The sequence below is a fragment of the Helianthus annuus genome, chromosome 10 (genome assembly GCF_002127325.2).
Source record: "Helianthus annuus cultivar XRQ/B chromosome 10, HanXRQr2.0-SUNRISE, whole genome shotgun sequence".
Taxonomy (NCBI): domain Eukaryota; kingdom Viridiplantae; phylum Streptophyta; class Magnoliopsida; order Asterales; family Asteraceae; genus Helianthus; species Helianthus annuus.
The window spans coordinates 25018062-25090150 of NC_035442.2; the positions used below are offsets into that span (position 1 = coordinate 25018062).

At 38.7% G+C, this 72089-nt stretch overlaps 1 protein-coding gene across 1 annotated transcript; it reads left to right on the top strand.

Moving 5' to 3' along the window:
* The first annotated feature begins 9213 nt into the window (after positions 1 to 9213).
* On the top strand, positions 9214 to 50906 carry LOC110880832 (neurofilament medium polypeptide-like). Its single transcript, XM_022129273.1, has 5 exons — positions 9214 to 9226; positions 9458 to 9573; positions 9976 to 10173; positions 49170 to 50037; positions 50215 to 50906. The coding sequence occupies exons 1-5, from the start codon at positions 9214 to 9216 to the stop codon at positions 50904 to 50906; spliced, it is 1887 nt and encodes a 628-aa protein (XP_021984965.1).
* The last annotated feature ends 21183 nt before the right edge of the window (positions 50907 to 72089 follow it).

Consider the following 72089-nt stretch of genomic DNA (forward strand, 5'->3'; position numbering starts at 1 on the left):
CAAATGGTCGGGTGGTTATCAGGGTGGTAAGAACACTCAAAGAAGGAACTTTCAAAACAAGAAGTTTGTTGAGAAAAAGGTGTTTATGAAAAGCTTGAGTTCTCAATCCGAGCAAGAGTCTGAAATTTTTTCAAAAACAAATAAAGAATTCTTTGAAAAGAAGGCCTCACAGCCTCAGACTGAAGGCACAAGTCGGGAAGTTGATACCCGTACATGCTTTAAGTGCAACAAAGTTGGACACATTGCACGAAAGTGCACCAACTTGAAGCCTAAGTCTGCGGTTGTCGAGAATCCGAAAAAGAAAGATGTTGCAAAAGGCAAAGCTCCAATGGTTGTTGAGAAGAAAGTTTTGAAAAATGAAAACACAAAGGTCAAAACTGAACCCGTAAAAAGGTTGGTAACTAAAACTGACAAATTTTACAAACGGGTTGCTTCGTCTCAACAAACTTGGAAGCCAAAATCAGTTGAAAAGAAAGCAAGTTTTCCAAAACCAAAGGTTTCTGAGTCCGAAAAACAATCATCTTCTACCACACCGGTAAAGATGAATGTTCCTTTGGATTACTATGAGAAACTTGAAAAACAAAAGTCTACTGCTTCTGAAAAGAAGTATGTTGAAAAGAAAGACCAATCATCTGCTCAACCTCCTAACAATGATTTCTTTTTATACAAAGAGGTTGAGATTGGGTCTGAAGAAAGCTTCAAAATGAGCGACAAAAATTTCCCACCTTTGTTCACCAAGAGAACTGTCATTAATGTCAAGCTACCTGAGTCGAGAGAGGCTTGGGTTGCTTCAAAATCTCACTAAATGTTTGTGATATGTGCAGGAGCTTCCGAGATCCATCTCACATTGGATAATGGATAGTGGAGCTTCTCGGCACATGACAGGGATAAAAGCCCTATTGTACGATGTGAGAGGTTTTAACGGAGGTTATATCGGTTTCGCCGGAAACCAGGGAGGTCGTATCATTGGTGAGGGAACTTTATCAAATGGGATAATCACGTTTGAAAGAGTAAACTACATCGCCGAGCTGGAAAAAAAATCTTCTGAGCATATCTCAAATTTGTGATTGTATGTATTCGATGCACTTCACGGATAAGGAATGTATGATCTTGAAGCTGGGGTTTGTCGTCCCCGAGGAGTGGGTTATCATGAGAGCACCAAGAGTCGACGATCTGTATGTGTTGGACATGAGTGTAGCCACTACTACCGCGGGTCAGACTCACTGCTTCATGTCATGAGCCACTGAAAAAGAATCGCAATTGTGGCATCGAAAGATGGGCCACATTCATCTGAGAAAAATGAACTACTTGGTGCACAACGACTTAGTAAATGGTGTTCATCTGAAAGGTTTTCATCTTGAAGGGGAGTGTATTAGTTGTGTCAAAGGTAAGAAACGAAAGAAATCCCACCCTGGAAAGAAGATGAACTCAGTCTCGAGGCCGTTGGAGAGACTTCACATGGATCTCTTTGGTCCTGTGAATGTCAAAAGCATAACGGGTGATCTCTACTATTTAGTAGTCACAGACGACTTTTCGAGATTTTCATGGGTAACGTTCCTGAAGACAAAAGATGAGACATTTGTGAGTTTGATGACACTTTTCAGAAAGATTGAGAACTTGTACCGAACCCGCATCAGAAGATTAAGAAGTGACAACGGTACTGAGTTTAAGAACAATAGAATGGAAGAATATTGTGATGAAAGAGGTATTCTGCAAGAATTCAGCGCGCCTTATACTCCGCAGCAAAATGGAGTCGCAGAAAGGAAAAATAGAACGCTGATAGAAACGACCAGGACGATGCTTGCTGATTCCAAATTACCAATCAATTTCTGGGTAGAAGCAGTGTCAACCGCTTGCTATACGCTCAATCGGGTTCTTACGTTGAAAAAGTTCAACAAGACGTGTTTCGAGCTGATTAACAACCGCAAACCTAACCTAAAGTATCTGGAACCGTTCGGGTCTCCCTGCACAATTCTAGAACCTTGTGGCAAATTTGGTCCAAAGAGCATTGAAGGAATTTTCATGGGATATGCAAGTCCAATGAAAAGAGTCTTTGTTCCAAAATTTAAGCGGATCACCGAAGCACATAATGTTGAGTGTCAAGGTTATACATTTCCACCTCAGAATCCCGGCGACTCATGGCGCTTCAATTGCGATACTCTGTGGGACTCATTCGAGATAGAGGAAGAACCAGAGTTCTTTGACGAGTTGGATATTCTAAGAGAATATGAAGCATCACAAGAAAGATTCCCAGCGGAACCTCCTAGACGTCAACGACAAACTTCAAATGATGATGAAGCTGGTCCATGCAATGCTGGAGAACATAACGAAGATCAATAAACTCTGACATCTTCGGAACGTGAACATGCTCCTGATAATCAGACGGCAGTCAATGATAATTCAGAATCTGATGAAAGGCCAACATTCGATCGTGGTGATTCAGAGTCTGAGGGGGAGCAAATCCAGTCTCAAGATCAGACAATTCCTGTCAGTGAACAAGTCGCAGACCAGAACATTACGAATTTGGAAAGTGAGGTAGATGTTCTAGGCGAGGTTGTGCCACGGACTCTTTCATATCATCCAGAAGAATTGATTATTGGAGAGTTGCAATCAGGCGTTCGCACCAGACGACAAATTGACCAGGGCCTTACTTGCTTTTATACAAAAGTTGCTCCTTTACAAACAGAGTTTTCACTTAGTTGTTTCATTTCGCAGATCGAGCCGCGCACGTACAAGGAAGCACTAACTGAAGATTCCTGGGTCAATGCTATGCAAGAGGAGTTGAACCAGTTTGAGAAGTTGGGTGTCTGGAAACTGGTTGATTTGCCTGATGGTCATAGGAAGATAAACACTAAGTGGGTGTTTAAATGCAAGAGGGATGATCGAGGGGTTATTATTCGCAACAAAGCTCGACTCGTAGTCCAGGGTTTCAGTCAGCAGAAGGGCATAGATTTCACTGAAGTATATGCTCTGGTTGCTCGACTTGAAGCGATTAGAATCTTCCTCGCATTTGCATCTTGGAAAGGATTTAAAGTGTACCAGCTAGATGTGAAGTCGGCATTTCTCTATGATAAAGTGAAGGAGGAGGTATATGTCGGACAACCACCAGGCTTTACCGACCCGATCCATAAGGATAAGGTTTATCTCTTGGGTAAGGTGTTATACGGCTTACACCAGGCCCCGAGAGCCTAGTACGAGACCCTGTCTCAACATCTGCTAGCCAACAACTTCATCCGAGACAAGATAGATACCACCCTCTTCACAAAAGAAGTCGACGGCCATCTTCTGATAGTCCAGATCTACGTGGATGACATAATTTTCGAGTCGACAAATGAAGATCTCTACAAAGATTTTGAAAAGGTATGAAGCAGAAATTTGAAATGTCATTAATGGGTGATATGAAGTTCTTCTTAGGGCTTCAGGTCGTTCAATTGCCCGAGGGAACGTTCATACATCAGACGAAGTATGTTCACGATGTCTTAGAGAAATTTGGGATGTCTAGGACTGCTCCAAGTTCCACCCCATTAGCGACGAACCATGGAATAAACCCTGACCTCACCAGAGAAAGGGTGGATGAAACGTTGTATCGTTCCATGATCGGTTCGCTGATGTATTTGAGGGCATCATGACCGGATATTATGTATCCAACATGCCTCGCAGCCCGATTTCGATCAAGCCCTAGAGCATCGCATATGACGATCGTCAAACGGATATTGCGCTACCTGAAAGGAACTCCTAGCTTGGGGTTGTGGTATCCAAAGGATGGCGATTTCACGCTTGAGGGTTACTCTGATTCCGATTTTGGATGCTGCAAAGTCAACGCTAAGTCAACAACTGCGGGATGCCAGTTTTCCGGACCACGATTGGTCACCCGGCAATGTAAGAAGCAGACCTCTGTTGCTTTGTCTACATGTGAAGCCGAGTATGTATCTGCTAGCAACTGTTGCTCCCAGATCTTGTGGATCCAGCAATAGATGCGCGACTACGGTTTGCAATTTCTTACCACCCGTATCTTTGTTGATAATGAGGTAGGTATAAACATAACAAAAAATCCTGTTTATCACGCTAAAACCAAACACATTGAAATTCGTCATCACTTCATTCGAGACTGTTTCGAAAAGAAGTTGATACGAATAGAAAAAATCCACACCGATGAACAAAAAGCTGACTTACATTCCAAAGCGTTTGACAAAACTCGTTTTCAATATCTGTTAAAACTGAATGGTATGAAGATTTTATCGGTTGCGGAGGGGATTATTGGCGTAGATGAAGGTACCACTATAGATGATGTTGAAAAGCTGATGTGGGTGAAGTGTGTTATATTTTAGGTATATATTTTAAGCCCTTTTACACTTTTTAGCCAAGTTTTAAATTTAAAAAAACACGATATTTACTAACACTAAACACACATATGGGCAAGTGCACCCATCGTGGACATAGTATAGTTTTGGTAAGATACCGAGGTCGTCCAAGGACACAAGAGCTTTTAGTACCGGTTTATCCTCAACGTCTAATCAAACCAAAATGTTAGAAAAAGATTTTTAAACTAAGAAAATAAAACTAACAAAAATGCTGAAAATAAAAACATATAGACAAGATGAATCACTTGGATCCGACTCGTGTGTTAGTGTAACCTTTGATTATTTTCGCACTTTTGCACTTATTTAAGAGATTATCTTAGTTATTGTAGTAGGCCCCTCTTTTGAAGGCGACATTACCCTCAACCCAGTAGTTTGAGTCAGCAAGGATACAATCCTAAAGGGTCGGATTATTGAAAGATAATTAATTAAGTTATTAATGCATAATGTGGTAGGCCCCTCTTTTGAAGGTGACGTTACCCTCAGCTAAGTAGTCTGAGTCAGCAGAGATACAGTCCTAAGTAGCTGGATTAAAGTTTTAATAGTAGTTAACTAATGAGGGGATCAAAGAGTTTGGACCCCCGCCATCCAATACCTTTGGTTATTGAAGGAGGTCCTACTAAATTTGACCCAGGTCCCTTGCAGGATCTCTAAACGCTGAACAATGGCAAGACTCTTACCAAACCGTTCCCTTAACCCCCGACCAGGTAGCCAACATACCTCCATATAGACCGTGGAGATATGAATGGTGAAAATCTTTTATTTTATATAGACAGTAAAATAATGCCAAAACACCAAACGATAAGGAAGAATCACCTTCAACATAAGAAACTAGTAATTAAAGTCATTAATACAAAACCAATTAAAAAGTGCAAAAGATTAAAAATAAAAAGTATTACACTAAACACTTGTCTTCACCAAGTGATGTAAGAGACTTAGGCAAACATGGCCTTTGATTGTCAAGAACTCTTACGATCAATCTTGGATCCTGAGACGACTCACACACTCTATGATGGACAATGGATGATGGTGGTGGATGATGGTGTTATGGTGGTGGTGGGTGGTGGGTGAAGTGTGAGAGAGGTGGTGTGCCAAGGGATGAGTTGAAATGTCTCCAAGCACTCCTATTTATAGGCTGAACAGAAGCTCGGGCACGGCCCCGTGTCCATCCTTGTCTCTCTCCTCATTAATTGTAATTCGCAATTACAATAAATGCACCTGCAGGAGTCTGACCACGCCCCCGTGTCCACCGGGCACGGCCCCGTGGTGGGCAATAGAAACTTCTAAAGGTTTGTCTTTTCTGCTGCTTCTTGGGCATGGCCCCATGCTCGCTGAGCACGGGGCGTGTTCAATCTTCTGTTTTCTTGGTTTTGCTTGGGAAGATGCTGTTGAGGGGTCGGGCATTCCACTGTAGCTCCTTTTCTAGTATTTATGTTAGATTTTGCTGTATTTTTACTTCTTTTGTTAATTTGAGCTCATTTAATCCTGAAAATACAAAAGGAAGACAAAAACACACTTTTTCCAACATTAGTACTAAAAAAGGGTTAGTTATATGCCACATTTGATATAATTTATATGTTGCATTTTGCACATATCAAATACCCCCACACTTGAATCTTTGCTTGTCCTCAAGCAAAACTCTTTATAAGGTGGCTTTATTCACTCCCAAATGGAATGGGTAGAAGAGAAGGGTTTTTTTTTTTTGGCTTGTCATAGAGTGTCGGGATTTCCAAGATTCTTTATTGAGGTTTTATTTTTATTTATTTACAATCCTATTCGGCATGATTTATTAAGAACAGTACTTAAGATAAATTACTTATATGGGCACAACGTACCTTTTTAAAATCTTATTTATATACAAGTTCACATACCTCACGGGAGATCACTCAACACTCGGCCGAAGGTGTATTTTTAGTGAATCACTCGAGAGTGGCATGGAACTTACTTCTACCATAAGCTTGCCAAGCAATCAATCCACCTCCTTTTTAACTATATACCTTTGTAAATATCAAGAGGACTTTATGGGTTTTTTGGCTTGGGCTAAAGGTGGGTAGTTGGGTTAGTGGTTAGTAAAAAGGGCGAAAGGCGTAACAAACGTCGGTTTGAAAGACTTTTTATTTTTCATATTTTTATTTTATTTCGATGGATTGTTCAAACAAAGAGATTTGATAAACTTTGTTTGTTTGTTTGGCTTCATCGAAATATAAATATTTTTTTTTTGAAAGTCATAAGAGAACCGAACGTTGTTACAAAAAAAAAAAAAGGTTTAGGTGGGTAAAAAGGGTTGTTTTGGGTTAGGAAATGAAAAGCTTTAGGCTCAAAGGGGTTAACTAGGGGGATTTTGGGTAGGTGGTAAAAAAAAAAGAAAAATAATGGTATAGAATGAAAAAGGGTTACTCTTAATGCCTCCATCATTTACTTACTCGGGTTTAAGTTGGTAAGGACCGGGAATGTATTCTTGTGGCAAGTTCTAGAGTCGTATGAATCAAGCGGCTATTCACACAAGAAACGAAAAATGAGCATTTAGTGTAAAGATATATATATTTGAATGCTCGTTAGAGGCTCAAAACTCACTTTTGTGGGAAAAGGGTTTTTTTTATGTGATCAAGTATATAATCAAATTTTAACTAAATTTGTCATGCCTTTTCATAATTTTCTTATATTGGTTCTTTTTATCATGACGCTATCGGTTGTAAATTCGTAAAAATATAACCTTGTTAAGTCTTGAATTCACAACTTAAACTTAGACAGGTAAAAAAATGAAAATTTTTGGAAAAAATTTGGGGTGATTAGCGGTTCCAATAGAGTTTTGTGTAAGGCTTGTTATTAGGACTTGTAAAATTCGAGGTTTTAGCATCCCCCCACACTTAAATTACACATTGTCCTCAATGTGTCCCAAAAATAAGTTTTTAGGTTGATTGAATGTGTAAAATGGTGTTTAAAGCAAAATTTTATGTTACTGGCAGTCTGGACACGGCCCCGTGTTCAGGTGCCAGTAACGAAAACTTACGGAAGTTGGGCACGGGGGCGTGTTGGCTGGGCACGACCCCGTGTTTGGTAAAAATCTGCAGAAAACTAAACAAACAGCAGGTCTGGGAGGTGGCCACGGGGGCGTGTCGGCTGGACACGACCCCGTGTGGACAGTCTGCAAGGCTGAAAAACAGGTTTCTTTCTTCGGTTTTCCCGTCCTGGCTTTAGTAGTACTAATGTTTAGTACTCTAAGCCTTGTTTGTACCTGTTCTAGCAATAAATACCACACCAAACAATACCAAACGTCCTAAATTACCAAGTCAAACATCAAACCATCAAGTTAAAAGTAAAAACAAAAGCAGAAAATAAAAAGAGTTAGGGAAAGTAAATTGTTCAACACTTCGGCACGCAGGCCGGAAATTGTCTGATAGAAAGGGAAATTAACATGTGGGCTCACTGTTTTGGTCAAAAATCAAGCAATGATAGTGCAACCAAACTCTTTGCTACGGGAAATGATGCTTGAATTATTGAATGATATAAAGGATCACTCTGAAATGCAACAAACAAATGACACAGAGATTTATATGAGGAAAAAGCCCTTGATCAATGAGTGATCTCCGGCATAAAAAACCTCGGGTGATGGAAACTACCGATCACCAACTCAAATTAAATAAGAAATGTGTTACAACTTCGGATGATAGCGAGCTAGTTACAAGGATCACTATAGTGCAATGTGTATAAAAGTGTGTAATCGCCACATGAATGGTTACGAGCTGGTGAGAGCAGTTACTAGTGTGTGTTTAGCCAAAATTAGCCAAGTGTTCTAAATTAGCTCGCTATCCCCTTTTAAAAATGGAAAATATCTAAGCTAACTAACTATCCGCCTTTCATGCAAGTCTCCCACGAACTCCATAACGTCCATATTGGTCAAGCATGTGCGGAATAAATAAGGAATATGCTCCAGAAATTTCGTCAAGACCAGGTCCAAGCTCTTATTCCTGCAAAACAATATCATATTCAAAATAGACAATCGTTAGAATAAGGATCCTTACTATGATCCATGATCCTGATCCTGCAACACTTCTGAGGATCACTAGCTGATGCTGAAGCAAGGATCACTATACCCAACAGTACACGAGGATCACTGATCATTGGTGAATCCACCCCTAACAATTGCCCCCAAAATATAAGGAGTAATATTGTAAATAATGAGTTATATTCTGTCGTCCTTATCTGCAACGAATCATCCATCAAACTAGCCATTATAAGCGGACTAGCCGTTGAGATCCTGACGTCACTGAGGTGACTATCCTGCAAAATCATCATTATAAATGGTAGTTAGAGATAAGGGCTAGAGGGCATTTAAATTCAAGCGTTTCTTCTTTAAATCCTCATTCGAAGACTCGAGCAGGTACTCTTCTCTCTTCCTTCTCTCTTCAACTTCTTGCTCTGTTTCTCTTTTCCCACTGTTGTCAAAATGATGCTCCGATCCTCACCGGCTAAGGATCATAAGAAGGACAGCCCTCTGAAAAGCCAGGGAATCATAAAGGATTCCGCCAAAGAACGTTGCTGCTTTTCCGACCAGCAGATCGACAAAATTCGCATTGATTCCCGGCGAATGCCGTTTTCAAACCGTTTGATCCCACCGTTTTAAGCGACTGTGCTTCTGAAACCTGGATAGCCTTTCCAGTCACCCCATTCACCATAGGATACACCTATCCTTTTCCAGCTTTTACCCAATCCTTTTTCTCTCTTACCGGCATTTCTTTTATCCAAGCGATGCCCATGGTCTGGAGGGTTTTGATCACCCTGGAGAGGATCATTGAGCAACATGGTATCGATCTGGGAATGTCGGAGCTTTCTGAAATGTATGACCTTGTCAGCCATGGATCTCACAGGTATCTTCTCAAACACAAGCCGGGTGAAGAACATCCCATCTTCAAAGCCACTAAAAACGACACCAACTGGAAACGGCGATTCTTCTTCGTCAGAAGGGATTCTATCCCTGATGGAAAGGATCTGCCTAGAAAGTGGACCACTCATGGTAGGATAGAGGATCCTTAGAAGGATCACCAGATAAGCATGTTTCTAACCAGGATCACTAACGTTTTTCCACTTCTTTTGTGCAGCTATTTCTGTCTCACATCTGTTCAAAACACCTGCAACAAGAGAAAGGCTTCTTGCTTTCCGAAGACTTGACCCTGCAGTAAGATCATTCAAAGCAAACACCCAGGATTCACAAGAGGTATCCTCAGGCTCAGTCACCATGTCAAGTAAGTATCCGTGTTTATGTGTGATTAAATGATAAAAATAAGATAAAATAAGGATACTTATCTGTTTTGAATGTATAGGTGCCGGAAAATCTTCAAAATCTGCCTCCAAATTCAGTGTCACCGATCTTGACACTGTACGATCCTCCAAGAAGAAGCCCACTGCAAGCCCCACTGTCTCGATCCCCAAGGCACCCACTAAAGGAAGGGGTGGCAAGAAAAGAAAAACCTCTGAGGCTGAGGATTTGCAAGGCTTGCCTCTGATCCGCCACCAGTTCCTTGAATACTTCAACGATGTAAGGATCACTGACTCGGCCTATATATCCTGCTTACTTGAGGATCACATGATCTCGAACTGTACTCTATCTTTTTTGCAGAAATTTGCTGAGATCGAAGACTATGTCGGGAGTGTTGAAGAGCTGGACAAGAAGTATGCAGACCTTCAACAAGTTGCGGTGCTCAAGGATCACAAGATTGCTGATCTCGAAAAAGCCCTCCAAGACGCCAAGACCCAGACAACTAAAGTCCTGATCAACACTGACTATGAGAAGCATGAGCTCATGGAAGGTGCCAAGGTCTCCGCTGCCATTGCTATGTACAAGACTAAGCTGAAGATGGCCCAAGAAGCCCAGGATCCTGACTTCGACAAAAGCAGCTGGGATGTTGAGGCCTGGAAGGCGAGGCTGGCTGAGTTGGAGGATGAAGAAGAGGCTGAGGAGGTCTTAGCAATCGAAGCTGGAGGCAGTGGCAAGGATCATGGTGGAGAAGCTAGTGGAGCGGCTGAAGATGATGGAGCGAAGGTGTGAGCTGCAAGGATGAGCGATGATGGATATTTCTAGACGTGGCCGGAGCCCATTTTTTAGGTTGGATAGTGGTTTTTTGGTTATGGTGTTTTGATTTCAAATAATGATGGCCTGTAATAGCTTTAGACAATAGCTATTAGGGTTGAGGATCATGGATCCTTTGAACAATAGGCAGGATAGTGGGTGGTGGATGGATCCTCTGTTTGGGGGATGAAGCCACTTGTTATCCTGCTGCCTTTACTTTCCTACACTGCTAAGACCGCATGAACAATGGACACCCTTTGCCAACCCATGTGGACGGGCCACATTTTGCTGGTAGAAATGTGGGTTGGCAAATTTGACAACCTTAAAAGGGTTAAATATTTTGCGAATAAATAAAACTTTTTTGACTTATCATGTTATGTTATTCTTGTATATCCTTTAAATATTCAATTGTTTCGATATACACTTGTCTGAATAAGAAAAGTTAAACAAATTAGGTTTAAAATTTTAGGATATGATCCAGGATCAAATATCCTATAGTTGAAAGCTTCCAAAAAGTAGTATATCTTAAGGATCATAAGTTCAGTTGCCAAAATATAAGGGTTATTCAAATGAATAAAGGATAAAATTAAAATAGTTAAGGATCATACCTGAGAATCCAAGTTAGGATCCTAACCTTTAACATTATAATCAGGATAACCATAAAACAAACCTTAGTAGGAGGTAAGGGCCAAGGATCCTTAGTTGTTTAACTTCGAAAACCTGAAATAGAGCATAACTTGGGACTAAGCCAACATATAGGTCAAGTTAGTAACTGGGGACAAGCCCAAGGATAACTGGGGACAAGCCCAAGGATAAATGGGGACAAGCCCAAGGATCGTGTGTAAACTGGAGTATGGCCCTTACTGGCTGTTAGGGCTGGATTTTTATGACCTATGATCCTTACATGTGATCCTAACAAGTGATCCTTGCTTCTTTGGCAGATAGTGATCCTCAGAGGAGCTCCAGGATCAGGATCACGGATCATCCTAAGGATCCTCATACTAACGACTGTTCTCTTTGGACTTAATGTTATCTTGCAGGAATTACGAGTTGGATCTGGTCTTAGCAACGTAAACAAGGAATCTGTCACGATAATCTCGCACATGCATAATCAAAGATGGACGTTATAAAGAATATGGAAACTCAGCACACAATTCAAGGGCGATTATTTAGGCTAAATTTACTTCTATTTCTAAAGGGGTAACGAGCTAGTAGTTAGGTGATTTGCCTAAAATAGAACCACACACACTTGTATAAATGGCACTCTTGAACATTCGGAAGACACAACACATTTCTCACACGCTTTAGCACACGATACTATAGTGATCCTTGTTCCTAGCTCGTTACCATCCGAAGTTGTAACCATTATTTGTTATATTAAAGTTTGGTGATCGGTAGTTTCCATCACCTGAGGTTTTTTATGCCGGAGATCATTCATTGATCAAGGGCTTTTTCCTCGTATAAATCCTTGTGTCGCTTGTGCAATTATCATTATAGTGATCCTTTACTTTGCTCATCATACCAAGCATCATTCCCCGTTTACAAAGAGTTTGGTTGCATTATCCTTGTGTGATTTTTGACCAAAACACTAACCATCTTGGATACTTGACCTCCCTAATCATACCTGCTCGGAGTAACTTTTCTACCTCTTCCTGGATAATGGCATTTCTTTCTGGTGCAAACTTCCTCCTCTTTTGATGGATTGGTTTGAACGACCTGTCAATGCCATGTTTGTGAGTGATTACATCTTTAGATATACCTGTCATGTCTTCGTGTTTCCATGCAAAGGTAGTTTTTATCCTTTTGAGGAAAGATATTAGGTCTTCTTTCATTTCGCCAAGGATCCCTGATCCTATGTAAATTTTAGATTCAGGATCATCAGGATCCATAAGGATTTCTACTACATCCTGCTCTCTTGCCTCCAAGACATCTCTCGGAGGATGCTTTGATTGCTATTGCTCCCTTGACTTTGAGGCTGGTTTCATTGACGAGGTGTAGCAGTTCTTAGCCTCCTGCTGATCACTATCAATTTTCACTATCCCCCATGGGCTAGGAAGCTTAACACATTGATGATAAGTGGATGGGACTGCCTTCATGTCGTGTATCCAAGGCCTGCCAAGGATAACATTACAGCAAGATAAACAATCAATAACACAAAATTTTTGGTAAGAATGTAGCCCTTCGATATAGATTGGGAGTTTAATGTCCCCCAGAGTATTCTTAGTCTCGCCACTGAATCCCACGAGCACAGAGGATCTTGGTATGATATCGGATTCGGGAATATTCATCTTCCTAAGAACATCAAGCTGGATGTTATTCACAGAGCTTCCTCCGTCTATAAGGATCCTGCGAACAAAATGGTTAGAAATAAAAAGAGTGATAACCAAACCATCGTGATGAGGATCCTGAATGTCAACACGATCATCCTCATCAAAAGTTATCATTTTTCCTTTGGTGACACTGGATGTTCGAATGGGTCTATCTCCATTATCCATCTTGGTTTTCTTTGCATGTCTTTTAGCTGCAGAAAAGGATGTTCCACAAATGTCTGATCCTCCAGATATAAAGTTTATGACTTGTGCGTCTGCTGGAGGGGCTGGAGCTTTCTCTGGGATCCTTTCAGGATCCTGAGTTCTTGATTTCTTTCTCCCCAATAATTCTTTCAAGTGCCCCTTGCTCAACAAGTATCCAATTTCTTTTCTCAATGCGATGCACTCTTCTGTGAGATGCCTAAAATCTTCGTGGTATGCACACCATTTTGATTTGTCTTTAGTTGCAGCTGGTTTGTCACTTTTTCTCGGCCACCTGGCTTTATCACCTAGATTCTGCATCGCAAGAATTAGCTCATTGTTATCAACAGAAAAACAGTATTCAGAAATTGGAGGATAATCCTCATCATCCTCTTCATGTCTACTGCATGCACATTCTGGTTATCAGACTTGTTGTAGGATCTGAACTTGTGGTTCTTGAATGAGGATCCTTGCTTCTCTTGTTTTGAGGATCCTGCTAACCTCTCCTGGATCCTTTTGTCATCCTCTAGCCGGATGACCTAAGGGCCCGGGTTCTTACCTCATCTAGATTCCTGCAAGGTGTCATAACAAGATCATCATAGAATAATGAATCCCCAAGCAATCCCATTTTAAAGGCTTCTACAACCGTTGCTATATCTAGGTTAGGGATATCTAAGGATTCTTTACTAAACTTGGTGATATAATCTCTCAATGATTCATTATGGCCTTGGGTTATCCTATATAAATCACTAGTTAAACGCTCAAATTTTCTACTACAAGAGAACTGGTTATTGAACAGGTTAACTAGATTAGCAAACGAGGTAATAGAATAAGGGGAAGACTTAGCAGCCATTTAAGAGCCGATCCAGTAAGAGTGGATCTAAATCCCTTGCACAGACATGCTTCCTTTAACCTTTCTGGGATGGGATTGATCTCCATCCTTTCCCTGTATTGTGATATGTGTTCTTCAGGATCCGTTGAGCCATCATATAACTTCATTGTCGGTACGTGGAACCTTTTGGGTATCTCAGCATCACAGATGGGTGGTGCAAAACGAGATATCTTATGGCTCCCATCTGCAATCTCCGGGATAGGCTTAACTACTCCTGGAACACTTGATATCATATCCTTCAGCTTTTGCAATTCCCTAGCCATAGCATGATTGATACCTGTATCCTGCATAAGGCCATGGTTAGTGGTATAAGAATTATTGAAAGTGTTACCTCCCATTGGATTCAAATTTGGAACCCCGGATGTGAATCCATATTGCTGAGATTCTGGAATGATTGAAGGACTGGTAGAAGCAATGGTCTGCATTGGGATGAAATCTCCGTGATGGATATCTAAATTCCCTGGTTGCAAACTCCTTAAGGATCCAGGAATCTGGAAGGATTCATGAAACTGAGAGGATCCTTGAACTTGAGAGGATCCTTGAATCTGAGAGGATCCTTGAACTTGAGAGGATCCTTGAGCCTGAGAGGATCCATGAACCTGAGAGGATCCTTGAACCTAAGAGGATCCATGAACCTGAGAGAATCCATGAACTTGAGAGTGTCACACCCCGATTTCCACGTGTCTCACCGGTGGGCCCGGTGGGGCATTACCGTGACGTAGTTGGCAACAATATAGTCAAACCACACAATATATGAATGCACAGCGGAAGCATAAAGATAAATATATTTCAACCATCGTTTGTAATATCAAATGTATTTACGAGTAGTCGAAATGTATCCACAGGGGATCAAATAAAATATAAGTATTGTTCAACAGACGTAGGCATCTTAAGCTTGCGAGACTCTTTATTGATGCTAAGGAGAAATATCCAGCCAATTACGCTTAGTACCTGCATTTAATCTTTTTGGGAAAATACGTCAGTTTACACTGGTAAATACATTCAACCGACACTTTTTGTAAAATGTTTAATAAAAATTGATTTGAATGCACAAGGCACAAACTCTTTATAACTTGGGAGAATTATTTAAATTTATAATCTTGTGAACGAATTACATGTTCCTTATGCGTTCAGTAGCCCGGACGTACCGGGTTAAAGATCAATAGACACACCACATCAACTATTTATGCACTGACGAGTGTACGCCTACACTCCGTGCTTAGGTCGTGGCCATTTCGTAAAATGCTGCCAGGGATATCCGGGACATGGTCATTAACCCCCCCCCAAAGGCGTTTAAGTTAACAAAACTGTTTAAACGAGCCGACCAAATTATTCAATTAACCACCAAACGATGGAAGATTTGATGCTCGATCAAGCGGTATTTTATATACCGTAACCCAAGCCCGTATAACGGAAAATAAGTTAAAAGTATTTACCTGAGAAAGTATAAATCCTTAATCGAATAAATTGAAAATATCTTTTACTGGTCTCCTATTCTGGAACGAAGGTTTAAAATAACCTATTAGAATCCTAACGGGTCTTTAATTTAGTCGTAGCTTAGACCGGTCAGTTTCAAAGGATAATTACGGTTTAATCGCGTGAAAGGCGAAAACCGGGAATGGAATGTGGTTTGGACCCAACAAGTTTGAAGACTTGTTTTATATGGGTATAATAACCACACTCTGGATTTTGAGGTCAAAACAATAAGGTTTGCCTCGTTTCGGCTAGCTTATGTAAACTAGTTACATAAGCCGAACCGTGCGCGCAAAAAGGTGTAACGGTTAACCGTATGAGTCCTACACAGGTTTCCTAAGTCAATATTCTTTAAAGAGGTTGTGGTATCAGTAGGATACCTTCCATAATGCCCGTAACGGGTTTAAGTTCATATTATGCCCCGTAGGGGTATTTCGGTCTTTTTAAAGATTATAAAAGAGGTTTCTGAGTTCTACAGGAAATCTGAGTTTCCCGAACACTTTATAAAGTCTAAAATACTTTATTTATTATTTAAAATCAGTAGCAACTGGAATCGGGTCAAAAGACCTTGTAGAACTCAAGTTATGTCCGAAAAGGGTATTTTCGGCAATTATCGAACCGATGCCATAACCGCAGGTTATGAGCAGGTTAAAAATAATTAAAAATCTTTGAAAATCCCAAAATATTATTTTACATCAGTGTGTAAAAGGTTTGGTGTCGAAATCTGGGTTTAGATAGGCGTTATGCTAATTGCGCCATTTAATTACTAAAGTTTCCGTAATTGCGCTATTTAGCATAACTCCTATTCTGGACCTCGGATTGACGTGAAATTTTAGGGACATGCTTAGAAATCATTAACTAAGGTTATGGTCGTTTCACGTGTCCGAAATTCTCGTTTTAAATTAAAAAGGGCGTTACGGTCAACTTTTAAGCATTTAACGGAAAGGTGTAAAAGACTCGGACAAACAACGAACCGGTCACAGAGGGTTATACCATCATGTAACCTGGTCCTAAGAGAGTCCTAAGGCATATCTAAATCATACTTTAACGGGTCAGAACTGAAGTCAAAGCAAAAGTCAAAGTTTTGCGACTTTCGGCTCCGAACCGGGTCAAAACAGTAAATGGTCGGATCAAACAAGCTTGGACTAGTTAATATACTTATTATCATGTTTTATGAGTGTTGAAACAGGTAACACGCCATCTACATTACTGATTACGCATAATTTCGCAAAATGGCATTTTGTTGACTTTTTTTCTAATCAAGTTTGACTCGACATTCGGATTAGTTAGAGAGGGAATCAGAGGGTGCCCTTTTAGGGGTTTAAAGCCCACATGATTACCAACATATAACTACCCTTGATTCGACAAACCACTGGACCATTTGTGATTTATCGTAAAGTCAATCGTTAATTACGACGGATTGACTTTTAAGCTAAAACTATAGAAAACTAAGCCACAAAGGGTTAGGCATACTTACAGAAGCTTGGTGCACGACAAGAGATGTTAGAAGAATGCTTGGGAGCTTCAGAAGTGATCAAGAAAGCAGGTTTGAGATGTGTTGAACAATGGTGCACTACATTGCCTTTTATAGTGAAAAATGGTGCACAAGATCATTACAACTCAACCTATAATTGCTTATGGATGATCAGCAGCTGTCCCTGTGTGTTAGGGGACATGTAGGGGGCGCCCATGCTTCAATTAATGCATCCAAGGTTGGTTACAAGCTCAAACATTGAATCTGAGTGAGTTTTCTGCTTCTGGGGACTTGACGCGGCCCGCATTAAGGATCAGGCTAGGCTCACGCGGGCCGCCTGAATCCTTATGTTAGGAACCGTATCTTCAAATGGCTCGCGGCCCGCCTGAACTTCCTTGTTTCTCTAATGCGGGCCGCCTGAGGCCTGAAATTCAAGATTTTCATATCTTTTGTAATCATTAACCTGACCTTTCAGTTTCGAAGGGGTAACTTTGCGATTTGGGCCTCGATTATTTACAAATAAGGGCCTCGTGACTTTTACCCGTGCCGTTAAGTCCCCGGTTAGTTTAATTGCTATCCGAAAAGCCTTAACTTTTATTGTTGACGCTTTTGACCCCTCGCATACGAAATTGATCATAACTTTCTCGTTTTAAAACGGAACTTTGCGAAATTTATATCGTACATTCTAGTGAGCGTAATTTACTGTTACAAAGTCTCGGGTTCATCAAAGGGTCACTCAGAGGTATAAATTAAACATTTTCACACATTTGACCCCTGTAGTTCGTAATCTCTCACTTTCTTCCGTATTTCGCTCCGTACGATCCATGATTCATTCGTTTGAAGGTACGAGCATCATTTAGGGTTACTATACAGTATATTTACCCATCGTTGACATTTTTAACCCTCGAATTTACATACTTTCAAGGTTTGTCAACTTTAGTCCTTTATTTAGTATTTAATACCACGTGTAAACTTATGACACGTGTCAACACATTATTGGACACAAAATTTCGAGGTGTTACATCCTCAACCCCTTAAAATAAATCTCGACCCGAGATTTACTGAAACAAATAAGTGTATTTTTCTTTCATCGTGGATTCAACCTCCCACGTGAATTCGGGACCTCTACGGGCATCCCATTTGACCTTAACAATAGGTACATGCTTCCTTTGAAGCTTCTTTACATGTCGATCTTCAATCGACAAAGGTTTTTCCACAAATTTTAAGCTCTCAATTATGTGCACATCTGTATGTGGTATTACCAGTGATTCATCAGCGAAACACTTCTTTAGATTGCAGATGTGGAACACATTGTGAATTCCATTGAGCTCCTCCGGTAAGTTTAACTTGTAGGCAACCGATCCGATACGTTCGATTACTTCGAATGGTCCAATATATCTCGGGCTCAATTTGTCTTTCTTACCGAATCGCATCACTCCCTTCCAGGGTGATACTTTAAGCAACACTTTATCACCTACTTCGAAGTGAAAATCTTTACGCTTTGGATCTGCGTAACTTTTCTGCCTATCTCGGGCAGCCTTGAGACGGTCTCGAATCTGGACAATCTTTTCTGTCGTTTTGAAAACTATCTCTGGTCCTGATAATTGGACATCTCCAACTTCCGCCCAACAAATGGGCGATCTACACTTTCTACCGTATAATGCCTCGAAGGGCGCAGCCTTAATGCTGGTATGGTAGCTATTGTTGTAGGAGAATTCGATTAATGGTAGGTTCTTATCCCAACTACCACCCAAATCGATCGCACATGCACGTAGCATGTCTTCCGACGTCTGAATAGTACGCTCACTCTGACCGTCTATCTGAGGATGGTAAGCCGTACTGAAATTCAAACGTGTGCCCAAAGATTGCTGGAAACTTTTCCATAAAATGTGACGTGTATCTAGTATCTCTGTCAGAGATAATAGACACAGGTATGCCATGCAAGGCTACAATCTTATCAACGTATAACTGGGCTAACATGTCGGAGCTATAAGTCTCCTTGATGGGTAAGAAATGTGCTGACTTAGTCAGTCTATCAACTATAACCCATATTGTATCATTTCCTTTCCTCGTCTTGGGTAACTTGGTAATAAAATCCATAGTTACCATTTCCCACTTCCATTCGGGAAGTTCAGGCTGTTGTAGCAAGCCTGACGGCTTTTGATGCTCAGCTTTGACTTGCGCACAAGTCAAGCATTTGGCTACATAAGCGGCTACAGACTTTTTCACGCCTATCCATCAATAATTTGCCTTTAGATCCTGGTACATCTTATCAGCTCCAGGATGAACAGAGTATTTAGAACTATGGGCTTCCTGGAGGATGACATCTCGAAGTCCTCCGTAAATTGGAACCCATATTCGTCCATTTAATCGTAAAATTCCGTCCTTGCTAAGAGTTAACTGCTCCTCAGTTACTCCTAGCTTTTCTTTAGGATAGTTAGCTTCCAACACAACTTTCCTCTGTGCAGCTAACAACCTTTCAATCAAATTATTCTTCACTTCAATGCTCTTGGCATTGATTCGGATGGGTTTCACCCTTTCCGTTCGACTCAAGGCATCAACGACTACATTCGCCTTGCCGGGATGATAACTGATTTCACAATCATAATCATTTAAAGTCTCCATCCAACAGCGCTGCCTCATGTTTAAATCCTTCTGATCAAACAGATGTTGAAGGCTCTTATGATCAGAATAGATCACAAACTTGATACCATACAGATAATGCCTCCACAGTTTTAGTGCGAACACAACGGCACCCAACTCCAAGTCATGGGTGGTGTAATTCTTCTCATGCACCTTTAACTGTCTTGAAGCATAGGAAATAACCTTGCCTCTCTGCATAAGCACACATCCCATGCCAGTGTGTGATGCATCGCAGTAAACTACGGACTCTTCGGTACCTTCAGGCAATGTCAGTATAGGAGCGTTGCTCAACTTTTGCTTCAGAATATCAAAGGATTCTTGCTGCTTGGGTCCCCAGTCAAACTTTACTTTCTTCTTGGTCAAGGAAGTTAGGGGCGCAACAATCCTTGAAAATTTTTCAATGAAGCGCTTGTAATATCCTGCTAACCCCAGGAAACTACGAATCTCTGTAGGTGTCTTCGGCTCTTACCAATTCATGACAGCTTCCACTTTAGCGGGATCCACTTGGATACCATGCTCGCTAACCATATGTCCAAGGAATTGGACTTCTCGAAGCCAGAATTCGCAATTAGAGAATTTGGCATAGAGTTTCTCATGACGCAGGAGTTTGAGAATACAGCGAAGGTGTTTCTCATGGTCAGCTTGGTTCCTTGAGTAGATAAGAATGTCGTCGATGAAAACGATGACGAATTTGTCCAAGTACGGCTTGCAAACGCGATTCATGAGATCCATGAACGCGGCCGGTGCATTGGTGAGCCCAAAAGGCATCACTAGGAACTTATAATGACCGTAACGAGTCCTAAATGTGGTTTTATGTACGTCTTCGTCTCTAACCTTCAGTTGGTGGTAGCCTGACCTTAAGTCAATCTTCGAGAAATAACTTGCCCCTTGTAACTGATCGAACAAATCGTCGATCCTGGGCAAAGGATACCTATTCTTGATCGTAACTTTATTAAGCTCGCGATAATCGATGCACAGACGCATCGATCCATCCTTCTTTTTGACAAACAAGACAGGTGCTCCCCATGGAGACGAACTAGGTTTAATGAAACCTTTAGCTAGCAGTTCATCCAGTTGTGCCCTTAACTCCTTCATTTCGGTTGGTGCTAACCTGTAAGGTGCTCTAGCAACAGGTGCTGCTCCAGGGATGATATCAATCCTGAATTCCACTTGCCTATCTGGTGGCAAACCAGGTAGATCTTCAGGGAAAACCTCTGGGTATTCAGAAATGACGGGGATGTCTTCTATCTTCGGTTTAGGCTCATCAATAATCACCTGTGCCATGTAGATGACACAACCCTTCTTTAAACATTTAGAAGCCTTAAGCATAGTCACTTGCTCAGGCAATCCATACTGGGTATCTCCCCGAATGGTAAGCGATTCACCAGACGGAGTCATTATCACCACTTGCTTTCTGTTGCAGACGATTTGGGCATGGTTGTGAGATAACCAGTACATACCCAATACTATGTCAAAACCGGCTAAATTAAAGGGAAGTAGAGATAGAGGAAAAGAGTGGTTCTTAATGGATATCACACATCCATCTAATACAGTAGAAACGGTTTCTATGGTGCCATCTGCTAACTCTACTTCATAGTTTATACTCAAGGTTTTGACAAGCATATTCAGCAATTTGCAAAATTTATGATCTACGAAAGACTTATCAGCGCCTGAATCAAAAAGTACTCTTGCAAAGATATCATTTACAAGGAAAGTACCTGTGATCACGTTATCGTCTAGCATAACTTCTTTCGCATCCATCCTGAAGACTCTTGCATTGGTCTTTTTGGCCTCTTTAGGCTTCTTGGCGTATTTAGGGCAATTGGTTTTAATGTGCCCTTTCTCATTGCAACTGTAGCAAGTTGCATCCTTCAGCTTTTTGCAATCCAAGGTCTTGTGGTCCTTGGACTTGCATATCCCGCAAGCATATGACTTTGACTGAGTCTGCGAGTTCGATTCGAGTCTGCAGTTTCCAAAGTGTTGTTTCTTGCAAATCTTGCACTTGGGCTTCTCACCAGATTGATTCCCTTCTTTCCTTGACTCAGACCCTCTCTTGTTGTCACCGTTTCCACGGTGCTTCTTGCTCGACCTTTGTGAAGTATCATCTTCACGTTTTCTCTTCTCAGCTTCTTTGTTCCTCAGCGATCTTTGTCTGACCGCATCCAGAGTGAGGGACAAAGATATGTCAGCTACAGATCTAAAGGTAGCTGGCCGAGAGGCCTTTACGGTTGCCTTTATCTCGGGGGCTAAACCACCGATAAAACGAGCTATTCTTTTTGGTTCCGGGGTTACCAGATACGGAACCAACCGGGACATTGTGTTGAAGCTCGTGAGGTAAGCTTGACAGTCAAGGTTTGTCATAACCAATGATAGAAAATCAGACTCTATCTTTTCAACCTCATGTTGAGGGCAGTACTTTTCCTTGATGAGAGCAATAAATTCCTCCCATGCCATGCTATACAAAACAGCCTTCCCCGAGACCTGAACCAAAGATCTCCACCATGCCAGGGCTTCGCCCTTGAATGACTGCGAAACAAACTTCACCACGTCTCTCTCTGCACAACCACTGATGTCCACAACGGTGTCCATCTCGTCTAACCAAGTCATACAATCTACCGCGCCCTTCTCCCCAGTGAAATCTCGGGGTTTGCAAGATACGAAATACTTATATGTACAACCCCTGGCGCGAGATGCATCAGTAAACACTTTTTCCTTAGGACGGACATTGTTTTCATTAGATGAGTGTTTATCATCGTCCTTCTTAGGCTTAGACGGAGTCGAGGGTGGTTTGCTGTGAGATTTTGAGTGGGTTTTTGGCTTTGAGTGTGGTGTAGATAAGGTTCTGCACTGGGACTCGGTGTATTCTTCATACTGTCGATCCAAGGCTGCCTTAACAGCGCCGTCGACTAGAGCTTTCAATTCCGCGCCCGTTATATGAATCTGGGCATTATCATTTTCATCTTCTTTCGAATGACTATTCACTTCATTTGGATCAGCCATTGTAACTTGAATCTGCTACAGAAGATAATGACAAAGTTTTATTTAGGAGTTTATTATGGGATTGTCTTTTATGGCAATTCATTAACCATGGTAAACATAGACCATATCTGGTTAATTCGTTACTTACTTTTATTTAGGATTTCACTATAACTTATGCTAATTACAAACAATATTGTTAGTGGCACCTCAGCCTAGTCACAAGGACATTTTTATAATATAAGCCGGGATTACAGAGAATCAAGGCATGAAGGTTTGAACCGTAGTCCTTTTACCTTTTCGGACAGGGAGTCATAGACTACAACTGCCTTTTGTCTTATATGACAATAAGTAGGCACTACATCGCTAATGGATGTTTAATAGTGGTCATCTCTATTGACGACTTAACCCATGATTTATAAATCATTAATTTGGGCTTTGGAATCTTTAGAAGGATTCTCTTATAAGAATGACGCGTGCGATTTTAACAAATCACATCTGCCAAGAACGTTAACATGTTTACAGAGGTTAACAGGAAATCTGAATCTTTTAATCAGGTCTTACCATCTTGGCCGGGTCTTATATTGACACCTGGCTAGGTTTCACCATTAAGATTCTTTATTTAGGCAGATTAATTTAAAAAAAGAAGGAATGATTTTTTATTTTATTTCATATAATAACAAAAATGAAATTTTAACATAACATTCCATTAATTATAATAATGATTACACGCTGCCCTAAACGGGACTTTTTAAATAAATAAATACCTACGCAGAGGTTTACGGAAATCAAGTCCACGCAGGGACCAAATACATAGATAGATGTCCGCACAGGGACTAAACACGATAAATGTCCACGCAGGGACTAAAATACAATAAACAAATGTCCTCGCAGGGATTTTGCTTGTAATAGTAATTACTGTAATACATAAAGAGACTAATGACCTCGTTTCTTCCTTCCTTTTAGACGGTGGAGGATTTCTTCTTGCTCCGGTGGAGAAAAACGTGGCTGCTGCGACGGTTGCTGAACCGGAGGTCTAGGAGGTGCTGGATACCCATGAGCTGAGTAATCTGGTCTCCAAGAGGTTCCATGGAGGGCATTGTAATTAGCCGCTACCACATATGGATCGGCATCATAGTTATAGTTGTAGTGCGTGTGAGTCGGTTGCTCAAACGGATTGTATGCGGTGGAACCGCCGTACGCTGGTATAGGGTTATCATAGCCGAAAGGTGGCGGAGGTGGTGCAACTGGTGCAGAATTCACCTCTGCAGGGTGACCCGAAGGTTCCCCTAACTGTGGTTCTTCAGGCACTGGCGGAAAGTGACTTGCACTCGAGTGGCGAGGGGTGCTAAAATGGAATTCCCCTCCTCGGGTGGATATCCGCGCGCCTGATCTCCTACGCCTTGGTGGATCTGGAGGTACTGGTTGAACTGGTGGCGGTGGAGGCAGTGGCGTAACTGCCACGAACCGCGAATCCTCAGAAGGATCCTGTTGCTGCTGTTGGTCATGAGGCAAGAAATGATGAGAAGGTGTGAAGTACCAATCACATTGGTCAAACCTCGCCTGATAACTGTCGGGACCTTGATAGGGTGTTCCGTGGAATGATGACCCGTCAGAGATCTCGATTGGATGATTGGGAGTACCCCTTGCAGGTTCTATGGGATCCGTATCTTCATCCATATCTACCGCTTTGTCTTCAGAGAAGTGATCCTCTGGTCCTAAAGGGTTATAACCTGATGGTTCTTGGACATAATCTTCCAGGTAAAACTGTCCTCGGAAGAAAGAAGAAGGATCGCCATAAAAATGGTGCGAAAGAGATCGCTGGAGAGGTATAAACGAAGGCTGAGGGTTATTGGGTTCATTTTCTGAGTTTGGTCCAAAAGAGTGACGGTATGAAGGTGTTGAACTGTGTGAGGTAGAATGTCTTACAGGTTCAAAGAGGTTTCTTCTACGTCTCTGAGGTTCTTCACTCCTTGTAGTCGAAGGAGCTCGCATGTTCGAAGGTCCAGCCTCGTGATCATTGTGAGTAGTGATCGGCCCTTTGCCTCTTCCTCCTCTTCCTCTTCTAATTGCTGGTGGTATATTTCCTGCTTTCAAAACTTTAAATCACAATAAACAATAAAAGACAAACTGGAATAACAAGTTCGAATTTGTCCTATGTTCTTGTCTAGACTCAAGTGTGTGCAATTGTGTCATTGAGATTAAACACTTAAGGATAGTGTTTAATTCACTCAACGTTGGCTCTGATACCAACCTGTCACACCCCGATTTCCACGTGTCTCACCGGTGGGCCCGGTGGGGGATTACCGTGATGTAGTTGGCAACAATATAGTCAAACCACACAATATATGAATGCACAGCGGAAGCATAAAGATAAATATATTTCAACCATCGTTTGTAATATCAAATGTATTTACGAATAGTCGAAATGTATCCACAGGGGATCAAATAAAATATAAGTATTGTTCAACAGACGTAGGCATCTTAAGCTTGCGAGACTCTTTATTGATGCTAAGGAGAAATATCCAGCCAATTACGCTTAGTGCCTGCATTTAATCTTTTTGGGAAAATACGTCAGTTTACACTGGTAAATACATTCAACCGACACTTTTTGTAAAATGTTTAATAAAAATTGATTTGAATGCACAAGGCACAAACTCTTTATAACTTGGGAGAATTATTTAAATTTATAATCTTGTGAACGAATTACATGTTCCTTATGCGTTCAGTAGCCCGGACGTACCGGGTTAAAGATCAATAGACACACCACATCAACTATTTATGCACTGACGAGTGTACGCCTACACTCCGCGCTTAGGTCGTGGCCATTTCGTAAAATGCTGCCAGGGATATCCGGGACATGGTCATTAACCCCCCAAAGGCGTTTAAGTAAACAAAACTGTTTAAACGAGCCGACCAAATTATTCAATTAACCACCAAACGATGGAAGATTTGATGCCCGATCAAGCGGTATTTTATATACCGTAACCCAAGCCCGTATAACGGAAAATAAGTTAAAAGTATTTACCTGAGCAAGTATAAATCCTTAATTGAATAAATTGAAAATATCTTTTACTGGTCTCCTATTCTTGAACGAAGGTTTAAAATAACCTATTAGAATCCTAACGGGTCTTTAATTTAGCCGTAGCTTAGACCGGTCAGTTTCAAAGGATAATTACGGTTTAATCGCGTGAAAGGCGAAAACCGGGAATGGAATGTGGTTTGGACCCAACAAGTTTGAAGACTTGTTTTATATGGGTATAATAACCACACTCTGGATTTTGAGGTCAAAACAATAAGGTTTGCCTCGTTTCGGCTAGCTTATGTAAACTAGTTACATAAGCCGAACCGTGCGCGCAAAAAGGCGTAACGGTTAACCGTAAGAGTCCTACACAGGTTTCCTAAGTCAATATGCTTTAAAGAGGTTGTGATATCAGTAGGATACCTTCCATAATGCCCGTAACGGGTTTAGGTTCATATTATGCCCCGTAGGGGTATTTCAGTCTTTTTAAAGATTATAAAAGAGGTTTCTGAGTTCTACAGGAAATCTGAGTTTCCCGAACAGTTTATAAAGTCTAAAATACTTTATTTATTATTTAAAATCAGTAGCAACTGGAATCGGGTCAAAAGACCTTGTAGAAGTCAAGTTATGTTCGAAAAGGGTATTTTCGGTAATTATCGAACCGATGCCATAACCGCAGGTTATGAGCAGGTTAAAAATAATTAAAAATCTTTGAAAATTCCAAAATATTATTTTACATCAGTGTGTAAAAGGTTTGGTGTCGAAATCTGGGTTTAGATAGGCGTTATGCTAATTGCGCCATTTAATTACTAAAGTTTCCGTAATTGCACTATTTAGCATAACTCCTATTCTGGACCTCGGATTGACGTGAAATTTTAGGGACATGCTTAGAAATCAGTAACTAAGGTTATGGTCCTTTCACATGTCCGAAATTCTCGTTTTAAATTAAAAAGGGCGTTACGGTCAACTTTTAAGCATTTAACGGAAAGGTGTAAAAGACTCGGACAAACAACGAACCGGTCACAGAGGGTTATACCATCATGTAACCTGGTCCTAAGAGAGTCCTAAGGCATATCTAAATCATACTTTAACGGGTCAGAACTGAAGTCAAAGCAAAAGTCAAAGTTTTGCGACTTTCGGCTCCGAACCTGGTCAAAACAGTAAATGGTCGGATCAAACAAGCTGGGACTAGTTAATATACTTATTATCATGTTTTATGAGTGTTAAAACAGGTTACACGCCATCTACATTACTGATTATGCATAATTTCGCAAAATAGCATTCTGTTAACTTTTTCTAATCAAGTTTGACTCGACATTCGGATTAGTTAGAGTGGGAATCCGTAACACCCCGAAAACGGGTTTGGTAGTTAACCCACGTTAATACTAAAAGACGGGTAAAGTACCGTTAGTGGTAAAAGTAACCCGGTGAATATTAGGATTTTAAATAAATAAACTTAATATTAAATAAAAGTAGTATAAAAGCTTTTTATGAAATGAAATTTATAAGAGGCCGAGTAACGGGATTTAAAATAAACTTAGTCATAGATTCCTTGGATCCACTAATTTAACTAGGAATGTTTAACCTAGTTAATAAGTGGGGAATATTGTTAGAAATAAGTAGGTTGTGCCCTACTTAATTAACTAACCAAACATGAGGGGCCAAAATGGGATAACTTGAAAATGGTTTTTATTAAACTAAATAAAATAACACAACACACACACACAAGAGTGTGTGGTGCGTGTTCTGGTTCGACCAGGAAGGGGCTCCAAGGAGCAAGAACCCTAACTCAACCAAATCCATCAAATTGAAGGTCAAATCTAGCCCGAATCGGATGCATGAACACATATTAATGATCACCTAGTCGTGGGGATCACAAGGTATGTTGAATTGTATGATTTAGTGATACCTTGAGATTATGATGAACAATCATAATCGAAATTCTGAGATCAATGTTGAATCTATGAGTGTTATTATGATGAAATCTTCGTTTAGAAACAAACCCTAGTTGAAAAAACTTGATGAATTGGTGTCAACACTAGGGATTTGATAATTACCCCATTATGTGCTAAGTGGGTTTTATGACAATATGATGAACACTCGGATTGGAGTGTTAAATTGATGGATATTGATTGTTATGATATAAGCTCTTGATGTAATTCATGAACACTAGATATAGATGTTTGATTTTGATGTAAATCTTGGTGAAAATAACTAGTTATGAACTAGTTAGTAAATAAGAAAAATTATGCACATTAAGTGTTTGTTAAAATGCCTAAATGAGAACTAAAGTGTTGAAATTTAGAGTGAAAACGCGTATTGGAATGAGATGGCAATTACGCGTGATATGAAGTGATAAGGGTTCTAAATACTATGTTGATTTAGACTTAATGTTGTAAACCATGTGATTGAAAGTAGTTAACTTTAGATGAGTTAAGTTAACTAATCATGAAGTCGAATAGTAGCTTCGGCATAGAAATTAAGTGAGGTGGAATAGTCGTGATTTTTATGACTAATTTAACCGCCTTGTAAATGATTGAAAATAGTTTGACGCCTAACGAGCTATTTGGAGGCTTGGGAAAGGAAGCGGGTCAAACGAATCAAGAATGGAGGAAAAGCATAATTCAGATGCAAGGTAAGTATAGCTTACACTAGTCTTAAATTGTGGAATATTTTCTCATCATATAAAATTACGAATGAGATATCTAAACAATTGAACTATGATGTTCCATCGTGTAGTCAAATGGAACAAGACAATCAAAGATGAAAGAAACCGTAATAATGGTTAAAAAGAAGTAAATCGATAATTCGGTCATATTATGTCGAAAGTAATAAACGGTTTATATGTTAAAATGACCGTACGGTGTTAAACGGAACGAGTCATGTAGAGGAGATGATAATAAATATCAGCTTGCAAAGATAAATGGTCAATTCGGCCAAACGGGTCAAAAGGTGTAGATAACACCTTTTGACTATATAGACTAATGATTCTTTGTCGAGTTATATGCTTACAGGAATAAATGTCCAATGGATATTTGCATCGTTCTTAATTAGCGAATATAAAGCAAGGTATTAAAACCGGGTTAATAAGTTGATCCGGGCCAGGTATGTATAATAGATCAACTCCTCATTTAGAACTTGGAGATCTTTGTGAATTAGGCAAAGTAAAATGGGATATTCGGTTACCTTAAAAGGTAAACTGAAGGATTTAAATTATAGACAGAGTGTTTTGAAAACAAGATTTGCTTAAAAATGAGATTTTGGGTGTGCTTGGCTTAAGCAAGCCCTTCGTCGTAAAAGAAGGGTTAAAAGTGACCAAAACGCCCTTGTAAGTAAAATTAAGCAAACAACCCTTAGAAGTCGCTTGAAAACGAGTTTTATAATCAAGTCAATACTTAGAATAAGTATAGAAACTGAAAGAGGTATTTTATTAGTCATATGGCACTAATTGAGTTTTTGCCGTAAAATAAAGATTCGAAAGGTAAAATTTGGTTTTTATAGATTACCACATTAAACCCACCATAAATACAGTTGTGGTGGGAGATTATAGGATAAGAAATGTGGTGATGGAATGTTAGAAGCAATCGAATGCAATTTTAGGCTCGAAAGTGCTTAATTACCCTTAACGGGTCAAAATAGAAGTATTAGTGAAACGGGTTAAGAATGTGTAATAACCCGTGATTTGAACCTTGTGCAATAGGAAATAATCATGGTAATTTGTTTACAAAAGAAACGAGGGCCACAAACAAGTTTGTTAAATGAAATCACGAACGGGTCAAAATTTGGTAAAAAGGGTAATAAGCCGGAGATTTAAAAGTCTTAAATTTTGTTAATCCGGATGTTGGATTTTAACTCCATTTGATGGGGGATTAAATTACAAACACGTAGGAAGAAACGGTAGGTCAAACGGATAAGCGGATTGAAAGATACGAAAGTTTTCGTGTCAATAAGTGGCAAATTGGAGAAGCTGAATGCAGGGGCCACCGTAAATTACGGTGTCCACCGTAACTTATGGTGGAGTTGAAAAATGCTACGGTGGATCTCTTCTGATTTACGGTGGAAGGATAAAGTTTCAGGGGCTACCGTAAATTACGGTGCCCACCGTAATTTACGGTGGGCCCTGTATAAAAATGTATTTTTTTTAGCAAGTTTCGCTTCCCGAACTCGTTTAGACACATTTTAATCTCCGTATGACTAAAGCATTTCATGTTTATGAAATGTAGGTACATTTTGGATGCCGAAAGACGATCAAGCTCAACGAAGAACCGAACACGATATAGATACACGCTTCCGCACTTTGCCACGTTGTAAATTTTAAACAACGAATTCAATCACGTGATGTAGAATAACTTATAATTTGTAAAAGTTTTAGTAAACCCGTATTTATGTAGTATGTGTAGTCTTAACTACACATCTAATTGTTGGTATTACATATAAAATCGTTAATTAGTAACTAGGGTGTTTCAAGTTGGTAATCAGAGCTCATGGTTAAAGAGTAAGGTGTGTTCGGTTCGAGGCTTGATCGCAAATCCGGTAAGTACATGTATGTTAATAGCTTAGCATGCTAAAGTGTTGTAAACAACACATAGGGCTATCGTGTGATACACGTTACCCCAATTAAAATGATTAATATGGTTGATGAAAATACGCGCGTCGATGCGTATAGTAGAAAAAACCTTGTATTATAACACGAGCGATTATTGAAGTTGAAATTACTAACTCTTGTGAATGTTTTAATTGAAGGACACTCGCGTCTGAGGATGACGAGAGTTGAACAAATTGTGGGTATGATGATGGAACGGTCCGAGATATGACAAGAAGAGCATACTCATCAAGGACCTAAATCGCGTAACTATCGCAAATAAGTAAAGGAAAGAAAGCCCGTTAGGGCAAGCATTTACCAGGTGCACGTTTAAATTATTGCATGAATAGAAATATGCAACAAATACGTAGAAACTGATAGTTACATGTGTAGATTGAAAACTTGGAAAAACCTGAATAGAATGCCTATCCAGGATATTGTTTCCAAGAGAAATAAATAGAGGTGTTACTTACATGGGGTGTGATGTGAAAGTTATAAAAGGGTCATGTATGTCATGTGTTGATCGCCTACTCTGGCCAAGTAGGTAGTGAACACAGGATACCATGAACTTTTATGATGGACACGCTTACACCCGATGTAGTAAGGACGGGGTGAGTGGGACAAATTAAAAAAGTACCCAAATGAATCAGATAAGCAAAATGTTTGATGATAATGTAAACGCACAACCGAGTGACGGAAGCGTATTACATCAGGATAATGAACCCGAATGAAGGGACAAAGAAGCATGAAAAATGATTTAGACAAGTATTGGGAGGGAGTGTACTTACACTCGAACCCAGAAAACACAAGCATGTAAAATGATTTAGACAAGTATTGGGAGGGAGTGTACTTACACTCGAACCCAGAAAACATAAGCATGTAAAATGATTTAGACAAGTATTGGGAGGGAGTGTACTTACACTCGAACCCAGAAAACGCAAGCATGAAAAATGATTTAGACAAGTATTGGGAGGGAGTGTACTTACACTCGAACACAGAAAACACAAGCATGTAAAATTATTTAGACAAGTATTGGGAGGGAGTGTACTTACACTCGAACCCAGAAAACGCAAGCATGAAAAGTGATTTAGACGAGTATTGGGAGGGAGTGTACTTACACTCGAACCCGGAAAATGCGAATATGTCCCTAAACGAGTCGTTTTTGTAAAACGTCAAACTTAAAGACAAAGTCGGAATATAAAAATGAAGCGAGGTCTTAATGCATACCGGGAGGGTTGCAATAATAACGACTTCGGTAAAACACCCGGTGGATGGGTAAGAATTAAACACATGCGTAGACCAAGAGACATGAACACGGGTTGAAAAATCAAAGTAACTTGGCGAGTTATGACTATAAAATCTCGTATATAGAAATTGTGAGTAAATATGTTCAACTAATCGAAGTCGAATGGGTTGAATAAAGAATAAAGTTAATTGTTTATAAGTGATGGATTTCACATTAATAGGTCAAACATGTTGAATACAAAATAACGCCGAATGGCACAAATGAGCGCTAGCCAGATAAAGGTAGCGTTAAACGCAAGAGAATAATGAGCCCGGTAATGGGATATAACCAAATAAGAATAAATTATGGACTGTCAATATCCTGGTATGGATAATTGACAAAAGTTAAAGAGAAGATCCTAAAACTAAAACTTCGGTTTTAGTAAGAAATAATGTTTTTACAAACATAAATTCTGGTAGGAATTTAAATAGTAAGTATGAAAGATACAAGTCTTGACACTGATAGGCGCAAGACGATATATTCGAAAAGTGATATTTTCGAAAATGAAATTTTGATATAAATTAAACATGATGTAACACAATCACGGTCAAGAAATGCAATGTGAGGTAAAATCACGTTATAACCAGGCGAGTAGTAAAAGTAACTGAACTAATAAGTCTAGTTAGTGAGACCGGTTAAGGTCATTAATTCAAATCAGGAAATGTGGTTTGCTTGCAAGTGGTAGATTCGGTATAATTGAACCGAATAAATAAATTTGAAAATAAAAGAGTTTGTTGCTAAAAGTGAAAGATTTCACTAAATACCTTTAAACGGGTCAAAATAACGGATTCATAAAGAATTCGATAGTATATGAAAGCGATGGATATTGCTAAGTTAACCAAACTAGTGGAAATAACGAGATTACGTTATCTTAAGTTGCACTATGTCGCATGAGATACGTAGACAATTAGTGACCAAAAAGATGTTACCATACTTATCTGGTAATACTAACAATTGGTTAAAAGTATAATTAATGTTTAAATGATATCTCGGATCAAATACATTGAGTTTAAACTCAATGAATTAAGTAAGAAAGGGTTTTGAGGACGAAACCTCTTTAAGGGGGGTAGACTTGTAACACCCCGAAAACGGGTTTGGTAGTTAACCCACGTTAATACTAAAAGACGGGTAAAGTACCGTTAGTGGTAAAAGTAACCCGGTGAATATTAGGATTTTAAATAAATAAACTTAATATTAAATAAAAGTAGTATAAAAGCTTTTTATGAAATGAAATTTATAAGAGGCCGAGTAACGGGATTTAAAATAAACTTAGTCATAGATTCCCCGGACCCACTAATTTAACTAGGAATGTTTAACCTAGTTAATAAGTGGGGAATATTGTTAGAAATAAGTAGGTTGTGCCATACTTAATTAACTAACCAAACATGAGGGGCCAAAATGGGATAACTTGAAAATGGTTTTTATTAAACTAAATAAAATAACACAACACACACACACAAGAGTGTGTGGTGCGTGTTCTGGTTCGACCAGGAAGGGGCTCCAAGGAGCAAGAACCCTAACTCAACCAAATCCATCAAATTGAAGGTCAAATCTAGCCCGAATCGGATGCATGAACACATATTAATGATCACCTAGTCGTGGGGATCACAAGGTATGTTGAATTGTATGATTTAGTGATACCTTGAGATTATGATGAACAATCATAATCGAAATTCTGAGATCAATGTTGAATCTATGAGTGTTATTATGATGAAATCTTCGTTTAGAAACAAACCCTAGTTGAAAAAACTTGATGAATTGGTGTCAACACTAGGGATTTGATAATTACCCCATTATGTGCTAAGTGGGTTTTATGACAATATGATGAACACTCGGATTGGAGTGTTAAATTGATGGATATTGATTGTTATGATATAAGCTCTTGATGTAATTCATGAACACTAGATATAGATGTTTGATTTTGATGTAAATCTTGGTGAAAATAACTAGTTATGAACTAGTTAGTAAATAAGAAAAATTATGCACATTAAGTGTTTGTTAAAATGCCTAAATGAGAACTAAAGTGTTGAAATTTAGAGTGAAAACGCGTATTGGAATGAGATGGCAATTACGCGTGATATGAAGTGATAAGGGTTCTAAATACTATGTTGATTTAGACTTAATGTTGTAAACCATGTGATTAAAAGTAGTTAACTTTAGATGAGTTAAGTTAACTAATCATGAAGTCGAATAGTAGCTTCGGCATAGAAATTAAGTGAGGTGGAATAGTCGTGATTTTTATGACTAATTTAACCGCCTTGTAAATGATTGAAAATAGTTTGACGCCTAACGAGCTATTTGGAGGCTTGGGAAAGGAAGCGGGTCAAACGAATCAAGAATGGAGGAAAAGCATAATTCGGATGCAAGGTAAGTATAGCTTACACTAGTCTTAAATTGTGGAATATTTTCTCATCATATAAAATTACGAATGAGATATCTAAACAATTGAACTATGATGTTCCATCGTGTAGTCAAATGGAACAAGACAATCAAAGATGAAAGAAACCGTAATAATGGTTAAAAAGAAGTAAATCGATAATTCGGTCATATTATGTCGAAAGTAATAAACGGTTTATATGTTAAAATGACCGTACGGTGTTAAACGGAACGAGTCATGTAGAGGAGATGATAATAAATATCAACTTGCAAAGATAAATGGTCAATTCGGCCAAACGGGTCAAAAGGTGTAGATAACACCTTTTGACTATATAGACTAATGATTCTTTGTCGAGTTATATGCTTACAGGAATAAATGTCCAATGGATATTTGCATCGTTCTTAATTAGCGAATATAAAGCAAGGTATTAAAACCGGGTTAATAAGTTGATCCGGGCCAGGTATGTATAATAGATCAACTCCTCATTTAGAACTTGGAGATCTTTGTGAATTAGGCAAAGTAAAATGGGATATTCGGTTACCTTAAAAGGTAAACTGAAGGATTTAAATTATAGACAGAGTGTTTTGAAAACAAGATTTGCTTAAAAATGAGATTTTGGGTGTGCTTGGCTTAAGCAAGCCCTTCGTCGTAAAAGAAGGGTTAAAAGTGACCAAAACGCCCTTGTAAGTAAAATTAAGCAAACAACCCTTAGAAGTCGCTTGAAAACGAGTTTTATAATCAAGTCAATACTTAGAATAAGTATAGAAACTGAAAGAGGTATTTTATTAGTCATATGGCACTAATTGAGTTTTTGCCGTAAAATAAAGATTCGAAAGGTAAAATTTGGTTTTTATAGATTACCACATTAAACCCACCATAAATACAGTTGTGGTGGGAGATTATAGGATAAGAAATGTGGTGATGGAATGTTAGAAGCAATCGAATGCAATTTTAGGCTCGAAAGTGCTTAATTACCCTTAACGGGTCAAAATAGAAGTATTAGTGAAACGGGTTAAGAATGTGTAATAACCCGTGATTTGAACCTTGTGCAATAGGAAATAATCATGGTAATTTGTTTACAAAAGAAACGAGGGCCACAAACAAGTTTGTTAAATGAAATCACGAACAGGTCAAAATTTGGTAAAAAGGGTAATAAGCCGGAGATTTAAAAGTCTTAAATTTTGTTAATCCGGATGTTGGATTTTAACTCCATTTGATGAGGGATTAAATTACAAACACGTAGGAAGAAACGGTAGGTCAAACGGATAAGCGGATTGAAAGATACGAAAGTTTTCGTGTCAATAAGTGGCAAATTGGAGAAGCTGAATGCAGGGGCCACCGTAAATTACGGTGTCCACCGTAATTTATGGTGGAGTTGAAAAATGCTACGGTGGATCTCTTCTGATTTACGGTGGAAGGATAAAGTTTCAGGGGCTACCGTAAATTACGGTGCCCACCGTAATTTACGGTGGGCCCTGTATAAAAATGTATTTTTTTTAGCAAGTTTCGCTTCCCGAACTCGTTTAGACACATTTTAATCTCCGTATGACTAAAGCATTTCATGTTTATGAAATGTAGGTACATTTTGGATGCCGAAAGACGATCAAGCTCAACGAAGAACCGAACACGATATAGATACACGCTTCCGCACTTTGCCACGTTGTAAATTTTAAACAACGAATTCAATCACGTGATGTAGAATAACTTATAATTTGTAAAAGTTTTAGTAAACCCGTATTTATGTAGTATGTGTAGTCTTAACTACACATCTAATTGTTGGTATTACATATAAAATCGTTAATTAGTAACTAGGGTGTTTCAGAATCAGAGGGTGCCCTTTTAGGGGTTTAAAGCCCACATGATTACCAACATATAACTACCCTTGATTCGACAAACCACTGGACCATTTGTGATTTATCGTAAAGTCAATCGTTAATTACGATGGATTGACTTTTAAGCTAAAACTATGGAAAACTAAGCCACAAAGGGTTAGGCATACTTATAGAAGCTTGGTGCACGACCAGAGATGTTAGAAGAATGCTTGGGAGCTTCAGAAGTGATCAAGAAAGCAGGTTTGAGGTGTGTTGAACAATGGTGCACTACATTGCCTTTTATAGTGAAAAATGGTACACAAGATCATTACAACTCAACCTATAATTGCTCATGGATGATCAGCAGTTGTCCCTGAGTGTTAGGGGACATGTAGGGGGCGCCCATGCTTCAATTAATGCATCCAAGGTCGGTTACAAGCTCAAAACATTGAATCTGAGTGAGTTTTCTGCTTCTGGGGACTTGACGCGGCCCGCATTAAGGATAAAGCTAGGCTCACGCGGGCCGCCTGAATCCTTATGTCAGGAACCATATCTTCAAATGGATCGCGGCCCGCCTGAACTTCCTTGTTTCTCTAATGCGGGCCACCTGAGGCCTGAAATTCAAGATTTTCAAATCTTTTGTAATCATTAACCTGACCTTTCGGTTTCGAAGGAGTAACTTTGCGATTTGGGCCTCGATTATTTACAAATAAGGGCCTCGTGACTTTTACCCGTGCCGTTAAGTCCCCGGTTAGTTTAATTACTATCCGAAAAGCCTTAACTTTTATTGTTGACGCTTTTGACCCCTCGCATACGAAATTGATCATAACTTTCTCGTTTTAAAACGGAACTTTGCGAAATTTATATCGTACATTCTAGTGAGCGTAATTTATTGTTACAAAGTCTCGGGTTCGTCAAAGGGTCACTCAGAGGTATAAATTAAACATTTTGACACATTTGACCCCTGTAGTTCGTAATCTCTCACTTTCTTCTGTATTTCGCTCCGTACGATCCATGATTCATTCGTTTGAAGGTACGAGCATCATTCAGGGTTACTATACAGTATATTTACCCCTCGTTGACATTTTTAACCCTCGAATTTACATACTTTCAAGGTTTGTCAACTTTAGTCCTTTATTTAGTATTTAATACCACGTGTAAACTTTTGACACGTATGAACACATTATTGGACACAAAATTTCGAGGTGTTACAGAGAGGATCCTTGAAACGGCCAGAATCCTTGAATCTGTTGCGCCCCCAAGTATCCTCCTGAGCTAGCGAAGGATCCTATATGCTGAGGGAGAGATCCTGCTGGTTGAAAGTATGATCCTGAAGCCTGAGTCATTGCTGATGTTCCATAATGCACTCCTTTTGGTCCTCCCACGTATTGAACATCTGGAACTACTGAAGGCAGAGAGGTCATGACCGGAGTATCGAAATTCAAAGATCTGGGCATCAATGGGGAATGATCCTCTGCCGATCTCTTCTGTTTCTTGATGTCTCCAATTTCTCTGAGAATCCTTTCATTGGTCTTATCCTGCTGCTGTATGTGCTCCTTCATCTGCAAAATTAAAGTAAACAAGTCACTAGTAGTAGGAGTATAAGAAGCAGAAGAAGTTGGAGGTTTCGAGAAAATGGGAGTCGGTTTCTTCTCGGCATTTTTCGAGATCCAGAAGGTGGTGGAGGCAAAGGTGGAATGCCCTGGGATGGATTGACTGCAGACGTCGTACTGGAAGTGTTCTTTGATGATGAAGTCATCTGCTTGGATGCGATGAACCAAAATGATCACAAAAACAAGAATTTCTTAGGAATGAAGCACCAATTGCCCCACGGTGGGCGCCAAACTGTTTTGGTCAAAAATCAAGCAATGATAGTGCAACCAAACTCTTTGCTACGGGAAATGATGCTTGAATTATTGAATGATATAAAGGATCACTCTGAAATGCAACGAACAAATGACACAGAGATTTATACGAGGAAAAAGCCCTTGATCAATGAGTGATCTCCGGCATAAAAAACCTCGGGTGATGGAAACTACCGATCACCAACTCAAATTAAATAAGAAATGTGTTACAACTTCGGATGATAGTGAGCTAGTTACAAGGATCACTATAGTGCAATGTGTATAAAAGTGTGTAATCGCCAAGTGAATGGTTACGAGCTGGTGAGAGCAGTTACTAGTGTGTGTTTAGCCAAAATTAGCCAAGTGTTCTAAATTAGCTCGCGGAAGAAATAACGTCCATATTGGTCAAGCAAGTCTCCCATGCAAGTCTCCCACGAACTCCATAACGTCCAAAATGGAAAATATCTAAGCTAACTAACTATCCGCCTTCCATGCAGGTCTCCCACGAACTCCATAACGTCCATATTGGTCAAGCACGTGCGGAAGAAATAAGGAATATGCTCCAGAAATTTCTCAAAGACCAGGTCCAAGCTCTTATTCCTGCAAAACAATATCATATTCAAAATAGACAATCGTTAGAATAAGGATCCTTACTATGATCCATGATCCTGATCCTGCAACACTTCTGAGGATCACTAGCTGATGCTGAAGCAAGGATCACTATACCCAACAGTACACGAGGATCACTGATCATTGGTGAATCCACCCCTAACACTCACCAACCGTCCACTCCTACTCCTTCTTCACCCTCCTAGTCCATGTCTTCATCACTGTCATCACCTCCTCCCCCATGACCCGCCATATACTCCCGGATGTTCCCGATGTCGTCTTGGATATCGGTGATGTTTCTTTCAATGGCTCCGACCCGGTGGTATGTGTTGTTGGCAAGGTTGTAGGTGTTCCTGGTGCATATAAGGTTTTCCTGCAAAAGATCATGTAAACTTTGAAAGTTAGGAAAACCACCCCCTTGTGAGGAGGATTGGCTCGAATCACCATGGGGTTGGTACTGGTACTGGGGAGGTGGAGTGTGAAGGACTAGCGCCTCTTGTGGGTTCTATGCATGGCCTTGCATCCTCTGAAAGCTTACCGACCCATCTTCTGCCTCATAGATTAGGTTCATAGCACGACAAATGTGCACATCAACCCGTCCTGACCATGGGTTCCTTTGGAAGGACCTAGGGATGTTTGTGAAATGCTTGAAGAGGCAGTACACCCATCCCCCGTAGAAGATAGGTGTTGGTGCATGAGCAAGCTGGTTTAGATGCATGTTCCGGAGTAGGAGGAATGGAACATCGAGGGCTCTTCGGGTGTGAATGCAGTGGAGGACTACCAAATCTCTCAACCCTACAATGCCGCTGCTGTCATGTCTCTGACTAAGAGAGTAAGTAAGGAGCCTGTGAATGTAGCGATAGAGCGGATCCCTTAGCTTAGTGCTCTTAGTACTGCTCGGATTGTAAAACCCATCACCAATCTGAACCCATGCAGCTTGGCGTTCATTCTCATCAATCTCTCGCATTCCCCCGGTATTTTCCTCATTTCCCGCGTCCTCTTCCGTATACAACCCCACTACTGCCCCGAATTACGCCATTGATATAGAATATCTTGTTCCTCCACAACGAAAATCAACCGCATTGTTATCAAAAGGGTCGGTTCTTGGATTGAAGGTGAAGGTGCTGTAGAACTCCATGGTGCATTCGTGTACCGACCGGAGTCGAGTGATCAAAGCTACCCTGAGCGGGCCGGTAACGAGGTTGTTGAAGCGGTCAAGCTAGTTTACCATGAGTAACAGGTCCGTGCATGCTTGCCTTGGGTATTCCTCGGGTCTTGTTTGAAGCGTATCATATCTGGCCCTAGCATCAAGCTCATTAGCGTTGAATCTCGTGAACTTCTTCGACATCTGAAAGAATACACCAAAAGTTAGCACGAAACAGTGGAATTTTCGGAGAAAACTGCAAACAGTGAGCTGGACACGGCCCCATGCTCAGCGGGCACGACCCCGTGTCCAGGCTTCTGTTACACAAAAATTGCATTTTTCGTTCCGGTCCCGAAAATCTGAAAATTTTTGGCCAAGTAGGTGCGGTTTCCCCCGAAAATAAAACCCCAAGTGCCTTTTTTCCCAAAACAAACCGTTTACCCCTTCGATTTTATCTTATTCGGTTCAAAAACAAGGGTTTGGGGTTTTTGTGAGAAATCGGGCAAATCTATCAACAATACAAGTGTATTTACTTCCTATTACACTAATCTAAACTAATGCTAACAGATTATAACAAAAATTTGAGGTTTGATCCGGATGAACTTTAAGAACCCTAGATTTTTTTCCAAATTTATGTTTTAACTACATGCAAGTAACTAATCTAACTACTAATGGTGATAGAATCATACCTTGATGTTGTTAGAATGAGAGGAGACGTCGAAAACCTGCGGAAAATCGCCTGGACCAGAGCATTTTTCGGGGAAACGGGGCGTGTGGAATGAAACTGTTTGTGAAAAAGGGGTTTTTATCCCGACAGTTACGCGGACACGGCCCCATGTCCAGCGGACACGGCCCCGTGCTGAGCAAAGTTTAAATTTTTTTTAAGTGCACGTGTGAGTGCCCTGTTTTCCCAGAAACTTAGTTCGAAGACTTACCGTTTTCGATGTTTACCCGCTTGTTCGTAACTTACCAGGTATGATGTTGATGCCTTTAGTCGTCAACCGTTTGGAGCGAGATTTCTTCCTCTTCATCCTCAATGGATCCTTGATAGAGTTTTAGCCGTTGGCCATTGACTTTGAATGGGATTCCTTTTTGAGATTTAATTTCTACTGCACCGTGAGGAAAAATATGGGTGATGGAAAAAGGTCCTGACCACCTAGATTTTAGTTTACCCGGAAATAATCGCAGTCGTGAATTAAACAATAGAACCTGATCTCCTACTTGAAATTCATTAGGCTTAATATATTTGTCGTGTAAGTTTTTCATTCTTTCCTTATAAATTTCCGAGTTGGAGTATGCGTAGTTCCTTAGTTCGTCTAATTCATTTATTTGACAAAATCGATTTTTACCTGCAATATCCAAATCTAAGTTTACATTTTTTATTGCCCAGTAGGCTTTGTGAGCTATTTCTACCGGCAAATGACAACTCTTTCAATAGACGAGCCTATATGGGGTTGTGCCTATAGTGGTTTTATAAGCAGTACGAAATGCCCATAAAGCATCATCTAATTTATCGGCCCATTCCTTTTTATTTAGTCCTACGGTTCTTTCAAGTATTCGTTTTAAACCTCTATTAGTTACTTCGGCTTGTCCGTTTGTTTGAGGGTGATATGCTGTTGAGACCCGATGATAAACCCCATATCTTGTTAAGATTTTTTCAAGTTGATGGTTACAAAAATGGGTACCTCTATCACTTATTAGTGCTTTAGGCGTTCCAAAACGAGAGAATAATGTTTTCAGAAATTTTACCACAACTCTTCCATCATTTGTTGGAAGTGCTTCGGCCTCGGCCCATTTAGACAAATAATCAACTGCCACAAGTATATATTTGTTTCCTTTTGACGGTGGGAAAGGTCCCATGAAATCGATTCCCCACACATCAAAAATTTCACAAACGAGAATGCCATTTTGTGGCATTTCATTTTTGGAAGAAATATTACCTGTTCTTTGGCAAGCATCACATGTCTTGACAAGATTTTTCGCATCTTTGTAAATGGTCGGCCAATAAAATCCTGAATCAAATACCTTCTGTGCTGTACTAGCAGCACCATGATGTCCTCCGTAAGGACCTTCATGACAATGGCGGAGAATTCTTCTTGCTTCGTTCCCATGTACGCACCTTCGGATGAGTTGGTCAGCACACATTTTGAAAAGATAAGGGTCTTCCCAAAAGTAATGCTTTACCTCAGCAAAGAACTTCTTTCTTTGGTGATGTGGCCATCCTTTGGTGACTATACCGCTAGCTAAGTAATTAGCATAGTCGGCATACCATGGTTCTTGTCTGTATTCCACCATCTCCAGGGACTCTGTTGGAAATTTTTCGTTGATTTGTTCGTCCCTGGTTTCTTCCAAAGCTAGGTCTTCTAGGCGCGAAAGATGATCTGCTGCTGTGTTTTCTGCTCCTCTTTTGTCTTTGATTTCAATATCAAATTCTTGGAGGAGTAGAATCCACCTGATCAAACGGGGTTTGGCATCTTGTTTCTTGAAGAGGTATCGGATAGCTGCATGATCTGTATAGACTACCGTTTTAGGAAGAACAAGGTAAGAACGGAATTTATCAAAGGCAAATACCACGGCTTTTCTTTTTCAGTAGTTGTGTAATTTTCTTGTGCAACATTAAGTGTGTTACTAGCATAATAAATTGGGTGGAAATGCTTTTCTTTTCTCTGTCCCAAGACTGCTCCAACAGCAAAGTCACTTGCATCACACATGATTTCGAAAGGTAGTTTCCAATCGGGCGCTATCATGATAGGTGCATTGACTAGCATTTCCTTGAGGGTTAGAAATGCTTGACTGCAATCCTTGTCAAAGATGAAAGGCGCATCTTTTTCAAGTAATTTTGTTAGAGGTCTTGAAATTTTTGAAAAGTCTTTAATAAACCGTCTGTAAAATCCGGCATGCCCTAAGAAACTTCTGATTGCTCTAACGGAGGATGGTGGAGGTAATCGAGAAATTGTGTCAATATTTGCTCGATCAACTTCCATTCCTTCGCTCGAGATCTTGTGACCGAGTACTATTCCCTCCGTTACCATGAAATGGCATTTTTCCCAGTTAAGGGCGAGGTTAGTTTCCTCACATTGGGATAGCATTCGTTCGAGGTTATCGAGGCATTGGTCGTATGAATCTCCAAAGATAGAAAAGTCGTCCATGAAGACTTCCATTGTCTTTTCTATCATGTCATGGAAAATGGCCACCATGCAACGTTGGAAAGTCGCGGGGGCATTACATAGACTGAATGGCATGCGACGATAAGCAAAAGTTCCATAGGGGCACGTGAAAGTTGTCTTTTCTTGGTCTTCAGGTGCTATTGGAATTTGAAAGTAACCTGAAAAACCATCCAAGAAACAGTAAAATTTATGACCGGATAGTCGTTCTAACATTTGATCAATGAAGGGCAAAGGAAAGTGGTCCTTCCTCGTTGCTTCATTTAATCGTCTGTAATCTATACATACTCTCCATCCTGTGACGGTTCTCGTTGGTATTAATTCATTATTTTCATTAGTTATTACCGTCATACCTCCCTTCTTTGAGACTACTTGGACTGAACTTACCCATGGACTATCGGAGATAGGATAAATAAGTCCGGCATCAAGCAGTTTGATGACCTCGTTTTTAACCACTTCTTGAACATTTGGATTTACTCTCCTTTGTGGTTATATCACGGATTTGTAGTCATCGTTCATCAGAATTTTGTGCTTGCACATGGAAGGGCTTATTCCTTTTATATCTACAAGCTTCCAAGCGATCGCATTTTTATGTTTTTTCAAAAGTTTAATTAATTTTTCTTTTCCTATACTATTTAATTTAGATGAAATAACTACAGGAGAACCACCATCTTTGTCTAGAAAAGCATATTCCAAACCTTTTGGAAGTTCTTTGAGCTTAAGAGGTGGGTCTTTAGGAGACTCCTTATTTTGGGGCTCATCTAAATTAAGAACCTTAAAGGTTTGTTCTATGGCGACCTCTTCTTCAACAAAGTGGTAAACTTTTTCACTTGTATCAGGTGGCTCATCTTCATCTTCAATTAGGGGGTCATTATTGCCAAAAGGATATTTCATTGAACGTTCAATATCTATGCTCCTTTTGAATGCCCCTAATTGAAGAGGTAGATTATTAAACTTCCGGGTTTTCAAAGCTTTATGAGTTTTTACAAAAGGTCTTCCCAACACTAGAGGAGCATCATCGAGGATGACAAAGTCGGTTGGAATAACCAATTGATCTGTTTGAACCAAGATATCCTCAACTACACCGATTGACTTTATTACTTTCCGATTGGATAGAAAAATGGGTATTTGAATTGGAGCAAAATCACTAATACTTAATTTTTCGAAAATGTAATTAGGCATTATGTTAACACAAAGATCTTTATCAATGGTGACATTACTAATAAATGAATTTTGAAAAAAACATGGAACCGGTGTAATGTTAATTTCAAAAGGGTCTTCTTTTATTAGCGAAGTTTGATCATTAGTTAACTTAACGCTTACCATTTCTTCAATTTTTTGCGTTAGTGTTTAGCTCCTTTAAAAACTTAGCATGAGTTGACACTAAACAATGGTTTTCAAAAGAAGGTGACAAGAGATTAATTTCTTCAAAATTAGACTCTTCTTGGATTTTAACATTATCGGCCTCACCTCTTTCGTTGTTTAACTCATGTGTCGGTTTTTCATTTGTTTGTTCTTCCATTTTTAACTCTTCAACTATCGTTTCTTTATTTAATTCTTCTCTTGCGCGGGACTCCTCTTCCCTTGCGCGAGATTCTTTTATGTAACGTTCGATAGTTTTAAGTTTTTCTACTATCCTATCGGCTATGTCGGTGATAGAGTAAGGATCGGGATCCTCAAAGCTTGAATCCGGTTGTTCGATCCTTGGTTCCTCATAGTACCCATATGAAGTAGATGGTTCATACCATTGTTCTTCATTGTAAGCATATGATGGATAAGGGTCGAAATTTTGTTCTTCATAATACTCATATGAGGTGGGTTGTTCACGCCATGGTTCCTCATAATAAGTATATGAAGGTGGTGGTTCATATCTTGATTCCTCAAGGTATGAGTATGAAGGTTCATACCTTGGTTCATCAAAATATGAGTATGAGGGAGAAGGTTCATACCTTTGGTCTTCATAAGATGTGTATGAAGTCGATGGCTCGTACCTGGGCTCCTCATAATAGTTGTATGAAGTGGATGGTTGAAATAAGTTACAACATTGTACCGAGTGCGGGTTACCACAATTAGTGCAATATTCTCTCATGTAATCATCCTCCTCATAGGTGTAGTTATAGCCTTCTGAGTATTGATCCATAGGAATCACTCAACAGACCACAACTGAGTCTCGGGACCAGAAAACAGAAATAAAGACGGAAACAGAAGCTGGACACGGCCCCGTGTTTGGTGAACACGGCCCCGTGTTCAAGGTCTGTATCTGGGCGTTTTAATTAAAGTTACTGGTCTCGTTGAGCACGGGGGCGTGTTCAGTGAGCACGACCCCGTGTTCAGACTCTGTATCTAGGTATCTAACTAAAAATATGCAGCACGGCCCCGTGTTCAGTGAACACGGCCCCGTGTAAAGGCTACTGTAAATGTAAACTAAACTAAAATGCAGAAAAATGTGCGCGCGTTTTAAAAAGGTTTTTTGAAAAACTGATTAGGCCGTCGATTTTAAGCTTTCTTAAAATCCTTGTGTCCCCGACAACGGAACCAAAAACTTGACGTACGTGAAGTGTGTTATATTTTAGGTATATATTTTAAGCCCTTTTACACTTTTTAGCCAAGTTTTAAATTTATAAAACACGATATTTACTAACACTAAACACACATATGGGCAAGTGCACCCATCGTGGACGTAGTATAGTGTTGGTAAGATACCGAGGTCGTCCAAGGACACAAGAGCTTTTAGTACCGGTTTATCCTCAACGTCTAATCAAACCAAAATGTTAGAAAAAGATTTTTAAACTAAGAAAATAAAACTAACTAAAATGCTGAAAATAAAAAATGAAAATAAAAACAAATAGACAAGATGAATCACTTGGATCTGACTCGTGTGTTAGTGCAACCTTTGATTATTTTCGCACTTTTGCACTTATTTAAGAGATTATCTTAGTTATTGTAGTAGGCCCCTCTTTTGAAGGCGACGTTACCCAGAAACCCAGTAGTTTGAGTCAGCAAGGATACAATCCTAAAGGGTCGGATTATTGAAAGATAATTAATTAAGTTATTAATGCATAATGTGGTAGGCCCCTCTTTTGAAGGTGACGTTACCCTCAACTAAGTAGTCTGAGTCAGCAGGGATACAGTCCTAAGTAGCTGGATTAAAGTTTTAATAGTAGTTAACTTATGAGGGGATCAAAGAGTTTGGACCCCCGCCATCCAATACCTTTGGGTATTGAAGGAGGTCCTACTAAATTTGACCCAGGTCCCATGCAGGATCTCTAAACGCTGAACAATGGCAAGACTCTTACCAAACCGTTCCCTTAACCCCCGACCAGGTAGCCAACATACCTCCATATAGACCGTGGAGATATGAATGGTGAAAATCTTTTATTTTATATAGACAGTAAAATAATGCCAAGACACCACGGACAAACGATAAGGAAGAATCACCTTCAACATAAGAAACTAGTAATTAAAGTCATTAATACAAAACCAATTAAAAAGTGCAAAATATTAAAAATAAAAAGTATTACACTAAACACTTGTCTTCACCAAGTGATGTAAGAGACTTAGGCAAACATGGCCTTTGATTGTCAAGAACTCTTACGATCAATCTTGGATCCTAAGACGACTCACACACTCTATGATGGACAATGGATGATGGTGGTGGATGATGGTGTTATGGTGGTGGGTGAAGTGTGAGAGAGGTGGTGTGCCAAGGGATGAGTTGAAATGTCTCCAAGCACTCCTATTTATAGGCTGAATAGAAGCTCGGGCACGGCCCCGTGTCCATCCTTGTCTCTCTCCTCATTAATTGTAATTCGCAATTACAATAAATGCGCCTGTAGGAGTCTGACCACGCCCCTGTGTCCACTGGGCACGGCCCCGTGGTGGGCAATAGAAGCTTCTAAAGGTTTGTCTTTTCTGCTGCTTCTTGGGCACGGCCCCGTGCTCGCTGAGCATGGGGCGTGTTCAGTCTTCTGTTTTCTTGGTTTTGCTTGGGAAGATGTTGTTGAGGGGTCGGGCATTCCACTTTAGCTCCTTTTCTTGTATTTATGTTAGATTTTGCTGTCTTTTTACTTCTTTTGTTAATTTGAGCTCATTTAATCCTGAAAATACAAAAGGAAGACAAAAACACACTTTTTCCAACATTAGTACTAAAAAGGGTTAGTTTTATGCCACATTTGATATAATTTATATGTTGCATTTTGCGCATATCAAAAGCAATCTGCAATGGTTTGTCGATTTTTTAGCTGTTTTGGTATTTAAGGGGAGATAGGTTATATTTTCAGAAAATACAAAAACAATAAAAAATCCAAAAAACCCAAAAACATGAGATATTTCAAAAATCCAAAAACAATAGAAAACCGAAAAAGAGCTTGTGTAAATAGGGGAAATGATAGTACATCAGCTAGACAGTTGCAGTACGCTAAAGAATTGTAAGGTTTAAAAAGTGTTAAGCAGTCTCGCTGATGATATGCCGATAGGTTTTTACACATTTAGTAAGTTTGTTCGGGATATAAACATTAAATCTTCTTGCTTAATACGTGGGGAATATCTCTCGGATATATAGGTAACCCCTGAAATCCTGTTTGAAAGACTCTATTTCTGACATATTAGGTCTATGTGCTTAATGATATCTGGGGTATTATACAAGGACTTCTGATTTTCCAGAAGCAATAGCCTAGTCCTCGTATAATACTCTGCACTGCTTTATTCTTAAAGCCCACCCTCAGCATAAAAAATGATGAAACATTGAAAAATGCTAATCATGTGCTGTTGAAGAAAAGATCCCCAAACGGGACACACCAAAAGTCGAGCCATCATCTCTCTGTTTGAACGGAAGTTCTAACCTGAGCTCTCATGGCCTCGCATTACCCGTTTACAGATATCATTATTGTACGTTCACCTGTAAGACTGAATATAGAAAGTCTGGATACGGGAGTATATTCTGAGGTGGTACACGCGTATAAGTTAAGTCTTTAAAACACTAATTCGTATCCTGAACAGATTGAAATTTGTGTGAAAATTTAAATTGGATCAGTATATCGGCAATCACTGTGAATTGTTTAATGCTGAGTATGAAATAAAGCTTAACGGTACTAGTAGCTTGTCGGTAGCTGATATGATCCCCTAACACGCACACGAAAAATATGTTTATGAATAGTTTACGTTTATTGCATTTCATCATTGAAAAACCCAAAAAGATTTCATAGCTTTCTAGTCTAGAAACTTTCTTAAAATCCAAAAGGATTTTACATTTCTGCTTTGTTTTATCGACAAACCAAAGTGGAAAGCTGATCTTCAGACTCACAGTTTGAAGCAGATGTAGGAAGTTTCTGAGCTGGACAAATGGGTTGGGAGCATATCATGTTAAAAACCTAAGAAAATGCAAAGTCAATGCAAGTTCATTAAGTTGAAACTTGTAATTTTTAGAAAAATGTTTGAAAAGATTGAACAAAACATCAGTATGCTTTGTTTCGGGTCAACCAAGGTCATTAAGTTGGACTTGGTCGGCAAATTAAGTACCTAGGGTCATTAATTTGGACCTAGATACTTAAGTGGATTCCTAAAAACTGATAAAATCAAAGTCAAAAAGTCAAACGGTCAAAAAGTCAAAGTTTTGAAAGTCAAAAGTGTACTTGGATCGGACAGCAACCCGATCAAACGGTAGTTCGATCGAACAGCACTCCGAATCAAGGTAACACTATAAATAAAGGGTCAACAGTTCAGTCAAAACTTTCACTCGTTCGGGGACCGTTCTATTCTCTCAAACACTCTGATTCTGATCTTTGATTTTCACACTCTCTTTGCACTAGAACGTTGGATTGTTGGTTAGCACAACTTTTACAATGGCAAAGGTAAGTTTTTCATGCTCAAATTTGTTTAATTTGATGTTTTGATCAACTGTTCTTCATGACGTCATCTGTCGAAGTTTTAATCTTAGATCTAGGGAGTTCAAGGATGATTTGATGAGATCTAAGCACTAGGTTTTGTTCGCGATGATTAGATCTATAGTTTTACCGATTCAATTTGTGCTAAAACATGGTAGAATCTAGTAGATCTGAAACTAGAACGAGTCGGCCATCGGTACTGCTTTTGTCAAATTAAACCTAGTTTAAGCCGATTTAGAACACGATGAACATAGGGTTTTGATCGCACTAGAATTCTCTAAGTAGATCTATGTTCAATTTGAGAGTTAGATTTAGAAAATTTTTGGTGTTCATGACTGTTCTTGAATGTTTATGAAACAAGGTGCAACCCAATCAGACAACAGTTCGATCAGGCGACCACCAGATTCAATACAAGATTCATGTTAATATTTTCTAAGAGTTTTTGCCTAAGAAATTTGTGCATTAGTTGTTAGACAAGTTGTCCATAAATTTGTGCCTTCATTTAATAAACAAATGTTTTGGATAGTGTGGCAATCCGATCGAACAACATCCGATCGGACAGCACTTCGATCGGGCGACTGTTCGTTTCAAAAATAATTTGTCACTGATCATTACATGTCATGGAAAGAGTGGTAATCCGATCGGACAACAGTCCGATCGGACAGCCATCCTATCCACATCTCTATTTCTTGAAAATTGTGCACTCATGACAAGAGGCAATCTGATCGGACAGCATCTGCAATCCGATCGGACAGCCACTATACGACAAAACACTTCAACTGTTTCAAGTTTGCCAAAAGTCAAGTGGCAACCTGATCGGATAGCACTCCGATCGGGTGGTCATCCGATTCATATGCAGTTGAATATGTTGACTTCTTTTTGCACAAGATGGCAATCCGATTGGACGGCAATCCGATCGGAAAACCACCCGTCATCAGTACTGTCACATAGAGAATTCCAGAGTTAGAAATATTTTGAATTTTTCAAAACATTTTCATCATCTCTCTTTATGTCTCAAACCTTGTGCATAATGATTTAAAATGAATATTTTTGCAGGGAAAAGACTGGGACAAGGGTCAGAATGTATATTGTCTGCTAGATGCAACATTTACAGACAAAACTGTGGTTGAAGAAATAGCAAAGTTTTTAAGAGAGAGCAGGATTGGGAAAGCTTTAACTGACAAAACAATCATGTATGAATCTCATGTGAGAACATTCTGGAACTCAGCAAGATACGAAGAAGCTGATAAGATGATTCATTCTACTGTAAGAAAGAAGGATGAAAAAGGAAATGACATAGACTTGGAAATTAAGTTTGGTGTTGAAGATCTTAGACGAATGTTAGACTTAGGAGATTCTGACAATGATCTGACCATCATTCCCGAACGTCTAATTAAAGGATTATGGTGCAGAATGGGATTCACGGGGCATATCAATGGAAAGATGATAAAAACAATGTTCTCTAGTGCTTACAGGTTCATGATTCACTGTGTGATACATGCTCTATCTCACAGGAAGGGAGCATACGATGAAGCATCCGATTATATCATGAACATAATCACATGTTTGGTTCTGAATAGACCGTACAATGTTTCACAAGTGATTTTTGAGTACATGTTAGAGAACATAAGAGCTGGAAGCAATAGATATATTATATATCCACGATTCATCATGATGATGATTGATGATCAGTTCAAGGATATTCCAAAGAATAATGGTGATATTGTGGGTCTGAGAAACATGACATCTCAAACCATTACTAGACTGACCAAAGGAACTGATGAAAGTGTTAAGGGAATGATATGTAAAATCAGCAACCCAGCATATGTTGCTCCAGAGAATGATAGATGGAGACATGAGAAAAGTGATTCTGACAATGAAGATGGAAGAATGAGTGAGATGGTTGAGAGAAAACCAGATGGTGGTTTGTAAGAGATGGAAAGAGAAAGAGAACGCCAAAGACATCCCCTGCAGTTCCTATTCCAAAGGAGCCAGTTCCAAAGATAGTTGTAAAGGGTATAGTGAAAGGGGGAGTCATAAGGTAGTTAGAATTTTAAATTGTTATATGTTTCTAATGAATTTGTCAATGCTTGTTTTACAGGGCCTTCTGTAGAGCCACAACAAAGATTGGTGGATGAAACAGTGATAGATCCTTCAAGCATTCCACAAGAAAGTATTGATCTGGCAAAGGTAACATTGGAACAATTCATACAGCTCAATGAAGCTGCAGGTGCTACTCAGAAAGATCAAAGTTCAAGTGTTCAAGCTGAAGTTGTCAAAGCTGCAGAGCCTGAAGGTAAGGTTCAAGATGATTCAAGTGAAGATGATTCTGAGGCTACTGAGTCAAAATCAGAACTGGATCCTTTAACACTTGGGAGAGGTAAAGCTCAATTGAAGAAAAAGCCTACAAAGAAGCATAAAGGATCAGATGAAGAAGATTCTACTTATGTGCCACCTGAGAAGCCAAAGAAGCAAAGAGCAAAGCGCAAGGTTGTTCAAGCTGGAGTGATTCCAAGAAGGGTTCGTGCAAGAAAAGGTGGTGATACACTGCCTAAAGAAAAAGATGGAAAGAAAGAAAAGCATGTTGATACGTCAAAGGTTGCTGAAGCAGAAAAGATACAAAGTGTTGAGATTCTGAAGGAACCAGAGGTGCAAAGTGTTGAAGTACCTGAGGTTAAAATTCAAAAGAAAACAGTTGGTGATGATTATGTTGAAATCACGGGGTATAAAGCAGCTACACCTCCACCACCACCACCACCACCACCACCACAAGATCAACCTGAATCCTCTTAACCAAAAGACACAACTTTTGATAATCTATTTGGAGAGCTTCCACATGCAACTGGAGTATACAGAGATAATATTCCAGAAGAAGATTATGACATGTTCAACAATGAAGCAGTGAAAGAATTGTCAAAGAAAGTTGCTGAACTTGAAAAGGAGAAAGCTAAAGCTGAAGCAGAGCGTGATGCTTTAAAGAAGCAGATTGAAGAACTGATGAAAGTAAGTGATGAAATTAGACTGGTCATGATAGATCAAGAAGAAAAGTTTAAGAAGATGGAAGATGATGTTGAAGATAACACAAAGCTCTTTAATGTTATGCAAGAAGAAATTTCTGATATGAATGAAAAGCTAGCATAGATGAACGATATCAATCAGACATTGAATCAGCTGATTAGTGAGCTTCATGAAGCATCAGCGAATGAAATGAAAGCAATGAAGTTGGAGATGGAAGCCATGAAGGCTGATAAAGTGATGAAAGATAATCAGCTCAACATGCTATATGCTGTCATGGAAGGTCATCTGAAAATTGATGTTCATGTTGCTTTCAATGAGATGGAAGTGAAAAGAGCTGAAGATCGCAGATTCGAAAGGGAAAGGCGACTGGCTGAAGAAGCCACACAAAAGAACAAAAGTGTTATTGAGGAAACTCAAGAAGCTGGAGGTTCTTCAAGCCAAGTCGACGTGGAAATGACTGAAGCTGAAGCAGATCCTCAGGGATTCATGCTAGTTGGTGAGTCTTCTGAATCATTTGATCTTAATGATATTCTTCGCCAAGTGAATGTTTTGCAAAAGAAGAAGGCGAGATAAGTGTTAATGTTGGAATGGAAAAAGGAAGAAGACTTAGAGGAAGAAACACAAAATTTTATTCTTATTGGTAAAGCTTCTTCAGTACCTTACAGCATAAAAGAGATTGTTCGCCAAATCAAAATTAAAGAAAGGCGAAGAAAAGCTAAGATAGCTCGAGAGAGATTGTTGATGATGATTCTGATAAGGAATTACTTGGTGATGAAGAAGAAGAAGATGATGATGATAATGATGATGATGACAAGTCTGATAAGAAAGATGATAAAGATGATAAGGGTAATGATGATGATGATCAGGGTACTTCTGGTTTACTGATTGAGAATCCTAATGTTCAACAAAGGATTGAAGAGTTTCTGAACGATGAAATCAATGAGCAGGAGGATGATCTTCATCATGAAGCCTCTACATCTGGCAAACAGCATGTCGATCAGGTATTCCTCACAAATCCAACTGTTATTTACTTACATGCTCAACATGAGGGGGAGCTTAAGGTTCCGAGGTCAAGGGCAGAAATGTTGGAAGAGTTGGGTTTAGAGGAAGGAAAATTTAAGTTTGCCATCGAAGATGAGATACCTCAGTCACCTGAAAGGGAGTTTGAGTTTAGGTATGCTCATGAAGCCGATTACTACAATGTTGTTATTGTTGAAGATGCTTCAGATTTCTCTGATGAAGAAACTGATTTTCATTATTCTGGAGTTGATGATACATTTCCTTCTCTAGCGAAAATGTTTAAAGATCATAACGAAGATGAAGTCAGGAGAAAGATTGTAGAAAAGATAACCACTGAAGGTGTTCCAAATACCATACCCAGAGAGAATCTTGCTGAAGAGAGGAATAAGTGGTTCAAAGTGATGCCAAAGGAGAGGAAATCTCTAAGGGCAGTTCAGTTCTTCACGCACAATAAAGATATTTCATGGGGTGATATTTTATCTTGGGGTTATCTGGAAGATCTGCAGGTCTACGCCATTAGACGGGAACAGGGGGTGCAGTATTTCGAATATCTGTCAGATATCAAGACCCTTCCGTGGTGGGATGTAGATGAGTTGGTCAAGATAAAGAACATCAAACAGTTCTATCATGGTTTATAAGTAAAACAACATGATCAACGCTTGTGGAACTATGTGAAGCAGCAGGCTAAAGTTGGATATCCTGACTGGAAGCCACAACGTCCAAAACAAATTGTCACAATGTTGGAGAACGGAGAAAAAGATATAACTTTGGATATCAAACCTCCAAGATGTTTGAAGAACATGCCTCTTAGAGCAATGGAGCAAGATTTCTATGATTTATTCGAAGGTTGGCTATACAATGAAACAACAGCTGAGGCAGTAATTTCTTTGTTTGAAAAATCTAAAGGGGAGTCGAGAAGAATCTGCATACTAGACCCGGTGTGGCTAGTAAATTGCTCAAAGAAAAACATCGACTGCTTGTTCTACAACAAGATAGTGTATGAGAAGAGAGACAAAGAACAAGCGTTGCAGTACCAGAAGATTGTAAATGTATGCTTTGCATAAGACATCAACTCAGGAAGGTATTGGAAGTCGAATTGGAGAGATCTTGAGATTGATGAGTTCTTGAAAAAGTACAAATGAGAACAAAGATCAAAGGCTATATCTAAAAGGGCAGCAAAGCTTGGGAAGATGAAGTTCATGAGGTCGCCGCCAACGGATCAAACGCCGATCGAGAAAGAAGAGAACAAGATTCCCAAGTGGGACAGGAAGCGTGATGGTGATCCAGTATACAGAAAGTGGTGGATTGAAGAAGGAAGGTTTATAAGGCAAAGAATGTTAGAAGAAAAAGCTGAGAAGAGGAGACAGAGAGCCAGAGAACGAAGACGTAATAGAAAAGATTGAAGACTATGCTGGAAGGAACTGCAGCTACATCTGAGGGGGAGTCTGTTAGTTCAAGCGTTTGTAGCTAGGGCTGGCATATCGTGTATACCCGTACACGATAAGACACGACACGATAAGACACGATACACGAAATCCGATACACGAACACGACACGATAACTTATCGTGTCCTTTTTTTCAAACATGAACACGAACATGACACGATATACACGAAAATTACCTGTTAATACCTGTTAACACGAACACGACATGCTATCTGAGAGTTACAGAGTGAGTTTAGGGTTTTTATTTTTTTAATTAAATGAGGAATGAAAATAGAAAGGAATTAAGGAACCCACACGCACAGGGCTGATGAATTTTATTTAATTTAATTTCTTATCGTGTACTAACGGGTATTAACAGGTAAACAGTTATTTAACCTGTTTATACACGAAAATTAACAGGTAATATCGTGTCTACCTGTTTGGTACACGATACCTGTTAAGGCCATACACGATACCTGTTAACTTCGTGTAGGTTCGTGTCGTGTATTCGTGTAAAACTGCCGGCCCTATTTGTAGCTTCCGTCAGCATTTAGTCGTATTTTGTCTGTTTATGTCGTTTGTGAACAATTATGTATTTGTATGTATGTACGTAGAATGACAACTCAGGGAATGGGATTGCTATGTAAAAGTGTTGACCAAAAGTTGACTTGTGTCACCCAATCGGATGGGTCATCCGATCGGACAACACTGTCATCCGATCGGACAGCAGCCATGCCATCCGATCAGACAACACTTATTAGTCTCCTGAGTTGCCTATAAATACCCGGTCAGGGTAGATCATTTAGGACTTTTTGCTGATTCTGTGGGTGTACTCTGTCAAGTCTGACTTCTACCGGCACTTGTGTACTTTCAAAGCATTTTAATAGAAAGTTCAGACGGTGTTTAACGTTGAATACTTGGTCGTACTTCTGTGAATTGATCCAAAGGATTCCGCACTTAGATCAAGGTCGATTCATCCATATTCGTGTCAATCAGATCCTGCACAAAAGGACCAAACAGGTATGACCATAGTCACAAATTGTGTGACACTGGACTAGAGAATTGTAAGATAGTGGCAGTTGTAATCGCTCTTAATACTGTAGATTATAACAGTGTGTCGTTTTGTACAAATTGAATGACTCGCCAGTATTTCCCCGCTGATAAAATCTTTTTAAACATGTTTCATGTGATTTACTGTGAACAAGGAAAAGTGTCGTGTAGCACTACCAGCTTGGATAAAGTGGCCAGTAAATAAATAAACATGTTTTTTTTTGTAAACAGGGAATTTCCCCCGTGAAATTCCTTTATTGTAAATTGTGGGGTTTGTCCCAAAAACGTGAAATAAAATAATTGGATGTTTTCAGTTTAAACGATCCTGTTAAAAAGTTCCGCTGCCAAAGTAAACACCAATACCACGGGTTTCTGTCCCCGCGACTTCGGTGCCGGGTAAAACTGGGTCGGGGGCCGTGACACCAACCACATTATGAACTTCCAAAAGCTCTCTAACTGATCCAGTAACAAAAGGAGGAACCTTGCACCACAAAGCGATATGCTGCCAAACCCGCGACGCTATGATGCATCTGGAAAATAAATGGTTGACACTTTCTTCTCCCAACCCACACATGTGACATGTCACATAATCGATATCGATATTCCTATTCTTTGTGGGAATTTTTCCTATTTCGGCTCTCCACACGAATGTATTGCACTTTAGCAGAATCAGCTTGCACCAATCTATGACATAATTATTACTATGATGAACCCCTTTAAGGTAACTCTTGCATTTGCACAAAATCACAAATAAAGCAAAGGTTATTGGTTATAGCCCATAATCTAGAACGAATCGACATTATATAAATAATCGATTCGATTAAATGTTGAGAATAAGCATTAAGGCTTTTAAAATAGATTCGATTAAATGTGGAGAATAAGCATTATTAAATGTTGAGAAAATGTTGAGAATACGCATTAAGGCTTTTAAAATAGATTCACATTCAAGGAATCTAAATATGTGTGTGTTGTTTTTAAAATACAAAGAGTATAAAAAGTGGTTGTGAGTGGAGGAGAGAGAAAATGTTACTGTTCATCTGTATATTTGGGGGGACACTGTTCACCCCCTATAATTTTTTAATATATTTTGAAAGTGGTTGTGAGTGGAGGAGAGAGAAAAAAGTAATGATAAAGGTATAAAAAAATATTATTTAATTGAAAAAGAGAGATAAAATATAGTGTTTTTTAGTGTAATTTAAGGTGAAAATATGGTGGGTTGAATGTGAATGCTCTTAAATATTGAGAATAAGCATTAAGGCTTTTAAAATCGATTCGATTAAATGTTGAGAATAAGCATTATTAAATGTTGAGAATAAGCATTAAGGCTTTTAAAATGTTTTTTAGTTGATGCATTTCCTTTTGTAATAGATCAAGTTCATTTAATAAAAAAATTGATTTTTGTGGATGAAATTTCTCAGCAATTCCCCTGGTGGTGAAGCGAAATCATACTTTGCAACATTTTCATAATTATAAAAATAATGAATTTAAATTTTTAAATGTGTAACAACATAGTAATACATATGTTTAGTAATATTATAAAAATATGTCTAACATAAATGCATATTTCTAGAAAGCTTATCAATTATTTAACTTATGAATAATCAATTTTGATAGAAGACAAGTCTCGATAATAAGACTCTTTGGATCAAGGCTGGCCTGGCATAAATAAGAGGACAAAACTCTGCATCAAAGATTTATAGAGAAGAGTGTGTCATTTAGAAACCAAATCGAACAGAGCATCTCATTTAAAACTGAGCCATTTTCAAGCAGTAAATATTTTGAACCATCGTCGAGCGATTTGGATAATCATGTCGCTCGATTTAAATTTGTTAAGAAAGATAGTGACAATGTTGGGTCTCAAGTTTTTATGTCTTTAAAAACATGCACATTTACAATGACGTTGAGAGCAGGAGACGATCGACTTCGGGTAACGACATGAAACATTGAGGCGATGAGCAGACTGTTGTTTATTGGTTTAAATTTAACTTTTAGATTTGACATTAATTTTTTATTGACGTGATTGGGCTAGTATGTATAGATATAGTTGTAAATTTGTATATAGTGGACCAAAATCGAATAGAGTGGTATATATAAAACTATAAATTTAATTTATATTTAAGTATATATATATGTGTAATGTGTGTGTACATATGTATAATTTATATTTGTGTATATATATGTGTGTGTATATGCATGTTTATATATATATATAGGTGATGGTTCAAATGAAAACCACTTTTAACGCGAAAACTTGAAAATTAACTAAAACATGCCTAAAAACACAACAAAAAAATCAATTTTTTATAAAAAAATCGCAGGTTTTTTTACATAAAAAAACTTATTTAAAAGAAAATTTGTATTACACATGTGTAGTGTGCACTACAATTTTTTTTTTTTGAAATTTTTTTTATATATATATTAAAAGTGGCGAAAATTGGTATGAAAAAAAAATTGGTCTGTTTTTTTTGGCTTTTTTAATTAGTTTTCGAGTTTTCACAATAATTAGTGGTTTTCATTTGAACCTTCCCCTATATGTATATATATACTAATTAAAAATAATAATTCGAGCCAAATATAAATTATACATATGTACACACACATTTAATTTATATTTAAGTATATATGTATGTGTAATGTGTGTGTACATATGTATAATTTATAATTCGAGCCAAATCGAGCGTCTCGTTTACAATCGAGCATCAAATCAAACGAGCATTTTTCGAGCAACTACCGAACGAGTATCGAGCAAGCGAGGAGAGACGAGCGATTTGAACGACCCTAGTGTGTCATGATCTTATTATGTTCTTTTAGAGGGTTGTCAATATTTCATCCTTTTAATAAGCTAAAAAGGGTTAGGATATAATAGAAAGTTTATTTGGGTAGGAAGGCTAGGAAATCATCTTGAGCATCTATTAAATAATCAAGGGTTAAGATTAAATTTGATTAAATTGAATAAAAAAAGGAGGTGCGTGGGTTACTCTAAGGGTATTCTAGTTCATCCAAGTCAATAGTTTATCTCTCCTCTAATTCTCCCCCGTTTTTAAAACGTTAATAACTTTTTTCAAACGACATTATTTTTTTTACAAAAATTGCACCATAAACACGAATGTTTTTTATCTTTAAAACGAGCAAACTATTGCTATACTTTTGAAAAAAAAAAGCTTTCGATAACCTGGATGCGTAAAACGCAATTGACAAACACACAAAAATGTGTTTTTTTCTAAAATGCAATGAACGATCAACCCAAAAGAATGTGTTCTTTTTAAAACGCAAATGATAAAAAAACAAAAAAGATAGTGTTTTTTTTCTCAAACGAAATGGACTAAAAACACATAAAAATGTTTTTTTCTAAAACGCAATAGACCAAAAAACACATAAAAATATGTTTTTCCTAAAACGTAATGGACAAAAAACACAAAAGAAAATGTTTATCCTAAGACGTAATATGTAAAAAACACAAAAATGTGTTTTTCTAAAATGAAATGGACAAAAAACACAAAAATGAGTTTTTCCTTAAAACACAATGAACCAATAACACAAAAAAAAATGTGTTTTTCTAAAACGCAATTGACAAAAAACACAAGAAAATGTGGTTTTCTAAAACGCAGTGAACTAAAACACAGAAAATAATATGTTTTTTTTTATCATTGTGTTGTAAAACGCAATAGAGTGAAACACAAAAAATAATGTATTTATCATTGTGTTATAAGATACACATAAAAATTCAATCAAAAAATGAAAAATGCAACATCTTATTATTGGGTTTATAAAACGCAATAAAGTAGAACATCAAATAATTTTTTTAATACAAAAAAATCATACACAATCAAGCACCAACAACATGTCTAACAAGATGGAACCTAATAATGATTGTTAAACAACTCCAATCATCCCATTCTTTAATGACTATATTGAAATAATCATTTCTTTTGCATTGCGTTTTATTGACGAAGCACCTTCACATAATGTTTTTCTTTTTTTGGTTTTTCATGGTGACTGCTTATGAGCAAAATAACGAGGGGATATAACAATGGTGCGTAAAACAGGGGTGCGAACGAAGCGATGATGTGTACGAACAATGTAAGATTCCCAAAAATTTTAAAGTTATTACACGAGTATGTCATAGGTAAGTTGACCAATAGAAATATGAGATATTTTTGACGAACGTAGGAACCGTTTAATAGTTATAGTAATAAAAATACATTATATTTGAACCTACTCCGTTTTTATGAAACTTGGTTCAAAATGTAGATAAGATTATTTTCGTTCTAAAGATATAGTCATTGTTTTATAAAACGTCATATTTTAGAAGTTATAAGCGCCAAACAAGTAAAGCTGTTAAATTAATATATATATATATATATATATATATATATAATAATGACTTACATATATCATATTTAAAGTTAACGTAAAAACTTTTGAAAAATAAAATAATATTAAATATTAAACATTTGAAATCATAATAGATGTGTACGTGGAGGGTGCCGACCAAAAGCATTCAATTCAACTTAGTGCGTAAGTTATGAACGCAAGTATAAATAGGATCTCATATGCAGTTCACAGTTGCTCTTGTCCATTCTTTTCTTTCTCATTCTCTATGCCTTACCCATTCTCTAAATTCTACTAATATTTTTATTTTTCCTATAATAATAAAGCCATGTCTCGTTTTAAGTATTTTAACCCTTGATCACTGATACCCTATCCGATTGATCTAGGGCCCCGTAACGTATGTCAAGGCTCTGCCTAAATTCGTTGGGGTTCTGTTTCATGACGTAGGGATAAAGTTGAATTGGGTTACTATACTTAATGTGAGTGCATTATATATTTTATTAAATAATCCAGGAGTTATACTGAGATATATCAACACTCCTTAAAATATTTTAGACACCCCCAATTGTCCTAAAATACATCCCGTATATGAAAATCGGCTCCAAAATCCCTTTACCTCATTAAATAACAAATAAAAACAATAAAATAGGTCTGTCGCGGGGCGCGACAGACTCCTTGTGATTCTACGCAGGCCGCGAGCGAGAGGATAAGTGGCGCAGCCCGGAGCCGCAACGTGGATAACACGCGTCAACCTCACCCGATGACTCAGCACACCGGTTGCCGCCTTAGAGGCCCTCGCGGGATGCGTAAGCCCTTTGTCTGGCCTTCGCGGGGCGCGACAAAGTGCTGTATCAGCACTATAAATAGCTTCGCTCGGATTCATTTGGAATTCGTTCAAATCTCGATTTCCTCTCTAAATTTCTGAATATGTGGAGTAGTATCGGGCATTATTGTCACACCCTGATATTTCCACGTATTACCGGTGGGGAGTATCGTGACGTAGTTGATATCATCATAGACAATTTATCATAGTTTAATACACAGCGGAAGTCGAAAAATAAATTCAATACAAACCGAATGAAAGTAATATCAATTATTACAAAAACGGTTGTAAAAGATCCACATGCGGATTAAGACAAAAAGGAACATTGTTCAACAGATCTTAAGTGATAAGGCTTGCAAGACTCTTATTTATTCACCCAGGAGTAGCCAGCCTATTCCGTCTAGTACCTGCACTTTAGCCTTTTGGAAAATACGTCAGTTTACACTGGTAAATACAATTAACCGACTCATTTTGAAAAGTATTTATATAATTGATTTGAATGCACAAGGCACAAAATATCTTTTATAACTTGGGATAATTATTTATATATAAACTTGTAAAAGAATTACATGTTTGTTATGCGTTCAGTGGCCCGGGCTGAATATCGGGTTAAAGATTAATATACACATCACATAATATATCCCGCGGCGAGTTATTCTCGAACAGGCGGTTATATTATTTTTACATACACACCGGCAGGTGTATGCTTACACCTCGTGCTTAAATCGTCATTTCAATGAATGATGCCAAGGATATCCGGGACATGGTCACTAACCCCCCAAAGGCTTAGAACAAACAAAACAGATTAAACAGGTCATCTAAATAAATTAACCTTCATATGATTAAAAATTCAATGCCCGACCAAGCGGTATTTTATATACTGTACCCCAAGCCCGTATAAGATAAAATAAGTTAAAAGTATTTACCTGAGCAAGTATATATCTCAATCAGCGAGTGCAAGTATCTTTTACTGGTCTCCTAATCTGAAACGAAGGTTTTAATAACCTATTAGATTCCTAACGGGTTTTAATTAAGCCTAAACTTAGACTGGTTAGTTTTAAAGGAAGATATATGGTTCAAACGCACGTTTAAGCGAAGACCGGATTAGAATGTGGTTTAGGCCTAACAAGTTGGCATACTTGTATAATATGGGTGAACTAAACACATTCTGGCTTTTGAGATAAAAATGATAAGGTTTGACCCGTTTTAGTCAATTTATGCAAACTTGTTACATAAACCGCACCGAACGCGAAAAATGCGTAACGGGTAACCAAATGAGTCATGAACAGGTTTCCTAAGTTAATATGCCTTAAATATGTTATGATATCAGTAGGATACCTTCCATTATGCCCAAAACGAATTTAAACTCAAATTATGCCCCGTAGGGGTATTTTGGTCATCTTAAAGGTCATAAAAGAGATTAAATATAAATCTGAGGTTCAGGTCTGATATGATTAGTAAAAATAACTATTTTTCTAGGTCATATCAGTAGGATATTGCTTTTATGTGAAATTTATCATTTATAACCAAACTATGCACCGTATGGGCATTTTGGTAATTTCACATAAGCTCTAAAGGTCAAATCTGGAAGTCTAAGTTTAAAACTTTGGCTTATTGTTTAATTATAAAAATTTACTTAAACATCAGTAGGTATTAAGTTTTATATGCCAAAAATAGTTTTAACCCATACTATGCGTTTAAAACGCGTAAAAGTTGGTTTTAAGCGATTTTCGGGTTAAAATAGGAAATCTGAGTTTTTAATCAGTTTATAAAGTTCAAAATATTTTATTTATCATATAAAATCAGTAGCAAAAAGTTTGGTATCAAAATATTATGTAAAACTCATTTTATGCACGAAAATGGTATAACCGACAATTACCGAATCAAAGCTAGAATCCTATGTTATGCTCAGTTTAAAAATAAATAAAAATCCTCAAAAACCCCAAAATATTATATTACATCATTAGGTAAAAAATTTGGTGTCAAAATTTGGGTTTAGATAGGGTTTATGCTAGTAATGCTGTTTAATTAATAAAAACTTTCTAATTACGATATTGAGCATAACTCCTAATCTAGACCTCAAACTGATGTCAAATTTTTAGGACAAGTTTATAACTCAGTAACAAAGGTTGTTATCCTATTATATTTTCAAAAATCTCATTTTAAGGTCAAAAGGGCATAATGGTCAACATTTAGGCATATAACGGAAACATGCAAATGAATAGGATAAATTAGGAACCAAGTTGTGTAACCTCAGAGGATTACACTAGCCTATAACCTGGTCCTAATAGAGCTCTAAGGAATTTCTAAAATATGCTAAATTGGGTCAGAACTGAAAGTCAATGCAAAGGTCTACTTTGGCGACTTTCGGTTCCGGACCGAGCCTAAACTTGAAATTGTCGGGTTGAACATGCTTAGACATGTTCTTACATTAATTAAAAAGTTATACAAGTGATAAAACAGGTTTCATGGCTTCTACATTGTTAATTATGTGATTATGTGTTTAGTTGAAAATTAGTTTCATGTTGACTTTTTAGTATTAGGTTTGACCCGACATTTGACCAAGTTAGGGTGATAATCAGTAGGTGCCCTCTTAGGGGTTTATTACCTACATAATTACCAACTTATAGCTACTTTTAATTTAACTAATGACTGGACCATTAGTGATTAATCACCTTAATTACGATAAGTTTGACTTTTGGTCATTAAACTAATTAAAACTGAAATTAGGAGGTTAAGGACACTTACAATGGTCCTAAGCACGATTTTGGAACTTAAGGAAACTTGTTGAAGACCAGAGAGCTCCAGAGAACACTCCTTAAATGAGTTTGAAATGAGCAAGTCCCATGTTTGCAACTTCAAGTTCGTATATAGTGAGCCAAATGCAACAAGATCATCACACATAAGTCTACAAATGTTTCTTGATGATCCCATGTGTCCCTATGCATGTAAAACCACTGGCCAAACTCCTGTATTTCGAAAACCATGATTATAAGTCGGTGCAACCTGCTGAACAGGCAACTTGTTGGTGCACTACATCTGTTGATTCCGTCTAGGTGTCTAGGATCAAGTCTTACATCATATTGTATAGCATAGGGCACGAAATACGAGAAAACAGGAGTCTGTATAGGTGTTATAGCCTAGGACCGCTCATAGGGTCATGAGGTGTATGGACCGCTTATTTGTCATGCTTGGACCGCTTTTGTGGTCATGTATGGGTCGTTTATATGGTCATGACCTGGACCGCTCATATGAACATGTGTCATATGAGCGGACCAAGACCACTATAAATAGAGGTCTCTGGAGCGATCCACGTAGTAGTATTGTTGAATTCCACGCCGAAGCTCTGCCGGTGTGACGATTGCGCTGTAAAACGTTTTAAATCAATAAAACAAGCAGTTAAAAGGAAGAACAAGCTATATCTACTTGCATTTCTTATTTTCCGCATCTGAAACGCAAGAGACAACCTCTGAACGACTCGTTCGGGTCAGCAAACGATCCTACAAGTGGTATCAGAGCTTGGGAGGAGGTTTTCTACAGATTATAGCCGGATTTCACTGTTTCTTCTCACTTCTACACCTTCTTTTTCTGATTCGGGAAGATTTCACGGTCGGAATTCGCTCAATTTTTCACAGATTGTGCACAATAGTATCAAGATAAACCCTGGAAAGTTTGAAGACAAAATTCGAAGTTTTTATAGGTCAAAACATGTTCGAAATGTGGATCGCTCGTAGTGACATCATCATGAACCGCTCTTAGATCACATCTTGAACCGCTCATTAGTACATTTTTGTTTCTGGTTCGCTCCTAATTAGACTCTTGAACCGCTCGTAGAACAGGTTCTGGATCGCTCTTTCAAACATTACTGGACCGCTCCAACGATATCTTGGACCGCTCGAACGGACCAACTCGGACCGCTCGAACGAACAATCTTGAACCGCTCGTACAACATTTTGTGATCCGCTCGATTGGACACTACTTGAACCGCTCGAACGAACAAAGTGTGAACCGCTTATTTGATCAATCTTGGATCGCTCAAAAGGACATTGTTGCTGGATCGCTTATTTGATCAGAAGTTTTAGGTTCGCTCCAAAGGATATTTTTGGTTCGCTTATCTGTCATTTGTCTTGAAAAACGTGTTAAGTCAATATGGATTCCGAGTTCTATAATGCGTTTGCAACACCGTCATCACCAGCTGCGATTGCTCAAGCCATGAATCTTGAAAACGAGACGGGAACCACCCAGAAACCCCCGAAACTGATGAGTATTGAAGAATACTACGGGTGGAAAGATCATTTTGAAAACTGGGTTTAGGCAAATCATCTCAGATCGTGGGAATGCATATTGGAGAAGTACACATTGCCTCGAACAGAATTGCAAGTTATTAAACAAATATCCGAATTCTCAGAACAAGAACGTGCAATGTACAGAGCAGAGAAAATGATGATCAGTTTGTTACAACAGGCAATTAAAGAAGACATATTCATTTTGCTACAGCATGACAAAACTGCTAAATCAATTTGGGATGCTCTTAAAGTAAAATTCGAGGGTAGTGAAAGTATGCTTAAAAGCAAGAAGGCATTGCTTAAAAAGGAATTTGATTTGTTTAGCAGTTTGTCGGGAGAGGATACTAAAAAGCTAATCGAGAGATACTGTCACTTGGTGCGATCGTTATCGATGTTAGGAGTTGAAAAAGGTCGTGAGGAATGGGTTGATAAGTTGGCTGATGCATTACCTCAGAAAGAGTGGAGAACATATTTGATGATACTAAAAAACACGGGTGTTTATGACAAATTAACAATTGGTCAGTTTATTGAGAAAATTGAGAGTCAGGATCTTGAGCAGCAGAAAATCGCAAGGATGAATAATCCTAGTGGTCAACAAGATGTTAAAATGTACTATAAAGGTAGTGTTCCAGTTTCTGAAGCTGAAAGAAGTCCAAAGATTCAAACCGCTTTCAGTGCTGGAGATTCATCAGACAAAGTTGATCAGGGTTCAAACAGGAGCAGCAGCGGGTTTTCATCGTTTCCAAGTGTGAATCCGAAAGAGACTAACACAAGCTTTCAGTCTCAGAGTACAAAAACTGGAAACGGATACGTGATTCAGTGCAACATAGCTCTCAACCTTCCAGAAGGTCAAAGCTTCTCTGAAGACACTACAAAAGACCACATGGCACTTCTAGGTTCTGTTCTGTTATCTTATGAAGGTCTGGTAGCTGGTCGGATCGGAAATCCTATGCTCACCAAAGAGGATTACGATCAGATAGACGCCGAAGAGATGGAACTCATGGATATCAAATGGTGTCTTGCAAGTGTTCTTAGACGAGCTGAAAAATTCAAAACCATTACCGGGAGAAATGACTTTCTTGATGCACATGTTTCTACTTTAGGTTTTGATAAATCTAAAGTTACTTGTTTTCGTTGCAGGGAGAAAGGCCATTTCAAGCGGGAGTGCAAAGGAAGAGAAGCTAGCGGAGCACAGAATCCATTCGGGAAAGATGACTACTACCGTAAAGCTATCTATCAGCAAGTCGGTCAATCCCAAGAACCTCAGACAGCTCACGGAAGAAAGATTGAAGATCCGAAGAGATCATGTTTGGTAGATTTCAGCTGGAGTGATTACATATCATCGGAAGCCAACGCATTATCGATCAAGATGATGAGAAACTACCAGAAGGTTTCAGTTGGGATATGTTTGTTGACGAGAAGGGAGAGTTTAAAGCTTTCATTGCCAAGATTGTCCGAGAGCCAGATATGTTTACTACTTGGATGAAATCGATTGGAGTGAATATGTCTAGTGAGGATGAACAGTCTGTTACGTCTGATGAAAATTCAGATAGTGTTGATGATGAAATTTCTGAAAGATCTGGGGAAATTTCAGAGGGATTAGATGAGAATTTATCGAGTTCTGATGAGAGTGTACAGAATGAGATTATTTCAGAAAAAGCAGTTGTATTTGATAAAACACCGACTGATTCTGGTGTTTCTGATGATGATTCTGAAAAATCTGTTCAGTTTGATCAGTTACCTGATCACAGCAGCAGTGATGATGAGGAAGAAAAACATATAAATATTGCAAAAACTCATCTTTCTCCTGATAGTTTTCATTTCTATTTTGCAGAACGGATGGAGAAACTGAAGGAAAAACGAGCTGCTCAAGAACAACAAACTGAATCTGAAGGTGATATTCAAATTGCTGAGTATGTTGCTGAGAAGATTACTGAGGTTGTGAAAGAAGAAGAAAAGGTGATTGAAGTAGAAAAAGTGGTTGAAGTTGTTAAAACCATTGAAGTTGAGAAGATTGTTGAAGTCATCAAGCCGTGTGAGAAGTGCTTGGAAGCTTGTAAAAATTGTGCAGTTAAAGACGACATCATAGCCGATTATGAGAAGAAGAAGGAGCAGTTATTGTTCAATCTCAATTATGTGAAGGAATCGTACGATGTGTTAAACAAAACAGTAACTGGTCTCCAAACAACAAACTCAGAAAGAGAACAGGCACTGACAATGATGAATACAACTTTGATGTCAAAACAAAAAGCGATAAATTTTTACATTGAAGAGAGTGCTAAATGGAAGCAAGAGTTGGAAACGGAAAAGATAGAGAATGAGAGAATTAGGAGGTTATTGTTAAGCTACACTACTTCTGATTATCTCATTGGTCGTGTTTATCCGACTGTTTCAGGTTTGGAAGCTTTTCAAGACAAGAAGCTAAAGAAGAAGAAAGACTGTGGTAAGAAACCGACTGTTAGCTATAACAAATGTCCGCCTCCAATTTGGGATGGGTATTCTCCTAGGAAACCAAATGAGGAGCGACTTGAGAAAGCAGTCAATATAAAGTTAAAAACCGTCACAACTGACATTTTACCAGACAACATCGATGTCACGTTTACCTCGTCCGATACCGATCATGAGTCTGGGTTAATTAAAAAGGTGGTCGATCAGGTGTTGGATACTGATGAGGAGTCCGAGTCGAAATCTGAGTCTGGCGGGTCAAAGTCATCAGTCAACAGTCAAAATTCGTCGGTTAAACGGTCTTATAGTTTAGAATTTTTATTGTCAAAGGCAGATTTGAATGATGAAACATTTGAAGTAGTTTACACTTTGAATGGTTCGGACAAATTATACTACAATAAAAAGTTCCCAATAATGAGTATTAAAACGGATCTAATAAACAAAACTTTCAAACTAATAGAAATTAATATTCCAGAATTAAAAGTTTTTGAAAAATTTTGAAAAACCTAAAAAATATACTTCTAGAGTTCAACAACGTTTAAACAAGAAAAAAAGTTACAATTCTGGTCCTAGTTTTCAAAAGAAACCTAACCAAAATCGTAGCTACAAAAAGAAAGGTTTAGGTTTTATTCCACCAGAAAATGATAAAAATATGAAAAATTCTAAAACAAATTCTGAATTTGTGTCAGGTGGAAGCTCAGATGAAGAACAGAAGAAACCGTTCTGGAGACAGTCAAATCAAGAGTTTCTTGCTGAGAAAAAGAAGAATGGAGCTGATATTGGTTATCAAAGGGAGACTCGTACCTGTTATAGATGCAATGAAGTCGGTCACATTGCATGGAATTGTACACAGAATGTCAAAACAAAACAGGGAGTTTCTCAGAAGTTGAAAGAGAAATTTGTTGATGATGAACCACCGACTGTTAAGAAAATTTTTGAGAATTCAAAATTCGAGGTTGGTGAATGTTCACAAAATAGTAAGTATGAGAAGAAAGGAAAAGACAACAAGGTCTGGGTTGCAAAGAAAGATGATGTGAATGTCGGCGATGACTCTGGTTCCACAAAGCCAGAAGAGCCACAGGTTGAAAAGAAGATTTTAGTAAATGATGAGGAATGTCCATCATTGAAGTTTGAGGAAGAAAAGAAGAAAGTTGGAAAAACTGAGATTTCAAATCAGTTTTATAAAGAAAAAGATGAATTTGATGTCGAGAAAACATTCAACGGGAATGTTAAAAGGATTTTTGGAAAGATGTTGAGTGGAAGAGCGAAGGGGGTCAAAGATTTTTATGCCACGAAAAAGGCTACATACAACCCGACTGCTCAGGAGCTAAAATCCATCAAGTCTGAGAAGACTTGGATGGATGTATGCTTTCCATGATAGTCTTAGGACTATGCCGGAGATCCCAAATGTATATCGTGGATCAGGAATCGGCATCATTCTAGTGTTTGAAAAGTTTTTTTTAATTTTGAATAGTGTTTGCATTTTACAGGTTGAAGGACTATGCCGGAGATCCCAAGTTTATATCGTGGATCATGAATCGGCATCTTTCTAGTATTTGAGAAGTTTGAATGTTTGTGTTTAATGTTTGGATATTTTTTTTACAGGTGAAAGGACTACGTCGGAGCTTCCAGGTGGGTAATTGCGAAGCAGGAATCGGCATTTTGATTGGTAAAATGGTGATGTAGACGTAATATTCCTACAATTGGTAGTTTTTGGGTATTTACAAGTGGTAATCTTGATCCCACAAGTGGTAATTGTGGTTAATTTTTGAGATGTTTGGATACGTTGAAGTAATTACATTTATAAGTGGTACAAAAGGTGCTTAAATGCAAATGGTAAATCAGGGACATTAAATTGTATTTGATTTACTATTCATGGCAAAAGATAGACAAGATGATGAACCACATCCCTGTTCTTAAAATTGATACTCCTACAAGTGGTTGTTATCAACACAAATTCATTTTCCGGAAAAGTCATTTTGATTAAAACAAACTTAAGTGTTTTGAAATCTAAATGAGAAAATGATTTGTGATAGGGGGAGTTCAGATTGTTTATGCCGAGTGAATGGCGATTTGATGTGTTTCAGTGTCAGTTGTCAAGTTTCTGTACAGTTTGTTTTTGCATTTTATGTTTCTAGTAGGTCAAGAGTCTAGAAGTTTTCAAATTTTCTTTAAAATGTGTTTGCATTTTAGGGGGAGTAGGGAAATTTCTGAAAATCCAAAAACATTTGAAAATTTGAAAAAGCCAAAAACATGATAAAATTCAAAAATGAGTTTTGTTGCGAAAAAGAGGAAATGATAGTACATCAGTGGACTATCACGGCACGCTAAAGAATTGAAAAGTCTAAAAAGTGTTAAACAATCTTACTGCGGATGTGTCAGTAGATTTTCGCACATTTAGTAAATTGAAACGAGATATAAACCTAATTCAAACTTGCTTAATTCGTGGGTAACTATTCTTGAATATATGGGTAACCCCCGAAATCTTGTTTGAAAGGTCCCATATTCTGAGATACTAGGTCTTTATACTCAGTGATATCTGGGGTATTATCCCGGGACTTCTGCTGTATGGAAGTACTGACCTAGTCCCCGGATAATACTTTATGCAAATGCTTGAAAAAGCGCCGCCCTCAGCATGCTGATGAAACAATAAAATTGATAGTCGCTGCTGTTGAAATGCAAAAAGATCCTCTAAAGGGGACCCACCAAAAGTCGAGCCGTCATCTTTCTGCTGAACGGAAGTTCTGACCTGAGCTCTCACGGTTTCGCATTTAACCCCTTTACAGATATCAGCTGTGGTATACTCACCTGTAAGACTGAATATTTGGGATCTGGATACAGGAGTATATTCAAGTGGAGTGATACACAATTAAGTTTAAGTCTCTAAAACATTAATATCGTATCTCGAATCGATTGAAATTTGTGTTGAGAATTTAAGAGGACAAACATACTGACAATCTAGGTAAATTGTTTAAAGCTTATAATGAAATCAAGCTTAACGGTGTTGGTGATTGGTCTCATAAACTGATATGATCCTCTTGCACAAACTCACAAATAATATTGTCTGTAAATATTATATTTCTGTTTGTTTTTATCCGAAGTGGTGTCAATTAATGTCTCTCAGAAAATCCAAAAAGATTTTGTGTGTGTTTTAGCATAATTTTTGAAAAAGTCAAAAAGATTTTCGACATCTGACGTTGGAAAACTGATTTTCAAAATTCCGAGTGCTAAACATGATGAGCAGAATTTGAGGGGGAGTGTTTGTGAAAATCTAAATGTTTGTATTAATCTAACCTTCTTCAAGTGGTTCATCATAGAGTGTTTTGAGGGGAGTCATATGTTGGTGCATAGGTATTTGATAGATGATAAAATTAGAAAATTTATTTCTAGGTCAAGATTGTGCAGGTAATCAGGTTTTGGTTTCTAAAGATTAGAGGAGAGTCAGGTTGATCGATTATGATTCTAAAGATCATGTCAACTGTTGATGCTGATGAACTTAAGGAATCAAGAGATCTGATCAAGAGAATTAGAGTGTTTAAAAGCCAGACAAAGAACCTGAAGATGTTACTGAAGAACAAAAGAATGCCAGTAAATCGAGAGGGGGAGTCTGAAGATAGAGAGAAAGAGAAAGCCCAGAGACTGATCTAGACTGCAGATGTGAAGACACAAGTTTACAGTCAAGGTGTGTTGGCGACTCCATCAACATCTGAGGGGGAGTCTGTTGGTGCACTACATCTGTTGATTCCGTCTAAGTGTCTAGGATCAAGTCTTACATCATATTGTATAGCATAGGGCACGAAATACGAGAAAACATGAGTCTGTATAGGTGTTATAGCCTAGGACCGCTCATAGGGTCATGAGGGTATGGACCGCTTATTTGTCATGCTTGGACCGCTTTTGTGGTCATGTATGGGTCGCTTATGTGGTCATGACCTGGACCGCTCATATGAACATGTGTCATATGAGCGGACCAAGACCACTATAAATAGAGGTCTCTGGAGCGATCCACGTAGTAGTATTGTTGAATTCCACGCCGAAGCTCTGCCGGTGTGACGATTGCGCTGTAAAACGTTTTAAATCAATAAAACAAGCAGTTAAAAGGAAGAACAAGCTATATCTACTTGCATTTCTTATTTTCCGCATCTGAAACGCAAGAGACAACCTCTGAACGACTCGTTCGGGTCAGCAAACGATCCTACACAACTGTCAGTTTTTAACTGCCAGCGACAGCCTTACGGACCGTAAGCAAAAACCCTTGCGGTCTGTATTTACCTCTTACAGACCGTAAGTCCAGACTGATGCGGTCCGTAACTAACCTTGAATTGTATCGCCCAGTTGCAGTCCTTGCGGACCGTAAGCTGAACCTCATACAGTCCGTAACCGATGGTCAGAAGACAAAACTTGTAAACTTTTAAGTTTTGACCATGCAATCTTTATACCTTCGAATCTCAGGTCTTTTTCAGCAAAGTGGGCCATATAATCAGACCTTGCATGCCTTTGCATGTGGTGCCATGCACTTACATGTTCTTGGACTCTTTTGAAAAGGCTAATGAATGTAGAACTTGTCGTTTATGGCACATGTGCTCCCCCAATTCTTGAATTCGGATTATTCCTCACAAACTTGAGTTGGGATTTATAATTTTCATTACCAGATGTATAAGAGGGAATAATAAAATATGTTACAAAGCTTTGGGAATGTTAAAAGGCCACTCAGAGGTAAAATTAACATGTTTACACTTCCAACCCCTACGCTTTATAAGATCCTTATTTTCAACACAATGACTTCCAATGTTTCATCAATTATTTATTTATGAATACGAACATCGTGTGAAGTCAATCAGAGGCACAAAAATGTCATGTTGACCTTTAGGATCCCTTCATTCACATATTTATTTTGTTTAAAGCTCATGACACGTGTCTTCATTATATTGGACATGATTTTACGAGGTGTTACATCCTCACCCCCTTAAAAGAAATCTCGACCTCGAGATTTACTGAAACAAATGAGGGTACTTTTCTTTCATGGTGGATTCAACCTCCCACGTATACTCGGGACCTCTACGGGCATCCCATTTAACCTTTACAATCGGTACATGCTTCTTCCGAAGCTTTTTAACCTGTCGATCCTCGATCGACAAAGGTTTCTCAACAAATTTCAAGCTCTCATCTATGTGCACATCCGTATGCGGTATGACTAGTGATTCATCGGCTAGACATTTCTTCAGATTGCAGATGTGGAATACGTTATGAATACCACTGAGCTCTTCAGGCAAGTTTAACTTGTAAGCCACTGTTCCGACACATTCGATGATCTCGAATTGTCCAATGTATCTTGGGCTTAACTTGCCTTTCTTACCAAATCGCATTACCCCTTTCCAGGGTGATACTTTCAGTAACACTTTGTCGCCTACCTCAAATTTTAGAGGTTTACCCCTTTTGTCCGCGTAGCTTTTCTGCCTATCCCTGGCAGCTTTGAGACGATCTCTTATCTGTACAATCTTATCTGTCGTCTCCAGGACTATATCGGGTCCTGTTAGTTGGACATCTCCAACTTCTGCCCAACAAACGGCCGTTTTG

Coding starts and splice junctions, on each gene's coding strand:
- LOC110880832 (XM_022129273.1), top strand. Junction 9,574..9,975: donor ACACCCAGGATTCACAAGAG/GTATCCTCAGGC, acceptor TCTTTTTTGCAG/AAATTTGCTGAGATCGAAGA. Junction 10,174..49,169: donor AGCTCATGGAAGGTGCCAAG/GTCTCCGCTGCC, acceptor ATATTTTTGCAG/GGAAAAGACTGGGACAAGGG.